A 72,089-nucleotide genomic window follows, 5' to 3' on the forward strand; every position below is an offset into this window, starting at 1 on the left:
ATTAATTGAAAGAACTTTTTCAACTATGAATCTCAATAAGAATTGACTTCTAATTGTATAAGAAGTAAATTTCTAAATAAGTATTTACTTATATATGTAAAAAAAATACTACACATCCAAGTCTTTTTATGAACTAAGTCTAATCAAGTTAAACAATAAAACTTAAAATAATATTAGTCATGATTTTTATTATCTTAGACAAATTTGATTGGACTTGGTTAACAAAAAAAATATGAATATGTAGCATAATTCTATATAAAAAGACAGATATTTATATGGGTAAAGTATATTTTTTGTCCCCGAAGTTTGGCAAAAATTTTAAAAATACCCCTAAGTTTTATTTTGTTTCAATTTTGTCTAAAAAATTTTCGATTTGCATCAAATATACTCTCGGAGGCTAAATTTTCAAAAAATTTAAGGCCAATATAACAATAATGTATGAAAATTATGCTTAATATGCTTGTGTTGAGGGATTGTTCTTATGAAATTATTGTTGAATCGATCGTAATTTTTTTGAAAAATTAGCCATTAGGGGTATATTTGATGCAAATCGAAAACTTCTAAGACAAAATTGAAACAAAGTAAAACTTAGAGATATTTTTGAAACTTTTGTCAAACTTTAAGGACAAAAAATATACTTTATCCTATTTATAAATAATTATTTTAGTGTTTTAATTTATAAAATTAGATATTATAAAAACTAATCATGTTATATTTATATCGAAAATAACTACCTGTGTATATATATTGAAATAAAAAATACAAATTAAAAATAAATTAAATAATACATATATTTATATACGAATACATAATGATTAATAAATAATTTAATAACTAATTTTTATGTACACATAATATTTTTATTATAAAAATTATTATATATATATATTTTTTGCTCCACTATCAAAATTTTTTGAATCTGTCACTGGACATATGTGTCGGACAAATATTGATAAATATCGTATCTAAAATATGTCTGACATATATACAGATACAACAATTTAATAAAGTGTCCATACTTCATAGGTTCATGAGTTTAATAGCGTGCCCTAATTCTTCGCATTCCTAAATCCTTAAAACGCCGATGAATTTTTCGTAGCCTACAAGATCAGTGACAGAACTAAAAAGTTTATTCGAATTGGGCCGACCAAACAAAATATATTAGTTACATTTTATCTTAAATAAAAGTTAAAAGGTCAAAAATCTATTTTAAAAATTTTGGTATTTTAAGATATGTAATTTGACGGCAATATTTTATCGAACAAAAATCATCAATAATTCAATAAATTTCGAAGCAATTCAATTTTTAAAATAATGTTATTCAGTATATAGGTTATTTAATTAATAGATTGCTAAAATTTTTAAAAAGATTGCTCATTGAATTTGAAATAAAAGAATTAAAATTTATTTTATCATATGTTCTCTCTTTCTCTTAGAAATTGAGTCAATCATTTTTAGTTTTGATTTTTTAACTATAACCTAATAAAAATATATTAACTTCTAAAAAATAATTATAGAAACATTTAAATACAAAACGTATCCAAACAACTGTACCAGGAATAATAAATATAAATACATAAATAAAAAGTAATTAATCTTGAGCCTCTGCTAAAATTTTAGACTAATATTTTTATTATTTAAACTAAGTTCTAAGTTTATATTATTTTCAAATTATTCACTACTTTTAAATAGACAAAAAATATTACACATGTTTATGTGAAATTCTATCAACATATGATAATTAAACTAATACTAATAATAACTACTAAATATTTTGGGAGCCTATTGGTTTGTGAAGATATTTTTTGTTTTTTTTTTTTATTTTTATTTTCTAAAAATAAAAATTATTTTTAATTTTTTGCATTTTAAAAAACACAATTAGTTTCTGAAAGAAAAATTCATTTCTAAGTATAGAAAATAATAAAAATATATTTAGCTAGTTTATTTTTAAAATATATTTTTAATAGTTTAAAATCACAAAACTATATTTTTATTAAATGTATGATTTTAGTTATTTAATTTTGAGTATTTATCCATTTTAATCTTCGAAAAATTTCGAACCAGACACTTTAGTTTCCAACTAAAATTAATTACTCGATTGGTCTCTAACAATTAATTCCATTAGTCACTTAGGTCCTTTACTCCGTCAATTCTAATAGAGGACAAAATAGTTAATGGCAACTCTAACAAGGGACAAAATGGTCCCTCACCTCCTTTGTTCGAAAACAACATTGTTCTCCCCCAATTTTCATCATATCTCACATAACACTAACAGTTTAACATTGTAACTTCAAGCTACACAATGCACACTCTGCAACTTCAATGTTCAGAAAAAGAAAAATCATCAACTTGTTGTCAACCAATTCATACATAAGAAACTAATGATTATGTCTCTCAAGAACTTGTCATCTTCGATGGATCCCATGAATCTAGACAGCAAGTCTGATTCGTTAAGACCCGTCACTATCTCACTATCTCCCTCCTCCTTTACCTTATCATTTCCATGACCACATTATCCACCACTCTGATCGCTTCCTTCAGTTTTTTCTCTAAACTAATGTTCAGTAACCGCTTCAGTTTTTATATGAGCGCACTACAAGAAAATGGAATATTTGTAACAAAAATTTTGTAACAAATTTAAAATTGTTACAAAAAATTATTTTTTTTAACAAAAATTAGTAATTGTTACATAATAATAATATTTTGTAACAACAATACAATTTGTTACAAATTATATTGGCTTTTGTAATGAACTAGTGTTTTGTTGCAAAATTTTAAAATATTTTGTAACAAAAGATAAAGTTGTTGCAAAAATTTAAAATATTTTTTAACAAAATATCCATCTGTTTCAAAAATTTCAATTATTTTGTAACAAAAAATTAATTTGTCACAAAATTCAATATTGTTTGTAACAAATTATTTGATTGTCACAAAATACAAGAATTTTTATAACTAAAAAAAATTATTTTAAAATATTAAAATCTTTAAGATAATTTTATTTTATTTTAAACATTTTATTTTTAAAATATTATTTGTGTTAATTATTTATTTTTTATAAAAAATTAAACATTAAATGATTTATTTTTAAAAATGGTATATATTATTTTATATTTTTTATAAAATTAATATATAATTTTACTAAAATTAAGTCTTAAATGTTGATTAAAAATTAATTTTTTAAATTAAAAAAATTAATTGTTAAACATAAATAAAAATAGTTAAAATTTAAAAATAAAAACAAATATAAAAAGTAAAAATCATAATTCTAATACTCACCTTTATTTTTCATTCTTTTGTTTGTCGTCCTCGTCCATTTAAATAAAATTTTGAAAAACTTTCTTAAGAATAAAATATAGAGCTCTGATTTTTTTCTCTTTCTACTAGTTCTAAATCTACCATAACCCAACACTCATCATTAAGCCGGTAAAACCTCCAATTGTTAGAAAATAAATAATAAATTATTTATATTGTGATGTATTATAGTTATTCATGGTTTTATTTTCAAAAAATTATTTACCAAAAAGTAATTAAAACAAAGTTATGTGATTTTGAGTTTAAAATTAATTATAACTCACATAAATTTCATAAATATTTAGATTTTTTTATTTAGAATTTAAAACTTTAGTAATTTAATTACTCCTAATTTTATTAAAAATACATACTCTATATTTTAATTTTATTAAAATTCTCAAATAAAAATCTAATTTACACACACTCCAAAATAATTTAAACTAAAAATAATTTAAATTAGAAAAATAATTGTTTGAGCCCATTGATAAATTGGTAAATAAAATTATATGTGTTTCGAAATTAACTTTTATCGTATTATATTTGAATTCTAAATTGTTATTCTATCATGAATATTTTGTAAAATTGTTATATTACTCGTATATATTTTACCTTAACTCTAGAAGTACCAAATAAAACCCTAATTTTACTACATTCCTAAATTTATACCCAAAATTCCTAAACCTACGTTCAGAAAGTGAAAGAAAGGAAACAGGGGAAGCTCAAAGGAGAAGGGAAAAACAGAGAACCAGATAAGGAAAGAAAGGGAAAGAGCGTGAGGGAGAAAGGGGAGCCGCCTCCATCGCGGCCAAGCCACCGCGATGGAGGTCACCGTCATGTCTGTCGAGTTCCTTCGTGAAGAGGAGAACGACGCGCGAGAGAGAAAGAGAGAGGAGACGCGACGAGAAGAGGAGGAGAAGGCTGTTTCGGTCGCCACCGAAGCCTCCGTCGCCATCGCTGCTAGCGTAGACGTCACCTCGGCTGCGAAGAAGAGGAGGAGGGGCACTGTTTGTACCATCGTCGCTATTCCGCGTAGTCACTGTCGAGAAGCAGAACAAAACAGAGAAAGACGCAAAGGAGGATGATGGAGGCCACCATTGCTGCTATTGTCGTCGCTGGGCTAGTCGGAAGCCGCCGTGACCACCACTGAACTCTACGCTACTGTTAGAGTCACTGATGGAGGTATCTTTGATGCCTCTATTTTGGTTTAGGTCCTTCTCTTCCTTAAACTTGTTCTACTTCAACTTTTACTCTACTATTATCCTATTTTCTGCTACAATTAAGTTGAATATTGATGCTAGTGTTGCCGTGGGATTCTTGAAGCTGTTGCTAGTTCTAATTCGGTTACCTTGGTACTCGTCTAATATTTTTCTTAGGTTTGATCCATTTACACGTTCTGTTTTGTCACTGCTATGGTTACCATGTTCTGGTTTTAATTCAATTTTAGTCCTTGCTTTGAATTTTAGCAGGTTATTGATATTGGCAAAACTCTGCCATTGTTCATGGAGCTTCAAACCTTAAGTGACAGGACGTGAAGAACTATGCTCTGCAAAGTGCCTTGTTTTCAATGTTACAGGTCTCATTTAATTTGAGTTGAACCGTTTTATGTTTGTGCTGACTGAACAATTTGAAACTACAGATACTAGAGAAAGTAAAGCTCAAATTTTCTAGACAAAATTTTTTAGAATTGCATTAATTGACATCATCTTGTTATTGATCTTATCCTAGATATTAATTGTTAATTTCATTTTATAACTATCTTTTGATCTTATAGGTACTTTACATCAACAAAGTGTTGGTGCTAAACGTTTGAAAAATATTTTAAAGCTTAGGAGAAATGGCTCTGCTGCATCTACTATAAGTAGTGTTGCTTCTTATTATGTTGCAATATTATGATTACTATTTTAGATTTTGTTTGTAGCTCATTTAAAGTGCATGTGTAGCTTATGTTTCAATGAAAAACTATTTGTTCAGTCACTTTACAAGGTGATTTAATTTTATTAAACTTTTATTATCTCATATTTAATAACAACCTACTCTATTCTATAGATTTCGGAAAAAGAAGTTCTAAGAACATTTTCTTTGTGCAGGTCTTGGTGTCTATCTCAGAAACTGCTCCCATCATTTTATACATTAGAGATGTTGAGAGACTTGTTCCACAATCATCACCAAGGTTATACAACTTGATACATAATGCTTCACTTATTTTGAAAATTGGTAGGCATTTATCCTTTTCCGTGATCTTATTGACAAAGAATCTAAGTTATAATTAGTGTAAATATCTTGTTTTTAATTTTTGTTTTGATTTTTTATATCTTGTTTTTTATGTTAAACAGTGACAAGTAATTCTTGCAAAAATATTCTATCATAATCTGGAACGGTTAGTATAAATGATCATAATTATTATGATTATTTAAGTTCATTGTGTGAGATTATGCAGATTTTTTTAATAAATTACTTTGTCAAGGTCTAAACTCTACTCTTTAATTGTTACATCGATAGATGGAAGCCATCAAAAGGATTGCTGAGTATGTTGCTCAACTGAAAAAGAGTTGGGAAAGGATATGGTAAGAATTTTAGAGTTTGTATTCATTGTTGAATAATACGAGTATAGTTTTTTGTTTTTCCTGTGCATTTTTAAAGGAAAAACAAATCTTGTTTCTTAAGCTAGTGTTTTTTGGTTTGTGGTTTTTTTAGGTGTGTGGCACTTATCAGAAGTTTCTCCATGAGAAAGGAGCTGTATGAACATGATGGAGTTTATAATTTGTAGTTTATATTTTGGAGATTTATAATTTCTTGTTTTTCTTGTCCTATGTATCTATTTAGTTCATTAGGGTTCTTCAATGTGTCTTGTTAGTTTGTACTTTAAAGTTTATATATTGAAGATTTATAAAACAATCTTAGTTAAATAAAAGATATTTGAACTATCTATATTATTATATATTATATAAATATAATATATAAATATTGACTTCCTGAGTAAATTAGTTAATATATTAATTAATTAAAAAAATAATATAATTTGACAAATTATGTGTGTAATTTGTATTAAAAAATTATTACAAAATAAATAGTATTTTGTAACTAAAGAAAAAAATGTTACAAAATCAAGTGATATTTTATAACAAAATTTTATGATAGGAAAAAATATATTGTCACAAAAAATATTATGAAGATTAAAATTTGTTATCACTTTTGTAACGACTTTTGGTTTTTTGTATCAGAAAAATTTGTTACAAAATATTACTTTGAATTGTAATAGTTCCACTTTTTGTTACAAAATTTTTTTGTAATGGGACATACTGCAACGACCCTTTTTTTGTTACAAATTTTTTTTGTTTCAAAATTTTGATTTTTTGTAACAATTTTTTGTTACAAATACTGTTTTTTCTTGTAGTGGTGGCAACGACGACATTGCTTGTTGTACTGATATGTTGGATGGAAGGTCAAGGCTGTCTGCCAACTTGGACTCCGAGAAAGAAGGAATGAAGCATTCAGGGTCCATCCTAAATGAGAATTTGTATATGATGTTGAAGGAGAATCTTCTCATGATGTCCTAATATCCAACAATCTATATTGCTTACTGGAGAGTGGAGAAAGGCGTGCCCTTGGGGTAAGTGCGACACGCATGATAGTTGCACCATGGCTTGATCTTGGAGTTGAAGAGGAGGAATGAAAAAATGAAAAAGAAGGATGTGAAGGTGAAGAAAGAGAGTATGAATGTTAGGATTATGCGAGATATGGTGAAAATTGGGTGAAGAACAGTGTCGTTTTTGAACAGAGAGTCAAGGATCATTTTGTCCTCTATTTGAGTTGTAATGGATCATTTTGTTCCCTGTTAGAGTTGTCAGGGACTATTTTATCTTCCGTTAGAATTGACGGAGTCAAGGACCTAAGTGACTGACAGAATTAATTGTTAGAGACAAATCGAGTAATTAATTTTAGTTGAGGACTAAACTGTCTGACTTGAAATTCTCTGAGGACCAAAATGGATAAATACTCTTTAATTTTTTATTAAAATAACAACTAATTTTTATACTGTATCAATATAAAATAAATTACTATCTTATTATACTATTTTAGAAAAATTTAGTATCTCTTATATATATAATTGGTTTAATATTTTCTATGGCACTATATAACAATAAAAAACATCAATTGAAACAAAAAAACGAACCAAAAATTAATTTTACACCAAACGAATCAATTAATTAATATCAAAATTTATTAATATAAATATTTTTTAACAAATAATTTATTAATAAAATAATAAATAAATAAATATTAAAATTAAAAAAATTAATACAAAAGTCAACTTTTTGTCAATATTTTTAAGTTTTTATGTATTCTTTTATTTTTTATTATCGATATTTTCATAATTGATTGTTGATTTAGAAAATTATTTTCATAACAAAATTTTTTTTTTAAATAAAAAAATGAATGTCAAAAATAAAGAAATTTAATGAATATATGTTAATTCAGAGAGTACATACTCAATACTAAATAAAATAAAAAATTCAATAAATACATATTTTAATTTTAATTAGATCTCTATTTTTTCTTTAATTACTTTGTTTATATACTCAAAGATACAAAAATCAAGTCTAAAATAAAAAATTGAAAGGGTCAAATGAAATTAAAAAAAAAACCTTCACCTTTTTAGGAGATGTATGTATAAATTGGAGGTAAATAATGATATCCTAACAACAAAACGTATAGAAAAAAGAGGAGAAGACAGAAAAGAATGAACCTAGTGTGAAAAAAAACATATAAAAATGAGTAGAAAAGATTTAAATCTTTTATCCCAAAACAAAAAATATCGCGTTTTGATTTAAAAACGTTTTCAAAAGTTAAAATCGAAGAGACTGAAAACATAAAAATAGCGTTTTTAACTTTGTTCTATTTTTTTAAAAATATTTTCGTTAAAAATATTTTTAAAATATTTAATCAATCATATTTTTATATCTTATTTTTATTTTCATCGAAAATAGAAATAAAAATGCTTAAACCAATTAGCCCCTTCAAAATTTTAGGATGACAATGGCCACCTTAAGTCCCTTTGGTTCTGTCCATTGCGTAAGATATTGGTGCTAATTTTTCACAATGTGATAAAAGTCGGTAACCTCCATAAATGCATTTATCACTCCTAGAGCTCTATTTTAATTAAGGAAAAGAGAAATTCTTCACATACAAGTATTTTTTCATACAAGTCATATAAGTCATTTATTTCTTCTTCTTTTTCTTTTTCCATGCCTCCTCTTTTTCTTCTTTTTCTTCTTCTTTTACTTCTTCTTCATTTTTGAAGTGTTTCATCTTCATCGTCGTATTTCTCCTCGTTCTTCTTTTCATTTTGCAACATTATGTATCTTTTTATTTTTTGTTTGATTCTTTCCTCCCAAAAAGAATTATGAGAATATGAAATAAGAAAATGAAGAAGAAGAAGCAGCAGAAGATGAGGAGGAGAAAGAGGAAGAGTTCTAAATTATGCATAAGGTGTACCTCAACGAATTTTGGGTGTATTTTTTAAATCTTTTGGGTATATTTTTGTAATCCTATGGGTGTATTTCTGTAATCCTTTGGGTGTATTTCTATAATCATTTGGTGAATTTCTGTAATCGGTTGGGTGTATTTCTGAAGTTCCATTATCTTCAAAATGATTTCAAAGCTTGATTTCAGAAATCATGAAAATAAAAAAAAACGAAGCAAGAATACCAGTGATAAACGCAGATAAAACAACGAATGAAAAGGCAAAGAGAGAACGCACGAAGGAGATCAAATTTGGCAAGAAACTCGTTTTCATGGAGGAAGAAGAAAAAGAGTAGGAGAAGAAGAAGGAGAAGAAGAAGGAAGAGGAGGAGGAGAAGGAGAAACGCGAAGCACGCTATGGAAATCGTATATGGGTTAGCGTGCTTTTTGTTAAGTTTCTCCCAACTTGTATGACTTGTAAACCAAATGACTTGTATATGTAGCATTTCTCGAAGGAAAAATATAAGGAACTAACTTCTTAATAAGCCAACTTAAATAATTAAATTAATTATATTAATTTTAATTTATTTTAGTAAATTATAATTTGAATAATTGTTATTAATGATTATTTTAAAAAATTAGGATTTAGTATTTACCACGCATGAGAAACGTGATTCCCAGCCCTGTTACTGCACCGTCTCTTTTCACACACTGAGTGTTCTATCTCATTAATGAATTTTTTTTTTTCAAGTGGGTTGTATTTAGTTAGTCTTATGTGAATGTTTCTTTTGTATACTAAATGGATGTTATTTTTTTGAATTGATTGGATGATTCTGTGAACGGAATTGATGTTATTTGAGAGTATAGTAATTTTTTTTTTCTGTAATTACTTTTTGAAGCACCCAATGTCAAAACTAAAAAAGATAGCCATAGCCCCGGAATTTAATCAGTTCCATTCATTCATTGATTGAATAAGTTGCTCTTAGTTCACTAACACAAGTTACAAATAACTTATCTAACAAATATTGAAAGGAACATCCCAAACCCTGTCGAAGGAACATCCGGAAAGCTTAGAAGAAAACACCAATTAACTAACAGATAGTCATCGATGAGCGATTTTGCGAAAAATATTAACATAGGAAGAAACATGTGAAATTCTATGCGAAGAAACATCCATTTTCTCAATAAAGGAACATCCGAAAACTCAGTTTAAGCAGTTGAAAAATTCAAGCAAAAAGTCAAAAAAAGACAAGAAGAGGTGTTAGAGGGCTCGACTTAGGACTGATGGAGGGCGTGCACGGGGCCGCGAGGGACTACCAGAGATCCTGCTTGTGGTTGTTGACGTCCGAAACGCGCAATGCAGGGGAGGGTTCGAGACTAACGGCGGCGTTGCTTGCGAGGAGCATGGTAGCGGCGCAAGAAAGCGCAGCTTGGAAGTGGGTGCTCACGACGTCGCGAGCTTAGAAAGACGACGAAGATGACGACGCGTAGCGGCGTTGTTGAGGACAACATTGGCGGCGTGGGGAAGAGGTCTGCGATGCACCGCCGTTTGCTGGAGTTTGAGCCACGAGACAGAGATAGAGAGGTGAGGAACGGCAATGGTAATGTAATTAGGATAAATTAGGACAAATGAAATATAATTAGGGTAAACAGGATGGTGGGGGGATAATTTTTTTTTTTGTGGTGGACTTTGGAGTCCAACCCAATAAGGATTGGCAGGAATTGGTTGATCCCTTCTTAGTTCCCTAACATTATTCTTTAATTAATTACACTCAAATTTTGGGTTTTTTATTTTTTATTTTAAATCGTTATAGAAGAAATTATGTTTTTATGCATTATCTCTCAATTTCGCAGGATGTGGTAGTATGCTAAGGTTCAATTTCACATTTATTTTGAAATTGAAAATATTTTTTCTACCTTAATTTCATAATCACTGTCAGTGAAATTAGAAAAAAACGTGTTTCTTTAATCTCAATTTTATAGCCAATGTCTATGAAATTGAGGAAGAATAATATTTGCATACCAATGATTTTGAAATAGATCAACTTAACATAAACAAATTTTGGCACATAACAATGACTACATGAGAAATTAACCAGTAAAAAAGACTAATTATGATAATCGAATGTTTATCCAGTACATTAACGCCTTCTGTGACCAACTTATCTGCACAAACCATATTGAGGCCTGGATGTTGGGTCAACCTCGTTCATATCATTGCGAATTTTATGGACACTAGCCTCCCCTTCACCAATTGCCTTATTATATTGGGCAGTTCCCACAGTAAAATTCAAGAATGTTAAAAAAAAACAACCATTTTTTTTAATATCACTCCTTCACTTCACTTCACTTCTCTTTCATAATCTCATTTTGAGTGTCTTTTCTGTTCAAATAAGGCAATATAACAAGAAGCAAGTGATTGAGCTCCAAAAAATTTAAAGACGCACACTCCTTTTCTATGGTTAAATATGGTGTACGCATGCGGAACTCGTGGATGAATCAAACTTTCTCGCAACCTACGAGAAGTAAAAGCTTAGGTGTAGCGGATATTGTCGAATACGTGACTGAGTGTGGCATTCTCCTGGTGCTAACTTCTCACAATGTTCTAAAAGTTTATGACCCCATATATGCATAGTCACTCCAGATATCTATATTAGTGAACGAGAAGTGCTGGCACTTAGTAGATTTTGTGATTTATAGTCATTAATTAGTTATTATTAATATTTTTAATGGTATGAGATTATATCTAATGGTATAAAATTAATTATTTTTTTTGTTAGTTAAGCGTTGAACAAATTTTAATAAAAATATTAGTCCATTAAATTTTTTCTTAATAAATTACACCCAAACTCTCTTTTTATTTAAATAAAAATTCTTTATTTTTCATTTAAATTATTGCAGGATGAATTACGTTTTTGCGTATTATCTCTCAATTTTGTACTTACTGTCTGTGAAATTAAAAGCAATTTTTTCTACCTATTTTTTACTGATAACAACTACGAAATTAAGATAGAAAAAATCGTTTTTAATTTCGTTGTTAGCCCTTAGTTTTGCTAGCACAACTTCCGAAATTGAAAAATAGTGTATAAAATCTTATTTTTTCTACAATAATTTAAAATAAATTTTTTTCGTTTAATAATTTTTTTTTAAATAAAAAAACTCTAATCTCCTCCGTTTCAAAATTAATTTGCGCAAAAATGAACACACAAAAATTACTATATATATGCAAACGATGCAAATATATAATTGTAATTGATGAGTTAATGTTGATAGGATGGATCATGAGAATAGATTTGATTTGGTGATTTGAATTGAATGCGAAGTGAAAAGTGGTACAGCAGGTTAGGATGATAATGATGAGAGTGATAATAATGCATGTCACGAATCCCAAAAGTTTCCTGAAAAATATATAGACAAAGATAAGGAACGAGAAAGTTGTTTGGTGACAAGTGCTTGCCATCTTCAAGCACCGCAGCCCGCAGGTAAGGCCCGGGCTACCATTTTCGCATTCCAACTACACGACAGCGTATTTCTTTGACTACACCATGCTTCATGTCTCTCCCCTCCCTCTCCCCTCATTTGTTTTAATTTCCTTTTCGTTTGAATTCAATGCCCGGTATTTAGGTTTTACTTGTCCATAAAATTTAAAATTTTGATTCATTTAATCTAATTTTTAAAAATTTTTGCAACTATTTTCTAATATATTTAATTATTTATTATAAAAACAATAATTTATTGAAAATCTAAAATTCTTTATGATAAAGGTGCTGTTCAATTCGTAGCATTTAAGAAGGATAATTATCCTCTGTTCAATGGGGTTAGTCCACGTGTAAGTTCAGTAGGGGTATCTACGGTCTGTCTCTCTGGCACTCTATAACCTCATTGAATTAAATGCTATAATCATGATCCATGATTCCTCATTTCTTGCATGCAAATGCAGAAAGCAGAAATGTCCTATACATCTATTTATGGTCCCATTTGGATGAAAATTAATCTACGGTTATTAATAACGCTTTGAGTTTAACGTAATGTGTTTATTAACTTCTTGCGGCCATTTTTTTTATGGAAAAAATATTGGTGCTGTACAATAAAATGAATATATGGATAAAATTTTTAATTGTTATGGTGTCAGTCCAAAATATAAGTTACGTTTTACTTTTTTTTTTAATTATTTTTTGTTCAGGAAACAAAATAAACGCAGTATGTGTTTTGTTTATTTGCAAGGTTTTAAATTTTTTTTATTTCGCTTTAGTCCAAACGCAGCCTGTATTTAGTGATGGACAGTATTTTATTTTTTTTAAACAACAAAATACACCTTGCGTTTTGCTTTGTGTCAACTTTTTGCTAGGAGATGCAAAATGTAGGTTGCATTTTATGAATTGTCAGGTTTTTTTTTTTGTAAATCTAAAAACGCAGGTTGCGTTTTGTCTAAAAAAATATATTTTAATTAAGAGTTCTGCCTATAAATACGAAACAAGACGCGTTCAATTTGTCTCACTCCACTTCTACTCATCCTATTCTTCTTTCTTGCACATATGTCGTAGTTCTTAGTTTTTTTGGCAGTTAGGTGTGTCAAAAAAGTCAGATTAGCTGAGGTTGAAGTTATGAAAAATATTGCGAATTTGCGAGTGTATTATAACGGTGAGGTTATACCAAACACACATGAAGGAGTGACTTTTGTTTGTGAATGTCCGTTGTCATTTGCTATTCCATGTACCATGAGTTTTGTAGAGTTGCAAAATGGGCCTTGTAAAAACATTCAAAGCCACATTTCGAAAAGGGTGAGCAACATTTTATACAGGAATCTTGTACAAGTATTTGGTGGACTGATACCGTTTCAAATAATGGTCATCACTGACGATGCCAATATGCAGCAGATGTTATGTATTTATCAACAAACCCGATTTTCATGTGCCGATGATAGAGTGACGGAGAAAAAATGTCGGTAAAGATTTCACAAAAATTATCGCGTTGCAAGTATAGTCTAAACCGACAATTAAACCTCAGTCAAAATTTAATTTTTTTTGTCATTAAAGCAAACCCAATAAAATTAACCGAAGTATTAAACCTCGGGTCGTCTCTCAAGGAATTGCAGGGAAGTGTAGCTATTATTGATTATGGAAAAATATCTTTTTGGGGTTTTGTAATAAGAGACAAGTAATATAAATAATAAGAAAATAAAATAACAACTAAGAAAAGTCCTAACAAGAATTGAGAATTGGAATTCCTATCCTCATTATTATCATCAATTGTGATGGTAATTACAAATTGCTCTCACTTAGTCAACCTCTAACAATTAAAGGTAAGTCAAGTGAGCAATTCAACTAGAGTTCACAAGTTCTAATCAAAGACTAGAGTTAGTGAAGCTCAAGCCAACTAGCAAGTCTTAATCACCAATCAACAAATGAATTTTGATAATTCAAGAGTCTCTAATTGATCAATCTAAGTTAAGAACATAAAAAGCTAATTTAAAATACAACCAAGCATTTTATCAAACACTTGGTGGGCACAAAATAAAAACATAGAAAATTAACAAGGAATAATAAAACCTAAGACTATCAATTGCAACAAATCAACAACCAACAATGAAATAAAGAAGCCATAAACATGAAACATAAAATTACATTAAAATGGGATTAAAAGTAACATAAGAGTTCATAAACTAAATGAGCAAAATAAAGGAATCAATAAGATAAGTAGATAACTAAAGTGCTAAAACAAGTAAGAGTAGAAGAAAACTAATTAAACTAAGATAGAAATCTGAAATTGAGAAGAACTAAAAGAAACCCTAAAACCTAGAGAGAGGAGAGAGCCTCTCTCTCTAGAAAACTACATCTAAACCTAACTAATGTGAATGAATGTGTGAATGATTGATTCCCCCCTTTCCAGCTCCGCTCTGCAGCCTCTAATAAGTGTTTTTGAGATTGAAACTAGGTCAAAAGGGGCCCAAAAATTGCCCCCAGCGTTTTCTGCAAATTGCAGCACGTGACGCTCTATCATGCGTATGTGTCGCCCACACGTACGTGTCGCTTGACAAAATCCTGGTCATTGATGCGAGCGGAAATTGGCGAGTTAAGAATGATTATAAAATATGCGTTGCAAGTATAGTTCTCAACCAACCAGAAATCCACTCATCAATTTAGAAGGGTGTCACAGAAATTAAAATTAAAATACTGGGAGTATGAATCCCAGGTCGTCTCCCAACGAGTTGCAGAAAAGTGTGCTATTTGATTAATCAGATGTTTTCAAAAAGGTTTGAGTTGAATGACAGAAAATTAAATTAGAGAATTTATATAAATTTAAATAAAAGCCTTGACTGAGAGTTGATTAGCTGGAAGTCCTATTCTTGTTGGAGTACTCTCAAGATTAATGACAATTGGGGTTATTATGTTTAGTTGCCCCTTACTAAGTAAGGAAAAGTCAAACGAGTTGGAGTGCTGTATCTATCCACAAGTTCCAATCCGCTCTTGGGAGGATTGGTGTTAATGACTAGAGAGCAATCCAACAATAAACCCAATTACAATCTTTCTCTTGAGCATCCCAACTCAAGGGTTCCTTTCAATCAACTCCCCATCAAGTTAGGGAACTACTCGCTCATTGTAAATGTAAAATTCATAGCATAAGAAAGGGAATTAAAGAAAGACATGATAAATAATAATCAAAAGATTAATTAAAAATAAAAGTGATTCTTGTATTAATAAATGCTAAAATAATCCAATAGTAAAAGCAAGTAAATTAAGGAACATGGAAGAGTAAGAGACAAGTAAAGAGAACGAACTAGAATGTCGAAGTATTGATGAGGCAATAACTCTTCTCAATATCCCAATATAAAAGCAATGAAAATAACAAATCCTAAAAACTATGAATGTGTAGAGAGAAAACTTAGAGGAGAGAAAAACTAGATCTAAAAACTAAAACTATGCGGAATGAATGTTGTTGTTGGTTTCTGCATGTTCTTTGGCTCTAGTATGCTTTTCTGGGCAGAAAACTGGGTCAAAATAAGGCCCGAAATCGCCCCCAGCGATTCTGCAGATTATGCAGATCGCGCATGTCACGCGGTCGCGTCATCCATGCGGCCGCGTCACTTGTGCTATTCCATGCCGCGCAGTCGCGTCATCCATGCGGCCGCGTCACTGCGATTTCCTTTCTTTCGCGCGGTCGCGTGATCCATGCGGCCGCGTCGCTTCTCGCTGGTCATCTCCTCAATTTCTTGTGTTTCCTCCATTTTTGCAAGCTTCCTTTCCAATCTCTAACTCATTCATGCCCTATAAAGCCTGAAACACTTAACACACAGATCACGGCATCGAATGGAATAAAAGAGAAATAAAATACATAATTAAAAGTCTCTAGGAAGCAAGTTTTCAATCTTGCAATAACTTCAGGAAGGAATTATAAATGCATGCTTATTTAATGAATAAGTGGGTAAAGATCGTGATAAAACCACACAATTAAACACAATACAAACCATAAAATAGTGGTTTATCAACCTCCCCACACTTAAACATTAGCATGTCCTCATGCTTAGTTGAAGGAGATAAAATGAATGAGTAAGAACATGTAAAACCTATGAAATGCAATGCAACCTATATATATAAATGCAACTATATGATTTTTGTCCACTTGATCAAAAGTAAATAAGCCCTTCAAAATAATTACAAATCAAATTCTACTAACTCAATTCTTATACAGTAAGAACAGATAAAAATACAAGAAGATAGCTCATGAAAGTAGGGAACATAGAAATTCAAGCATGGAACCCTCACTGATGATGTATGTACACTCTAGTCTCTCTAGTGTATAGGGTCATCACTTTATTCTTCTCTAATCATGCTATCTAATTTTTGTTCTTCTCCTAACCAATCAACAACATTTAATATACCAATGCAAACATCATGAGGTCTTTTCAAGGTAGTAATGGGGCCAAGGTAAGGGTAAGGATATATATATATGGCTAAGTAAGCTTATAAATTGAATCTTTAATTAACCCAAGCTTTAACATAACCTATGTATATTCTATATAACTTTTAAAATTCATACCTAGCTACCCAGAAATCTCTTTCACATCTATACTCATGTATCAACCTTTATTTTGATTTTATCATACATGTATTGATCTTTGAATGCTTGACTTAGAATTGGGGTAATTTTGTTCCCTTATTTATTTGTTGAATATTTTTGGATTTTTTTTAAACATAGAAACATAAAAATAACATAGCTTATCAATGCACATAGAGTTTTATAGTTTCACATGAGTAGGTATCCAAATTCCCATAATATTATCATGAATCATTCCCTTATTATCTTTTGTTCCCACAATTTCCCATACTTGGATAACATATACAATTCTATCTTAAGCTAACCAAAGATTCAATTTGGGGTATATACTTGTTTTTCTGCTTAAGGCTAGTAATGTGGTAAAATATAGAACAAATGGGATTTAAAGGCTCAAAGTGGTTAACAAAGGTAATTGAAAGGGTAGGCTTTATTTGGATAAGTGAGCTAAACAAATAATGGCCTCAATCATATGTAAACATATAAATATAATAAACATTGGACATATAGGATGAAACAAAATGTAGATTACAGTCATAGAGAAGTAAACACACAAGAATAAAATAATTATGGTTAAATAATGTAACCATTCATAAAGGCTCAAATCTCACATGTTGTGTGTTCTTTAGCTCAAAAATCATGTTCCAAATACAACTTCAAGCAAATTTAAGATAAAAGTTTTAATTAAAATTAGTGAAATTTTGTTCCAAAGATAGGGTCTTAGAAGAAACTTATTGTCTTTTCAATCAAGCAGAACATGCATGCAACTAATCTATTACTATGAAATGTATCCTATTCTACAAAAGAAAAATCTAACTAAATATCCTAATTCATTGGTGCTAGGGGAGAGAAATTACCTCCGAAAGTCAGGTACTGACCGACCTCCTTACACTTAAGGCTTTGCACCGTCCTCGGTGCCATCTGTCAAGAACAAAGGTGGGCTGGTAGCAGTATCTCCACAGTCGGGACCATCATGGCTCCCTGTGCTGGTAAAGGAAGTGGAGTCCGGGGTGTCTGAGTCCTTGAATTTTCCCATGATCAGCTCCTTGAGGTATGTGAATCGACGCTTGTTACGGCGCTCTCTCATCTTAGCTTTCTGTTCATGCCGATCCAACTTTTCAAGTATCTGATGGAGCAATTGGGCTGTTGTAGGTGCTTGTGGTGTTGAAGAAAGAATATCTTCAACTGGTTCAGTGGGCTGGCTGGTAGTGCTGCTGGAAGTCGAAGGTACTTCCCGTTGGGGACAAACTGATCATCCAGTGGAAGTATGGCTTTGGTATCCCCAGCTCTGTAGGAGACTCCGGCTGCTGAGACAAGATCTGAGACCAGGGCGGGAAAAGGTAAGTTGCCCGCAATTTGTACGTGTCCCATGGCAATCCGGATATGTCTTGGTAGATTCAGAGGTTGGTCTGTAAGGATGCACCATAGTAGAACGGCCATGTCCGCAGTGAAGGAAGACTCGTGAGTGCTCGGAAAGACGTAATGGGACATGATTTGTGCCCATACGCGAGCCTCCAAGGTAAGTGCTGAAGCCAAAATTTCCTTAGGGCAGGTACGATGGTATCCATAGATCCATCTGCTGCCAGGTAGTGCGATAACTCTGAGAACGGCGTCCCAGTCAAATTGGTACATCTGGCGCTTGAGTGCGGCTTCTTGAAAGGCGTCCAAACCTTCTGGAACAGGGGGAAGACCTAGAGCTCTTTGAATGGCTTCTTCAGTAATGGGGACTTGCTTCTGACGGACATAGACAGACTGCAAGGTTGGCAGGTGGAAGTTGGAGTAGAACTCGACTACCCAAGAAAGATTGACCTGCCTTGGCTGTCTCTGTAGGAAACCCCATTGTCTTCAGGCAATTTGCGGCTCAACAATGGTAGCAATATTGGGCGGGAGGAGAAGAAGGTATTCGTTGTTGTAACTCCTTTCAGCCAGGATGGGGAACATCTGCTCACAGTAGCGATTAGGGAATCGCGCAGTGTCCTTTGCTGGGAAGGCTTTTTCTTTATCATCAACCTTTATGATCCTCTTAATCTTCTTTGTTGAGGGCTTTACCGCAGTTGAAGAAGGTTCTGCCACTAATACTTTTTTTGTACCTCTTCTTGCTGGTTGTTTGGGGGTGGCTTTCTCCTTTCCTTTCTTGGTGGCCATCCTGAAAAAGGAAGAGAAAGTAAATTAAATTTAAAGGGATAAAGCAAGGAAGAGAACGGAAAAAGATGGTTATAAATGCACATTAAAAGGTAAATGATGTTAACACACGCTCATGAGTACATGTGAAAACTCATTAATGGAAAATAGCTAGTGCATATGATGACAAGTGAATGTAAGGTGTTTATTGGCATGCCGGCAAATGGCATGAGTAGCATAGATCAAGCATCACTCGTAACAAACCATCACGTTTGTATTGACAATTAAATTCAATGAATAAAATAGTAAAGGGAATTTGTGAAAAGCAAGCATTGAATAGTAGGATAATGTAGAAAAATGCATAATGCTATATTGGCTTTTTCACAAACACATAGCATGCATGGTAAATAGGGTAAGGAAAGTATTAAATTGAACATGCAAGCAACCCTTTAAAAGGTAATATATAATTGCCAAACAAATTTACAACAATCCACAAGCATATAATAATAAATAATGACTCACATAAATTGATAACACCAAGTAAAAAGAAAAAAGAAAGAAAAAGAAAATATGAATAACGAAGGTAAAAAGAAAAGAAAAGAAGATGGCACATAAAAATAAGAAGAATAATAGAAAAGTAAGGAGGGAAGGGAAAAGAAAAGAAAAACCTTGTTAATGGGGGTGAGAGAGAGTAAAAAGTGAGAAAGAAGTAAGAAGGAAGGAAGGGAGGGAGAAGAAATAAGGAGGGAAAAGAGAAAATAGGATTTGGGGGGAAAAAGATATGATAATTGGCAAATTAGGAAAACTGTGCGGCGCAAGCGACGCGGTCGCGTGGGGCATGCGATCGCGCGACTTGCGCTTAAAACTGAATGACGCGGTAGCGTCGGTCACGCGGTCGCGTGACCCGTTTTATGCCATTGGCACGAGGGTAGCCTCGCACTCGCACAACTCTCTGTTCAAAATCATATTAGTACCAAATTTTGGGTGACGCGATCGCATGGGGCATGCGATCGCCTGAGTGGTCAATTATTGGGGTATGACGCGGTCGCGTGGGTCACGCAATCGCGTGAGAGGGACTGTGCGTCCAGCGCCAGTCCAGCACCACTCTAGCACAACTTTCGGGTGTGCACCACTTTGACGTCGAAATCCTGGTCACGCGGCCGCGTGGGGCACGCGGTCGCGTGGGAGGCCATTATTCCCATATGACGCGGTCGCGTCGGCGACGCGGTCGCGTGGGGGTGGTTTGTGCCATTGGCACGCCTCCAGCCCTGCTCATGCGTAACTCTCTGTTCATATTATTATTGTCTCCCATCTCCTTGCGACGCGGACGCGTCAATGAGGCGGTCGCGTCGCGTGATTTTTTTTTAAATAAAAGTATGGAAGTGCAGATGCATGAAATGTACTAATGAAGAGAAGAGTTATTGAATAAGAAAACTAAAAATAAAGAAAAGAACGATCATACCATGGTGGGTTGTCTCCCACCTAGCACTTTGCTTTAACGTCCGTAAGTTGGATGCTCCACTAGCTCAGTCTTCAGCTATGTGGGGATCTTCCAAGAGGAAGATCTCAAGCTCCTTGTTTTTCTTCAGCTTCTCGCCATGGTACAGCTTTAAACGATGTCCATTAACTTTGATAAGTTCAGAGTTTGAAGGATGGCTTAGGTGATAAACTCTATACGGTTCAGCCTTCTCTACTCTATATGGACCTTCCCATCTTGATCTTAACTTGCCTGGCATGAGCCTCAGTCGAGATTTATAAAGGAGGACTAAGTCCCCAGGTTGGAACTCTTTCCTCTTGATGTGCTAATCATGTACAGCCTTCATCTTCTCCTTGTATAGTCTTGAGTTCTCATAAGCTTCTAGGCGAAGGCTCTCCAGTTCTTGCAGTTGCAACTTCCTTTCAGCTCCGACTTTTCCAATTCCCATGTTGTATTCTTTTACTTCCCAGAAGGCTTTGTGCTCTATTTCAACAGGGAGGTGACAAGCTTTTCCATAAACTAAGCGGAAAGGACTCATCCCAATGGGTGTTTTGTATGCTGTTCTGTATGCCCAGAGTGCATCTTGTAGCCTGGTGCTCCAGTCTCTTCTATGAGGCTTGACTATCTTCTGTAAGATACGCTTTATCTCTCTATTTGACACCTCAGCTTGCCCATTAATCTGAAGATGGTAGGCTGTTGCAACTTTATGAATTATTCCATGCTTCTTCATTAGTCCTGTTAGTCTCCTATTACAAAAATGGGTGCCTTGATCGCTCACGATTGCTCGTGGTGATCCAAAGCGACAGATAATATGGTTTCTCATAAAGGAAACAACAGTGTTAGCATCATCATTGCGGGTAGAAATTGCTTCCACCCATTTGGAAATGTAATCCACAGCTAACAATATATAGAAATAACCATTAGAATTTGGAAATGGATCCATGCCCCAAACATAAAAAATTTCACAGAAAAGCATAATCTGTTGAGGCATCTCATCCTTCCTGGATATATTACCAAATTTCTGGTATGGAAAACAAGATCTACAAAATTCAGCAGCGTCCTTAAAAAGAGTAGGCCACCAGAATCCACAGTCTAAGATTTTTCTAGCAGTTCTTTGAGGGCCAAAATGTCCTCCACTCTCAGATGAGTGACAGGCCTCTAAGATGGACTGGAATTTTGATTGAGGCACACACCGTCTAATTATCTGGTCAGCGCCACATCTCTATAAATATGGGTCATCCCATATATAATATTTAGACTCGCTTTTCAGCTTGTCTCTTTGATGCTTAGAAAAGTTTGGAGGAAAAGTGCGGCTAACTAGATAATTAGCTACAGGTGCATACCAAGGGACTATCTCAGATACTGCTTGCAGGTTATCAAATGGGAAATTATCAGCTATAGGAGTGGAGTCATCTATAATATGTTCAAGGCGACTCAAGTGGTCTGCCACTAAATTCTGGTTACCACTCCTATCCTTAATTTCTAAATCAAATTCTTGTAATAGCAGTATCCAACGTATAAGCCTTGGTTTGGACTCCTTTTTAGATAATAAATACTTTAGAGCTGCGTGGTCTGAATACACTACTACCTTCGCACCAAGTAAATAGGCTCAGAATTTATCCAGAGCAAAAACAATAGCAAGAAGCTCTTTTTCAGTAGTAGTGTAATTCGACTGAGCGGCATCTAAAGTTTTAGACGCGTAAGCAATAACAAAAGGATCCTTACCTTCACGCTGAGCTAGTGCTGCTCCTACTACATGGTTGGAAGCATCGCACATTATTTCAAATGGTTGGCTCCAGTCTGGTCCTCTAACAACTGGAGCTTGAGTCAGTGCGGTCTTCAGCTTATCAAACGCTTGTTTGCAATTTTCACTGAACTCGAACTCAATATCTTTCTCCAGTAGCCTGGATAAGGGAAGTGCTACCTTACTAAAGTCCTTAATGAACCTCCTGTAAAAACCTGCATGGCCAAGGAAAGAACGGACCTCCCTCACAGAAGAGGGGTAAGATAAACTAGAAATAACATCCACCTTTGTTGGATCTACAGAAATGCCAGTGTTAGACACAACATGTCCTAGTACAATCCCTTGTTTAACCATAAAGTGACATTTTTCAAAATTTAATACCAGGTTTGTACTGATACATCTATCTAATACTCTAGATAATCCATCTAAGCAAAGGCTAAAGGAATCGCCGTAAACACTAAAATCATCCATAAAAACCTCCATACAGTCCTCAATAAGATTAGAGAAAAGTCTCATCATGCACCTCTGGAAAGTAGCTGGTGCATTGCACAAGCCAAAGGGCATTCTCTTGTAAGCATAAGTCCCAAAAGGACATGTAAATGTGGTCTTTTCCTGATCCTCAGGAGCTATATGAATCTGGAAATAACCTGTGTAACCATCTAAAAAACAATAATGCGATTTACCTGACAGGCGATCCAGCATTTTATCAATGAATGGAAGAGGATAGTGATCCTTACGGGTTGCTTGGTTGAGGCGTCTGTAGTCAATGCAGACCCTCCAAGCGTTCTGAACTCTGGTTGTCAGGAGCTCTCCATGCTCAATCTTCACTGCAGTGACTCCAAACTTCTTTGGCACCACTTGTACTGGGCTTACCCATTCACTGTCTGAGATGGGATAGATGATATATGCCTCTAGTAGTCTGGTCACTTCCTTTTTGACAACCTCTAGGATAGTGGGGTTCAGTCTTCTCTAGGGTTGACGGACAGGTCTTGCTCCCTCTTCTAAAAATATTCTGTGCTCACAGACTTGAGGGTTTATGCCTACTATGTCTGCCAAACTCCACCCAATTGCCTTCTTGTGCCTCCTCAGCACACCAAGTAGCTGCTCTTCCTGTTGAGAAGTGAGTTCCTTTGCAATGATAACTAGAAACCTCTGCCCATCTTCCAGGTAAGCATATTTGAGGTGTGGAGGAAGGGGTTTTAATTCTAACTTCTGATCATGTTCAGGCTCTGGGTTGTCTAGAGCTGGTAACAGTGGTAAGGCACTATTATTGTCCTCTGAGAATGTCCCCACACTTGGGCCTTGTCTTGTGTGCTTCTCTTCAAATTCCTCCTGGTGAACTTCAGCCACGGTTTCATCTATAATGTCACACTTGAGGATAGAGTGATCCTCCGGAGGATGCTTCATAGCTCCATTCAGATTGAAGATCACTACTCGGCCATCTATTTCAAAAGAGTATGTTCCTGAAAAAGCATCTAATTTAAACTTTGAGGTCTTCAAGAATGGCCTTCCGAGTAGGATTGATGATGGCTTGTCTGAGTCATTTTGGGGCATTTCCAGGATATAAAAATCAGTGGGGAACGTGAGTCCCTTAATGCCCACTAACACATCTTCAGCAACTCTAACCACTGTAATAATGCTTTTATCTGCTAACACAAAACGAGCTGCCGACCTTTTTAAGGGAGGGAGCCTCAAAATATCATATATAGACAAAGACATTATACTTACACATGCTCCTAAATCACACATGCAATCAGAAATTATCACACCACCAATAGTATAATTAACTATACAAGGACCTGGGTCACTACATTTTTCAGGTAAACCTCCCATTAAAGCAGATATGGAACTTCCTAAAGGAATAGTTTCTAATTCATTAATTTTGTCTTTATGTATACATAAATCTTTTAGAAACTTTGCATACTTAGGTACCTGTTGAATAACATCAAATAGAGGAACAATTACCTCAACCTTTTTGAATATCTCTACCATTTTTGGATCAGGTTCCAGTTGCTTCCTGGGCTTCCTTGCAAGTTGTGGAAATGGAATATGAGTGGTGTCTTCTGCAGTGTCTGCGCCTTTTGATGCTTCTTCCTGTGGTTGCACTTCTTCTTCTTCAGCCGTATCCTGTATGTCCTCTTCCTCTTCAACATCTTCTATTTCCACTACCTCTTCAGCTGAGGCGTGTTCTGGTGGGTTTGGCTCCTCCTGGTTCCTCTCCTACAGTGTGGTTCCGAACCTCAGGGTGATGGCATTGATGCCACCCTTTGGATTGGGTAATGGTTGAGAGGGAATTCCACTGGAGCTCAAAGGTTGATTATTGGAGTTGTTCATTGATCCAATCTGGGAGACAAGAGCCTGCAAAGTAGCGGTCAGACCATTTAGAGTGGCATTAATGTTATTTTTCATGGTCTGCTATCTCTGATCAATTGATTGTAGTAAATCATCATTAGCAGAAGAAGGGGGATAGGTAATTGAAGAGGTCTGCTGTTGGGTATTCTGTCGTCCTTGGGATTGCCTCAGGTGAGGTGCTCTGTAAGGCTGATTCTAATTCTGCTGCCTGTTGTTGTTATTATTCTACCTCTGATTTCCTTGATTATCTCTGCCTCCTCTGTTGTTGTTGTCCCTCCAATTCTGGTTAGAATTGTCTTGCCATCCGTGGTTGTAATTGCCACTTTGATTGTACCCTTGGTTGGGGCGGTCATAGAAGTTATGAGTGGCTGCCACGGTGTTGTCTTCCTGCTGGAGCTGCGGACATTCGTCAGTATAATGGCTATAATCAGTACAGATTCCGCAAATTCTTTGTGGGACTAACTGTTGGTTTTGCTGTGCTGGAGAAGGTTGAGCTTGCTGAACTTGTTGTTGATTCAATTGCATTTGCTTCAGCAAGTTGGTCATTTTACAGATACTCTGAGTTAAAGCAGCAGTCTTTCTGCTAGAGGATACTTCTGCAACGGCTTTTGAACGGCCTTGTTTCTGCCTGTGATTCCTAGTAGATTCAGCTAAGTCACTGATCAATTGCCATGCCTCATCAGTGGTCTTGTACTTTTTCATAGACCCATTGCTAGCACTTTCCAATGTGGTCTTATCTTGGGGCCTCATGCCCTGTGTGACATAACCGAGTAACACTATCTTGTCAATCATATGGTGGGGGCAAGCTTCCAGAAGATTATTGAAGCGCTCCCAGTACTCATAGAGAATTTCAGAATCATTCTGAACAATCATGGAAATATCTTTCCTCAATTTATCAGTAACTTCAGCTGGAAAGAACTTTTCCAAGAATTCTCTTCTGAGTGTATCCCAGTTGGATACAGTTGCTGCGGGTTGAGTGTAGTACCACTCTCTTGCCTTTCCCTCAAGAGAAAACGGGAAGGCTTTCAGCAAAATTGAAGTTTCATCTGCACTATCACGCCTGACAGTAGAACAGGCTGCTTGAAAATCTTTCAGGTGCTTGATAGGCTCTTGAGCAGGTAAGCCATGAAACTTGGGCATCAAATTGAGCAGTGCGGTCTTTATTTCAAAATCTGTAGCTTCCGCTGGGTGATGCGCTTGAAATGGTTGCATTGTAAAATCAGGGGCTCCAGCCTCCTGGATAGTAACTCTCCTGGCTGCTGCCATGTTACCTGCACGTAAAACAACCAAATCAGTAGAACGGGAGCTGGTTTCTTTCTCAAGTGACATTTCAGATCTGCCCTCAGGGAGGACTAACCGACGCCGAGCTTGCCTTATTCGTGAAATAGTTCTTTCAATCTCAGGATCGAATACTAGCAAGCTTGGATCAGGAAGCGAACGCGTCATCCAACGAAAGAAACAAGCAGCTCATAGTAGTAAAATAAAATAAAATGCAAATAAATAAAATCCAATTAATAACTTTAGCACTCTATTGCAACTCCCCGGCAACGGCGCCAAAAATTGATGCGAGCGGAAATTGGCGAGTTAAGAATGATTATAAAATATGCGTTGCAAGTATAGTTCTCAACCAACCAGAAATCCGCTCATCAATTTATAAGGGTGTCACAGAAATTAAAATTAAAATACTGGGAGTATGAATCCCAGGTCGTCTCCCAACGAATTGCAGAAAAGTGTGCTATTTGATTAATCAGATGTTTTCAAAAAGGTTTGAGTTGAATGGCAGAAAATTAAATTAGAGAATTTATATAAATTTAAATAAAAGCCTTGACTGGGAGTTGATTAGCTGGAAGTCCTATTCTTGTCGGAGTACTCTCAAGATTAATTGACAATTGGGGGTTATTATGTTTAGTTGCCCCTTACTAAGTAAGGGAAAGTCAAACGAGTTGAAGTGCTGTATCTATCCACAAGTTCCAATCCGCTCTTGGGAGGATTGGTGTTAATGACTAGAGAGCAATCCAACAATAAACCCAATTACAATCTTTCTCTTGAGCATCCCAACTCAAAGGTTCCTTTCAATCAACTCCCCATCAAGTTAGGGAACTACTCGCTCATTGTAAATATAAAATTCACAGCATAAGAAAGGGAATTAAAGAAAGACATGATAAATAATAATCAAAAGATTAATTAAAAATAAAAGTGATTCTTGTATTAATAAATGCTAAAATAATCCAATAGTAAAAGCAAGTAAATTAAGGAACATGGAAGAGTAAGAGACAAGTAAAGAGAACGAACTAGAATGTCGAAGTCTTGATGAGGCAATAACTCTTCTCAATATCCCAATGTAAAAGCAATGAAAATAACAAATCCTAAAAACTATGAATGTGTAGAGAGAAAACCTAGAGGAAAGGAAAACTAGATCTAAAAACTAAAACTATATGGAATGAATGTTGTTGTTGATTTCTGCATGTTCTCTGGCTCTAGTCTGCTTTTCTGGGCCGAAAATTGGGTCAAAATAAGGCCCGAAATCGCCCCCAGCGATTCTGCAGATTATGTAAATCGCGCATGTCACGCGGTCGCGTCATCCATGCGGCCGTGTCATTCGGCTTTCTGCTTTACCACGCGGTCGCGTCATCCATGCGGCCGCGTCACTTGTGCTATTCCATGCCGCGCGGTCGCGTCATCCATGCGACCGCGTCACTGCGATTTCCTTTCTTTCGCGCGGTCGCGTGATCCATGCGGCCGCGTCGCTTCTCGCTGGTCATCTCCTCAATTTCTTGTGTTTCCTCCATTTTTGCAAGCTTCTTTTCCAATCTCTAACTCATTCATGCCCTATAAAGCCTGAAACACTTAACACACAGATTACGGCATCGAATGGAATAAAAGAGAAATAAAATACATAATTAAAAGTCCCTAGGAAGCAAGTTTTCAATCTTGCAATAACTTCAGGAAGGAATTATAAATGCATGCTTATTTAATGAATAAGTGGGTAAAGATCATGATAAAACCACACAATTAAACACAATATAAACCATAAAATAGTAGTTTATCACCCGTACGGATCGTCCACGCGTGCGCGTCGCTGCCAGCTTCTCCAAACTTCAATTTCTCGTGATCCTTCCACTTTTGCATGCTTTCTTTCCATCCTCCAAGCCATTCCTGTCCTATAAAACCTAAAAACACTTAACACACATATCACGATATCAAATGGTAATAAGAGAGGATTAAAAATTAGTAATTTACTCACTTACCCTCCCTTTCACTCCCTTTCACGCATGCAAGGCAGGAAGCTGCCAATCGCAACCTGCGACTTCCCTTTTACGCCAGCCAAACACAACCTGCGTTTTGGAAATCCCAGACTGGTCAAAGGTAGATCCTGTCTAAATGCAGGGAGCCAACGGACACGTTTCGATTTCTGGACTCCCTTCCCTGCCAATCGTAGCCTGCGTTTTGCAGCAGGTGGCAGTGTTTTGGTTTTCGTCCCAAGCAAAACGTTACCTGTGTTTTGCAGGTGACTGAGCAATGCAGGTCCATATTTATGGGCAATACACCATGCACCCATATTTATGATTATCACCATTATTTGATCCATTAATAAATTAATTTCTGACTTCTTGAACTTGGATATATCTCCGATGGATTTATTAATTAATCTCATGTTTTTATAAGGCAATATTCTCACTACAAGAAAATAGTATTTGTAACAAAAAATTTATATCAAATTTAAAATTATTATAAATTATATTTTTTTGTAATAATAATTAGTTATTGTTATATAATAAGAATATTTTGCAACAATAAAAAAATTTGTTACAAAATATTTTAATATTTTATAACTGCGTGATTTTTTATTTGTTATAAATTATATTGGCTTTGATATCGAATTGTTATTTTGTTGCAAAATGTTATAATATTTTATAACAATAGATTATATTGTTAAAAAATTTAAAATATTTTGTAACAAAAAATTAATTTATCACAAAATACAATATTTTTGTAACAAGTTATTTATATGTCACAAAATTCAAAATTTTTTTGTAACTAATAAAAAATTTTATTTCAAGATATTAAATATAAGTCCTTAAATTTTTAAAAATTAAAATAATGAGTTATATATGATTTATTATATTTATTTAGGATTTTATATTAAAAAATTATTTACTAAAAATATTTATGTCAAATTAATGATTCTTTGAGTTTAAAATTATTTTAGACTCATAAATTCTATAATAATTGAGAATTTTCTTATTTAAAATTTAAAATATTAGTAATTAGAAAATAATAAAAATTTGATTATTTAATTAAAAAAAAATTAGAATTTATAGTTTAATTTTATGAACTAAAAAAAATTAAATTATGTATAATTTTAAATTAAAATATTTATTTAAAATTAATTAGTAAGTTGATAATTAAATAATATTTTAAAAATAATTTTAATAAATTAAATTTAATTTTCAATTACTATTTTATTCTCTAGTTTTATGCAAATTTCGGTTACCCTTATTCCCTTAACTGATCCTAACCCTAATTTTACTAATTCACACATCCCCACCATCTCTCACTCAGCTAACACACAACACTCTTACTCAGGAAGAAAGAAGAAAACAGAGAAGAGAGAGTGAGTGAACGACGGTGAAGGAAGAAGAAGGGAGGAAGGAAGAAAAGGCACCGCTGCATCTGCACAGCTCCGGCGCCATCGCGTCTGGTCCATCGCATTGCCGTTGTCGCAAAGCATCTGTTCGGCCCTTGTTCGCGAAGCTTCCATCTCTATTTGCGACCTTCTGCCTCTGTTTTGCCGTGCATTCGCCTTCGTTTTGTCGTGCTTCTGCCGCTTCTCCAACCATCGTCTTTCAGCCTCCGCTCATACTCTTCTGTTCCGTCGTGTGTTTGAGCCTTTGATTATTTTAAGTTTTCTAAATTTTTGGTGTTTCTAATTGTTATTTCTTTAAGTTTTTTTTTTTGAATTTGTTCTCGGTTATAATTTTTTATCTAATTATTTGGTTTCACTTTTTTGGGCATGTTTCTACAGTTTAGTAAGTGAGATTCTTTTAATTTTGTTGTTTTATTATCTCTTTTAGTTTTATTCTGTTGCAGCATTGAAGCAGCTTGTGTCGCTCATCCTACTATTGTTGTGTTAATCAATTTTGCATTATTAAGAAGGTAAGTAGTGTTGTGGTTTTGAAATTTCAACATATAAAGTAGTATTGTCATTATGTCATTTTGGTTTAGGTAGTTAGGGTTTATGATTCGTTGATTTAGGATTTAAGCTTTATATTCATTGCTATCGGTGCTGTCGAATTGAATTAGATTTAAGCTTTATAGTATATTTGGATGACTGCATCTCTGTCTCTCTAGTCTCTTTGGCTCACTGCTGCTTTTCTCCTCCCTTTCGCTGCCAGTTCAGGTAAAGACCTCCCCTTTATCCTCTTCATGTCAATGTTCAATATCTTGTATTTGGACTATATTGTTTTTCTCTTTGTTTTGTTCTGAATATGCTTGTGATGTATTATTTATAATTCTGCTGAGATCCAATCTGTGATACTTATTTTGTATTGAATTTTTGTTCTGAGTTATTAAGTTATTAGTCTATATGATTGAATATTTTCTGCTACATTAAACTGAATTTATTTGTTGAATTTTTAGTTGAATGTTGCTTGTTCTGTATCTTGTTTTGAATTGATTGAAATGAATGATGAAATTTTTATTGTTGTTGAATTTTTGGTTGTTGTTGAATATTCATTCGATTAAAAAGAGAAAAAAGGAACTAAAAGAAAAAGAAAGGAAGTTAGTGTATTTGCTATTGGCCTGTTGCGGTTGTGATGAGACGATGATTTTATTGTTTACATGAATATTGATTTGGTGAATGGTGATGATTGAAATTAATCCCTTATATATTTTATTAATCATGAACTACAATGGAGAATTTTTGTTAATGCATTAAATTCAATTGTTGAAATTTTGGTCTTATACTCTGGCTATTCCTTATCTTGATGATGATGAGTTTGAAGAACTTCTCCCAAGATCTCTTCCTTCTGATGTTGATAAAGAAGATGGTAATGCAGAAACTTGTGAAACTCGTGAAGATTTTATGATTGATGAAGAATAGAGTGAATATTAAATAACTTGTTTAGACAAAGTTAATTAGTTGTTCATTATAGTAGTTTGGTTGTTTTATTTGTTACCTGAATTTATTTGAGTTGCGTATAAACTTGTGAATTATGAATTTGTGTTTTAATTTGAGTTGTGAATTTGTGTTATGAGTTGTAACTTTTGACGTGTTATGGTATATATTAGTTATAGTCCTATGGATAATTTGGTTTATTTAAAATTTATTTTATTATTTGTAAAATTAATTTTTACTATAAAAAAATTCATATAATTTTTATATTTTACGAGTTATGTTTACGTTCCATCTTACGATTCAACGAATTACGATTATGAACTAGCTTAGTGAGTCGAGGTAAAAACTACGAGTTCACTTCCTTAATCCTTGAATATATCAATTAACTAAAAAATAAAATAATTTGACAAACTATGAGTGTAATTTATATTTAAAAAATTGTTACAAAATAAATATTGTACTTTTGTAACTAAAAGAATAAAAAATGTTACAAAATTAAGTTATATTTTGTAACAAAATTTTGTGATAAGAAAAATTATATTGTTACGAAAAATATTTTAAAGGTAAAAAATTGTTACTACTTTTGTAACAAATTTTGGTTTTTGATTAAAAAAATTTGTTACAAAATATTACTTTGTACTGTAACAGTTTCATTTTTTGTTATAAAAACTTTTTGTAACGAGATATACTGCAATATTCCTTTTTTTTACAAATTTCTTTCGTTTCAAAATTCAGATTTTTTGTAACAAATTTTTTTGTTACAAATATTATTTTTTTTTGTAGTATCTCTTAACACCATTTTGGAAATAAGAAAAGGTTGGTAACCTACGAAGTATGGACGCTTTGCTGAGTTACTTTGTCTGTGTGTCAGATACATTTTAACCATGATACTCATGGGTACTCGTTTGATACGCGTGTCTGTCGTGTCTAACTATGTCTTAATAAAAAATAAAAAATTTTTTTTCCAATACACTTGGACACACCTAAATACCATCACGTATCAGCGTGTCCAACCTTATTCTTAATATGTATTATTGAAATAAGTTTAAAAATAGTATATATTATTATTTATTAAAATAAAAAATATTTTAAATACTTTATATAATTAAAATAGTATATATATATATATATATATATATATATATATATATATATATATATATATATATATATATATATATATATATATATATACGTGTCCCTGTGTCTTATAAGATTTTAAAATTTGTGTGTTAGTGTGTCCTGTATTCTTGAATTTTTTTAAATAAATATAAAATATTTTATTTATCAAAATATATAATTTGTAACATTTTATGAAAATCCATCCTATCTTTTATCTCGTTTATAGTGTAAATGAGATATGTGCATTCTTATTTTGTTTACATTGAAAATGAGATAAGAATGAAGGCGGCCTATATATAGAAGTCGTTTACAACATCTTTTGGAGTGACATTTCATCCATTTCTTCAACTTTTCTTCTACTTCTACTCTTTTCTAATCATATTATCGAATTACTCGGAGATGGCATGCGCAGATGCACATGATCTAGACATCAACTGCCTGAACGCGACATGACACATCGCTGGGGTAGCTGACTTCGAGGTTAGTGTTGTTATTTTCATGTTTGTGTTAAAGCATATATGTATAGCCAAGCTTAAGGTACTTTTATATAACTAGTATATAATATATGTTAGGTGGTTGAATGTATTGTTAACAACGGTTAACTGATAGGGTATTGATAAACCCCGATTGCGTGGGTTATCTTGTGCTTATTTTGGGGGATTTTATCACCTTTTCCCACATTTATTCAATGAAATAGCATGATTTTGTAATTCTCCCTTAATTTGTGCTTAAATGTGAATACATGCTTTTTAGGCAAAAAAATTGGTGATTTTAATTCACTTTAATTCCATTCGATGCCTTGATGTGTTTGTTGAGTAATTTCAGGTTCATAAGACAAGTATCGGATGAAAGAAATGAGGAGAAAAGCATGCAAAGTGGGAGAACTCATGAAGAAATGAAGGAACCGTAAAGCTGTCAAGTCCGACCTCTTCGCACTCAATCGACCATAACTTGAGCTATAGAGGTTCAAATGAGGCAGTTTCAGTTGTGTTGAAAAGCTAACATCCGGGGCTTCGAAATGATATAAATTTTGCTATATGTTGCTTCGCGTTCAGGGGCGCGCACGCACACTTTGCATGCGCGCACCGATGCTGTCCGTGGCCCACTTTAATGAAATCGCCCCCAGCGATTTTGCAGCTCACTTTGGGCCCAACCTAACTCATTTCTAATGCTATTCAAGCCAAGGATTGAAGGAGAGTCAACACACTTAGTCATAGTCTAGTTTCATTATGCTTTAGCTTAGTTTCTAGAGAGAGAAGCTCTCACTTCTCTCTAGAATTAGGATTAGGATTAGGTTTAGTTCTTAGATCTAAGTTTTAATTCATGTTTTCTTCTACTCCTTCTTCTTAATTCCTTGTTATTACATTATAATTCTTCCATTGTTGTTATTACTTTCTTCTACTTTGTTTGTAGATCTACTTTTGCTCATCCTAATTTCTTTTAGTGTAATTTGAAGTAATTCATTTAGATCTTGTTTCCTTTGATTGTTGTTATTGATTTCTTACATTCAATTGTTGTTAGCTTTTACTCTTGTCACAAATTTACTATGCCTTGCTTTTATGCCTACCAAGTATAGTTAGATCTCTTTTTAATTCTTGCATTTTGTGATGTTTACTTTTCTTGCACTCTAGGTGTTTGTTAAAATGCTTCCTCTAGTTTTTGAGTAGTTTTCTTTGCTCTTGGCCTAGGCTAAGGGAATTGAGTGACCTTGAGTCATTGGGTCTCATTGAATTGGTGATTTGAGAACCCTGTGTGATCAATTTGAAGCTCATTGACGCTAACCCACTACTAAGCTAATTAGTAGATAGGTTAGGACTTTGGGTGGATGTGATCAAGCCTATTTGACGTACTTCAAGCCTAGGAGTAGATATTACGTACTTAAGCCTTTGGAAGTAGACTTAATGGGTTGGCCTCTCATAATTATCAATATTTGGTATGTAGACAAGGATGGTGATCTCAATTACCTATGTTTAGCCAAGAGTTCTTACTATTTCTTTTATTAGTTCTTGTTGTTTTACTTTCTTGTCATTTATATTTTCTTGTCAAATATCAAATCAACCCCCCCTTTGCATTTTCATAGCCAATAATTAAACACTTCATTGCAACTCTTCGTGAGACGACCCGGAGTCCAAATACTCCGGTTATAAATTCATTTGGGGTTTGTTAATTGTGACAAAACCAAATTTTTGATGTGGGAATTGTTTATTGGTTTGGAACTATGCTTACAACGAAGTTATTCCTTCTATAAGAAGAAATTCTAGACCATCAAGCAAAACTCGTTCATCAGGTGTGATTTTAGGTATTAGTGAAATTAATTTGTTAAGTAAATGTTTATTTAATTTTATTTTTATTTAAATTAAGTTATTAAATACATGTTTATTAATTTAGTTATTAATTATTTAAGTAAAAATTTTTATTTAAATTTATTTATTAAGTAGATATTTATTGATTTAGTTATTAATTATTTAAGTAAATACTATTATTTAAATTAATTTATTAAGTAAATATTTCTATTTATTTGTTAAATTAATTTGGTATGTAAATATTTATTAGTAGATTTTTTTTAATTTTGATACTTTAGTTGCTTTATAGATTTCTTATTCAGATTTTTTCTTTTTTATCAGAGGCCTCGTCTACTTCTCCCGGGGCAAGTGAGTCACACATTGACATCACTGAACGTTATTGTCCCCTACTTGAGGGGGTTGGCTTCGGCGACATGGTGCCACTCAGGGACTTCGTATTTGATAACTTCCTGATCATGGCATTCGTGGAGCACTGGCGTTTGGAGATCCACACTTTTCACCTGCCATGGGGTGAGTGCACCATCACCCTGTAGGACGTTGCGTACCACCTCGAACTATGTAATGGGGGAAAAATGCCAGTAAAGAATTTCACAAAGATGTCGCGCTGTAAGTATAGTTCTAAACCGACAATTAAACCTCAATCAACGTTTAGATTGTTTGTCACAAATACAAACCCAATAAAATTAACCGAAGTATTCAAACCTCGGGTCGTCTCTTAAGGAATTTCAGGAAAGTGTAGTATATTATTGGTTATGGAAAATGATATTTTTGAATTTTTTGAAATAAGGAAAAAGAAAGTAAAATGGTGAGAAAATAAACTAATAACTAAGAAAGCTCTTAGCAAGGGAAGAGAATTAGAAGTCCTATCCTCATTATCATCGTCAATTGTGATGGTAAATGTGAATTGCCTTCACTTAGTGAACTTCTAACCAATGGAGGAAGGTCAAGTGCATACAATCAACTTGAGTTCACAAGTCCTAGTCAACTCATAGTGAGAGACTAGCTTTGGTGAAGTTCAAGCTAACTGGCAATCTTCAATCACCAGTCAACAAAAGACTTTTGATAACTCAAGAGTCTCTAAATAATAATTCCAAGTCAAGAACATAAAAATATAAATTAAAATCCACTCAAGTATTTTATCAAACACTTGGAAGGCACAAAATAAAAGCATGGTAAAATTGCAACAATAGTAAAATCTAACAACTATCAATTGAAAGAAATTAACAATGACAACTGAAGAAAGCAATAACAACATGAACATATAAATTGCATTAACAAAGATCCAAAGTATCAAGTGTGCATAAACATGAGGATAACAAAGTGAAGGAAATAACAAGTAGAATTGAAGAACAAAGGTGCTAGAACAATAAATTGCAAGGAATTGTAAATAAAAACAGAAATTAAATCTAACTCTAAGAAGAAATTGGAGTAGAAACCCTAAAACTTAGAGAGAGGAGAGAGCCTCTCTCTCTAGAATTCTACATATAAAACCTAAAGTGTGAATGAATGAGAAGTGAATGATCCCCCCTTCCTGCTCCACTCTGCAGCCTCTAATCTATATTTTCGGGCCTAAAACTGGTCAAAAGCAGCCCAGAAATCGCCCCCAGTAAATTCTGTTAATTGCAGCACGTGACGCTCGTCATGCGTACGCGTCAGCTACGCGTACGCATCGCTAAACGAATTTCTGATCTCACGTACGCGTCGTCCACACGTATGCGTTGCTTGCTTGCTGCACTGGTCACGCGTATGCATAATCCAAGCGTGCGCGTCGAGGCCAGCTTCCCAAAACTTCAATTTCTTATGTTCCTTCCACTTTTGGATGCTTCATTTTTATCCTCTAAGCCATTCTTACCCTATAAAACCTGAAAACACTTAACACATATATCACGGCATCAAATGGTAATAAGAGATGATTAAAATTAGCAATTTTAAGGCCAAAGAAGCATGTTTTCAATCATAGTTCTCCCCCAACACATTGATGAGTGAAAATTAGATTTCCACACAAACTCACCGGCAAGTGTACTGGGTTGCATCAAGTAGTAATAACTCACAAGAGTGAGGTCGATCCCACAGAGATTGATGGATTGAGCAACTTTAGTGAGTGATCAATCTAGTCAGGCTAACAGTGGTGAATTGGATGAAATTGATGCAGCAGAATGTAAATAGCAAGAAATTTAAATTGCAGAAAGTAACGTGACTGAATCTTAAAGAGCAAGAAATGTAAAGTACAGCAAATGTAAAGGGAATTGGGTGCAGAGAATTTAAAGAAAGCAGTAGATCCGATCTCAGAACAATTGCAAAAGATTTAAATGGCATGAAAAGTAAATTCAGATCACAGCAAACTCAAATTTCAAGTTGCAGAATGTAAATTTGTAGAAAACTAAATCAAGCTCAAGGGAAACGAAAATGTGAAAGTGCAGAAGAACAGAATTTCAGGAAAGGAAATTGTAGGAAAGTAAATTGGAAGCAATGTAAACAGAAAAGTAAAATTGCAGAGAAGGAAAGTTGAGCAGAGGATTGTAGAAATTGAGATTTGCATAAACTGAATTCAATACTGAAATGTAACAGTGCAGAAAAATAAAAGTGTTTTAAGGAGAGCCTTCTATTCTACTCCTACTCCTACTCCTACTGCTGCCTTGCAGCCTAACTGAGCTCTCCCCTTTTGAAAATGAAATAGATGCCTTTATATAGGCTTTACAAAATGAAAATAAAATTGAAATTGAAAACAAATTACAATTCAAATGAAATTCTTATTCTAATTGTTTCTTGTGCCTTTGAGTCATGTCCAATGGGCTTTTGTTGGTTTGGATTTGAATGAGAGGGTGGATCCGGATTGTTTGGCTTGGTTTAAGTGGATTAGGATGCAATTGGTGCTCCCAGTGGAGCGTTCAGTTCACTTTGTGAACTCCACGTTCACTCCTTTAGTGTGTATTTGGTGCGCTTGTTTTCTTGCCCAACGTTCACTTAGTGAGTGCTACGTTGAGTATTTTAGCGCTCCTAGTGTGTACAGCCAGCACGAGCTTCCTCCCCCAACTTGAAATTCACGAAAAAGGTAAGAAAGTGAATGCTACGTTCACTTCCAAAGTGAGCGCTAGCCTTGTTTGGCTATTGAGCGTGGTTTTTGGGCCTTAAAGATGCCTATCACTTGTGCTTCAATTTTATTCCAAATATAGATTGTTATATATCGTTGGAAAGCTCTGAATGTCAGCTTTCCAATGCAATGGGAAGCGCATCAATTGAACATATGTAGCTCAAGTTATGGTCCTTTGAAGAAGGCATGGTCGTGCTGTTTTGGAGGCCGAAAACGCTCAATTAGTGAACGCTACATTCACTTAGTGAGCGCTGTTTTGGAGGCCAAAGTTAGCACCAGCTTCTGAGGCCCAAACTTAATATTCATCCCATACTATTATATATCATTGGAAAGCTCTGGATGTCTACTTTCCAATACATTTGAGAGCGTATCATTCAAAGCTCTATAGCTCAAGTTATCCTCCTTGGAAGGTGGAGAGGTCAGCTGGCCTTACTGCAGGTTGATACTATGTTTATCTTTACACTTTCGAGGTAAGTTTTCTCCCTCAGATTTAGTGTCCACCATGCAGTGCCATATATTCTTGGAAAGCTCTAGATTCCTACTTTCCAATGCCACTAAAATCACCTTATTTGGAGTTTTGTAGCTCGAGGTATTCGTGTTGGAGTGTGTAGAGGTCAGGGTTGCAAATCCTCTTTGCTCCTCCTTGAGTCTGTTTCCAACTCTTTTGCTACCTTGGGAGTATGATTCTTCTTTTAGTGATTTTTATTACTTCTTCTTCCATTATTTCCTACAAAGTTTATAAAATCAAAAGATCAAAGAAATATACCATTTAAGCACAAAAGCATTCAATATTTAAGCACTAATCATCAATTTCTTGTATGAAAAAGCATAGAAAAACATGACATGATGACATATCATCACAACACCAAACTTAAACCTTGATTGTCCCCAAGCAAGAAAAGAATCATGTAGTAAATTTTGACAAATCAAGGTGGGAAGAATAGCAAGTTAATGTTCATGGTTGGCTAGTTTTCTATGCATGCCACAATCACAAAAGAAAGGTAAATGATTGATGCTTCTATCTTGCTCAATTTATGAAATCTTTTCCTTATATTTCTTCCTTGAAACAAGCTTTTGATTTTCTTATTAGCTTCTCCTTTTGGGTGTTTTGCCCCATGAGTTGATAACAAAGCTACGACTTTAAATGCTTTGTTTTCAAGTTTTACCACTTGATACATAAGCACCACAAGTATTTAATTAGAGGACTTCTTTAAGCTCATTTGTTTCTTTTCTTGACTCTCTAATCATTGATGCTTAGAGCCTTGAACTTTGAGGGAGTGCTTTTGCACTTGAGCCTAGCCTTGACTCTAAACGTTTTGTTTTCAAGCTTTTTGCTTGATACATAAACATCACAATTACTTAACAACTTAATTGTCATTGGTACTTAGAGCCTTCAGCTTTCTCATTCTTTCCCTTTTGCTTTTCTTGCCTTAATTTGCGATTGCTTCTTCAAGGTTTTCATGATTTCAAAAATTTCATAAAATGTCCTAGATGAAAACTTCAATTAAATACAATCTAAAGCAATTGAGCAACAGTTAATCATTCTAGCCTTCCAATACTTGTATGCACATGCTAAGTTCTTCTTTAATTCCTTGTTTGTTTATGATCATGATACTTTACTACTTTAAACTTACAAAACTCAAGTTGGTAGTCACAATGGCATAGCAACATGTTACAAATCAAAATTCAGGCTATGCTTATTCATACACACATGCATACAGAGAAGATAAAGACAATCATGAAATTTACAGTGCTGGAAGTAAGTAGGAGGAGAAAGGAGCGTTACCACCTTGTAGTTCATCTTCCTTGTTATTTTCCTTTTCCTCCCATTCTCCCCCTTCCCATACCAACTTAGAGTGTTTGCTTATCCTCAAGCAATAATTGGTACAGTGGTGATGGGTTTATGATGAATCATGAGTGTCTTACATAATGAAATATTAGTAGTACATGTGTTTAAGCAAGCAAAATTAAGGATAACCATCAAGGCACAAGAGACAGAGACATTGTGATTACAAACATAAGAGGGTGTGCATGATACATGGCATAAAAGATAAGTGGCACACCAAACTTAGTGTGACACTTTCACTTGGAATTGATGCAAGTATCTAGTAAGGATTGGAACCAAATTTTGTTGCATAGCAACACCAAACTTAGAATGCAATCACATGTCAATTTATTTGAACTAAAAATAAGCAAATGAAACTGTTATTTGCTAAATACAATCACCAAGCGAAGAATCTGTCATGAATAAGGATTTCTTGGTGAGGTATTAATAAAAACAGTTAAGGAGCAAAATAAATGAAAGCATTAAACACAAAGAAATGACTAAAACAAAGAGAATAATGAAAATTGTCAAACCAAAAGAAAGATAACTTTGCAGAGGCATTATGATTATGCAGACAAGTGGTGCTGCTGAATAAATTGTATAGAAAAATAAGTGGCACACCAAACTTAAAATCTTAGTATGACACTTTCATTTTTTTGATTTGATGCAATCATCCAGAAAGATTGAAAACAGATTATTGCAGGGCAACACCAAACTTAGAATGTAATCATATGCCAAATTATTGAAATTTAAACAAAGCATACAGAGAAAATAAACAAAGCAAAGGAATGAAATGTTACCCAAGGTTGGGTTGCCTCCCAAAAAGCACTCTTTTAGTGTCGTTAGCTTGACATGTTGTTCTTCACTTTCTTCCTCTTCTTCCAGTTTGTTAAGAGGAATGACCTCAAGGGGGAAGAAGATTCAGCTATTGTCCCCTGTCTTGGTCTCTCTTCAGCAAGCTTCCTTTTGTTATTTGCTGAATTTAACTTGCTTGCTGGATCAGGGGGAGAATTGTTTGCAGTTGACCTTTTCTTGAATGTTGTCCTTGGTACCTTGGTCACAATCCTCTCTTTGGTGTTCTTGTTGGTTGCCTTCACTCCTTGGATATCAAGACATGGTTGATGTGTGATTGTTGGAGCTTTATCTTCTTAAAAAATATTTTGAATTGGTGGTTCCATGAGCTCTTCCTCTATGCAACTTTCTGCCTCACTTGAGTATGAACTTCCTTGATTGTCTTCCTCACTTTCTTGTTCTTCCACTTCCTCCTTTGTACTCAACATCTGGTTTAATAGCACTTTTATGGAGGAGGTTTGTTGATCTTCCCAAGATTTCTTCATCTCCTCTTCATATCTTTCAATCATGGATTCAAGTGCTGAGACATTTTGGTTCAGGAAAGTTTGTGAGGGTTGTGAGTTTTCATGTTCCCTTGTCATCTCAAGTGGCTTTTGTAGATATGCAACCTCAGGTTCAATTACCTCCACTACCTCTTCCTTCTTTACTAAAAATTCACTTGACACAGAGACCTCTTCTTCTTGTTCTTCCATTTCCTCCTTCACATCCACCAATTGGTCTTCATCTTCCTTGCTTAGCAGTTCTGAGTATTTTCTTATTTTCTCCAAGTGCTCATCCATCCTTTGGAGGAGGATTTCTTGTTCTCTCCAGGATTGTTCTTGCCTTTCCAACAATTCCCTGGACTTTTGAAGGGGATCCTCAGATACTAGCTCAAAAGATGAAGGTTGAGAGAAATTTTGTGGATATGAATGTGTTGTGGTGAGGTTATTTTGAGTGGTATGGAATGAATCTTATGAGTTATGAAGTGAGTTTTGTGACTGTTGAGATGAGTTTTCTGTGTAGTGGAATAAATTTTGTGGTTGGTGAAATGAGTTGTATGGATCTTGAAGGAGGCTTTGTGTTGAGGCAAAATCAAGTGATGAAAAATTTTCAAGTGGAGAACTGGGAGGTGAGGTTGGACAATTTAGCATGAATGAATTGAAGGTTTGCTCAAGTGATGATGGCTCTTGATTAATGGAGTATGATACATTAAGTGCCTTCTGATTTTGATCCTCCCAAGCACAACTTGAGGAATTGTTAAATTCATCACAGTATGGCTCATCTTGTGGCATTGGGGGACAATTTTGCATGAATTTATTGAAAGCACACTCCAGTGGTGATGTCTCTTGAAGAGTATCATATGGAGCATTGAAAATCCCTTTCCAGCCATAGTTTGTCTCAGTGTCATAATAGTGTGATTCACTTTGTAGCTCTAGGAGGAAATTCATTTCAATTGATTGTTCACATTCTTGTTGATATGCCCAGACACCATGAGGGTAATGACATAAATCATCTTGTGGTTCTGGATCATATCTCATGTGAATTGCTTCATCATCTATCATTTCTTGGTGATATTCCCAGCCACCATTAGAATAAAGACTTGAATTATTTTGTGGTAGTGGGAAATATCCCATATGATTCTCTTGCTCATCTTGTGGTTCTGAAGCATATCTCCATTGATTGGAGTGCTCAGAATCTATGATCCCTTGGTGATACTCCCAGCCACCATTAGAATAGTCAATTGGTGATGGTGAGTAATATCCCATAAAATTTGTTTGATCACAAGATGAGTTGAACTCCATTTGAATTTTGTAAAACACATAACCAATGAAAATTGAAATTCATGTCATAGAGAAGATTTTCTTAGTGAGACAATAACTCAAATACCTTGATATCAACTTGAAACAGAAAATTAAAAGAACAAAAACAAAGAAATTGCTTAATCTAGACTTTTCACCCACTTAATCATTGTCAATCTAAATCAATCCCCGGCAACGGCGCCAAAAACTTGATGAGTGAAAATTAAATTTCTACATAAACTCACTGGCAAGTGTACCGGATCGCATCAAGTAGTAATAACTCACAAGAGTGAGGTCTATCCCACAGGGATTGATGGATTGAGCAACTTTAGTGAGTGATCATTCTAGTCAAGCTAACAATGGTGAATTGGATGAAATTGATGCAGCAGAATGTAAATAGCAAGGAATTTAAATTGCAGAAAGTAACGTGACTGAATCTTAAAGAGCAAGAAATTTAAAGTGCAGCAAATGTAAAGGGAATTGGGTGCAGGAAATTTAAAGAAAGCAGTAGATCTGATCTCAGAATAATTGCGGAAGATTTAAATGGCATGAAAAGTAAATTCAGATCACAGCAAACTCAAATGTCAAGTTACAGAATGTAAATTTGCAGAAAAGTAAATCAAGCTCAAGGGAAACGAAAATGTGAGAGTGCAGAAGAACAGAATTTCAGGAAAGGAAATTGCAGAAAAGTAAATTAGAAGCAATGTAAACAGAAAAGTAAAATTGTAGAGAAGGAAAGTTGAGCAGAGGACTGTAGAAATTGAGATTTGCATAAACTGAATTCAATACTGAAATGTAACAGTGCAGAAAAATAAAAGTGTTTCAAGGAGAGCCTTCTATTCTACTCCTACTCCTACTCCTACTGCTGCCTTGCAGCCTAACTGAGCTCTCCCCTTTTGAAAATGAAACAGATGCCTTTATATAGGCTTTACAAAATGAAAATGAAATTGAAATTGAAAACAAATTACAATTCAAATGAAATTCCTATTCTAATTGTTTCTTGTGCCTTTGAGTCATGTCCAATGGGCTTTTGTTGGTTTGGATTTGAATGAGAGGGTGGATCCGGATTGTGTGGCTTGGTTCAAGTGGATTAGGATGTAATTGGTGCTCCCAGTGGAGTGTTCAGTTCACTTTGTGAACTCCACATTCACTCCCTTAGTGTGTATTTGGTGCGCTTGTTTCCTTGCCCAACGTTCACTTAGTGAGCGCTACGTTGAGTTTTTGAGCGCTCCTAGTGTGTACAGCCAGCACAAGCTTCCTCCCCCAACTTGAAATTCACGCAAAAGGTAAGAAAGTGAACGCTACGTTCACTTCCAAAGTGAGCGCTATCCTTGTTTGGCTATTGAGCATGGTTTTTGGGCCTTAAAGATGCCTATCACTTGTGTTTCAATTTCATGTCAAATATAGATTGTTATATATCGTTGGAAAGTTCTAAATGTCAGCTTTCCAATGCAACTACAAGCGCATCAATTTGACATCTGTAGCTCAAGTTATGGTCCTTTAAAGAAGGCATGGTCGTGCTGTTTTGGAGGCCAAAAACGCTCAATTAGTAAACGATACGTTCACTTAGTGAGCGCTGTTTTGGAGGCCAAAGTTAGCACCAGCTTCTGAAGCCCAAACTTAATGTTCACCCCATACTATTATATATCTTTGGAAAGCTCTGGATGTCTACTTTCCAATGCATTTGAGATCGCATCATTCAAAGCTCTACAGCTCAAATTATCCTCCTTAGAAGGTGGAGAGGTCAGCTAGCCTTACTGCAGGTTGATACTATGTTCATCTTTGTACTTTCGGGGTAAGTTTTCTCCCTCAGATTTAGTGTCCACCATGCAGTGCCATATATGCTTGGAAAGCTCTAGATTCCTAATTTCCAATGCCATTAAAATCACCTCATTTGGAGTTTTGTAGCTCGAGTTATTCTTGTTGGAGTGTGAAGTGGTCAGGGTTACAAATCCTCTTTGCTCCTCCTTGAGTCTGTTTCCAACTCTTTTGCCACCTTGGGAGTATGATTCTTCTTTTAGTGATTTTTATTGCTTCTTCTTCCATTATTTCCTACAAAGTTTATAAAATCAAAAGATCAAAGAAATATACCATTTAAGCACAAAAGCATTCAATATTTAAGCACTAATCATCAATTTCTTGTATGAAAAAGCATAGAAAAACATGACATGATGACATGTCATCACACATACACACATTCTATACAATTCTAAAATCAAGCTTAGCCACCCAAAATCTCACTTTTGCAAATTTTCACACACTCATGTATCGATTCCAATTCCATCACATATGAATTAATCTTTTTATTGAACTTAACATTAGGGTAATTTTATCCCCTATTTATTTATTTTTCTTTTTCTTTTTTTCTCTTTTTTTTCCTTTTGTTATATATATATATATATATATATATATATATATATATATGAAAGCATAATACATCAATACATATGGTTTCTACAATGTCACACGAGTATACACCCAAATTCTCAATATTTGTCAAAAAAAAAAAAATAAAACACATTCTCATCAACCAAAGTTCTCACATTTCCCTACACTTAGTTGACACACACTCATTATCTTAAACTAACCAAAGATTCAAATAGGATAATTAATTATTTTTTCGCTTAAGGCTAGTGATATGGTAATATAAAGAACAAAAAAGGGGGTTAAAAAGGCTCAGAGTGGCAAACAAAGGTAAATGAAATAGTAGGCTATTTGGGATAAGTGAGATATAATTAAATGATGGCCTCAATCACATAATTTCATGAATATACACTAAATAATGGACATATAGAATGGAACAAACGAAAGATTACAATCATAGAGAAGAAAACACACAAGAATCAAAATCATGGTTAATTAATGTAACCATATAATTAGGCTAAAAAACTTACAGGTTGTGTGTTCTTAGCTCAAAAACCATATTCCAAACTATATATATACATCATGCAAGTTTCAACAGGTTTTAACTCAAATAAATTTGAATCTTAATGCCCTTTTTAAGAAAAAGAAACATTCTTTGAAAATTTCCTCAAATTGACTAACATTTATTATATATATCCTAAATGATATGATCTGATTGTGAATAAACTAAGCTCAATTATGCGCATTTTTCCAATCACAACTAATAAACTAAAATACTATATATATATATATATATATATATATATATATATATATATATATATATATATATATATATATATATATATATATATATATATATATATACTATCAAATTAAAAAGTGCAAATCAAACTAGAAATCTAAGGTATATACAAGCAAAAGTGCAAAAAGCAAAAAACTAAAAAGTACTCAAAACAACTAATATATACAAGAATCCAAAAGAGCAATAAAGTAAAAAAATGAAAATACTGAAAAGTCCAACAAAAATAAAAGCAAAAGTGTTTGGAATGGTTCACCAAAATATAACTCTGCGGATGGCGGTGACCTCTCCACACTTAAATGATAGCATCGTCCTCGATGCTCCTCGATCAAGCTGGGTGAGAAGGGTCATCGTCCACTGGTCCACTGTCAGCTGCAGGATGAGTCTCCTCATGCTGTGCAACCTCCTACTGGTCCTCCTGCCAGGTCTCCTCTTGCTGGTCCTCCTCCTCCTCAGTGTGCTCCGAGGATGTGTCAGGCTCAGAGGGGATGTCAGTATGCCCAAAAGTCATAATCAGCTTCAGATGTGCATAGCGTCGCTTGTTGCAACGGTCTAACTACTCATAGCGTCACTGATTGCGGCGCTCCATCTGATTAATGCGCTCGAAAAGGCGCTGCACAAGGTGGTAAACTGGTTGAGAAGTGGATGATGGTGCTGCTGAAGTAGGCGGTGCCGAAGGTGCTGCTGAGGATGTAGCCGCCTCAGTGGGAGTAGTAGTAGGTGGTCTGTGGCCTAGAGGTCCAAACCGCTTGCCGTGTGAAATAACCTTCTTGTGGTCGGCAATCTGTGGTCTCTTATCTTAGGGCTCTCAGGGTACCTAAGCTCGAATAGCCATCTGAGTGATCAAATATGGAATGCCAAGGTGCTTCTAACATGTACTCGAGACATATACTTCCTCATGAGTCTTGGAAGGTATAGGTCCTTTCCTTCCAAGACACACCAGATAAGAAGGATCATAGCTGCTGGCACCTCTAACTCGTGAGTACTAAGCATGACATAATTGCTCAGTATCTGTTGCCATAGCCTAGCCTCATCATTGAGATAATCAACCTTGATACCCCGTGGAGTTTCCTTCGACTTTCCCATAGCCCACAGAACATCAGGATGAATGGCTATAGTACATAGGACGGCATCCCAATCAAAACTCATAAATCTAATAGTTTCCTCGGCCTTCTGAAAACCGTATGTATCATCTGTTTTAGGCCAGAATTGGAGGATATCTTGTATTGCTTCCTCTGTGACCAAGATCTGTTTGCCCCTAAACTGAACTGCATCAAGGGTTGTCCGATAATAGTTGGAATAGAACTCACGGACCCATGATGAGTTTATATCTGCCAGATCTCTATCCAGAGACACCCAACTTCTCTGTTCAATTTGATGTTCAGTATACTTCCTCATCTCGGTTGGTATTTTGAGCTTCTTTTTCAAGTAGAGTTTTCATTTTTCCAGAAATACCAGAAACTTGAGTTCACAGTAAAGGTTAGCAAATTTGACTGAGTCGGAAGCAGACACAAGTTGATCAGCCTTTTCTTTGTCAGTAAATTTCTTTTCACACCAAAATTCATCCGATAGAACAATGGATGACTGTGCTCTCTTCCTTTTACTGGAGCTGGATTTAGCCTTGCCTTTCCCTTCCCTACCAGTCATCCTGAAAAATAGAATTCCCAGGCACAGATGATCAAATCAAAGCAGAGAAACAGAAAGGCAAACAATATACAAACAAAACAAACAGAAGATAGGCAATAGAGGGGTTAAAGCTCAAACATGAAGTGAGTCACTAAAGTTACAATTATCTTGGAAGGGAGTATAGACAGAATTCAAAATCAGTCAGAATTCACAGTCCAATTAATTGTGTATAAAGGAAATCAACTTTCTTGTTCCTTAAGAAGCAACATTGCTATGCATCAAAAGAATAGTTAAAAAGTCAGTTTAAAAAGGCAAATTAAAAGAAGAGTATAAAACATTTAGTTAAAAGTTAAAAAGTTAGAAGAAAGGAAGTTAAATGTTAATAACATAGCAAATATTATTCCTAACCATGATAGCGTCCAAAAATTCTAAATGACAAGAAACTCACATTTATATAAGGCAGTGCAAGTCATTGATAATGAAATATGTAAGGCACAAAGGCATAAAAGATAAATACAATTCATCATCAATGTGTTTGATCACTCAAGTGCAGAAATTGGTGTGGAGAAATTAAAGATGTACTTATGTAACCAAAAGTGAATTGAAACTAAAAGTTTATATAAAACGGCTACAAAAGTAAAAAGGCACCAATAATCACAACTTGAAAGAACCTCAAACAAAAAGGAACAAGACTAGGCCAAATAGAAAGTTTATGAAACAACTTCAATGGTCAAAGAGAAGTTAAAATTGAAACAAGACCATGAAGAAGGAAAATTTGGAACTTAACTTGAAAAATTCAAACATAGAAGAGGTTTAAAATTCATTGGTCAACAAGGTTCGATTTGACACAGAAATCTGTCAAATAGTTCTTGTTGCCAATGATGCAATTCAAATAAAGGGAACCAAAGGAAGGGCGGAAATGCCAACCAATTAACTCGTGAATTGAGTTTAGTAAAAACTAAATGAAACCCAAGTCAAAATGTACCAAACTCAATTCATAAGTTGGAAGTTAAAAACATAACAATTTTCAGAAAAATTTGGCAGCATTCTGGCAGTAAATTAAGCGTTCTCGGATTAAACAAATAGTAGAACTTAGCCCATATGAAATTCAAAATAATTCAGATAAAATCAGCAACCATAATTTCATATGAATTGAGCATTATGAACTTAAACAGCTCCAAAACACTGAACTATTTAACAAGCAGGTAAGCTGAATTCAAACACCCAAGTGCAGAATTGAAAGAACATCTCAGCAGCCATTAATCTTGAAGCAACAACAAAATGGAAATTGAAATGGAGCAATTGACAGTTCAATTTAAATTCCAGAAAAGCAGCAACATGAACCATTCAATAAGCAATCAATTTCAATTTAAACATGTTAAACCAAATTGAATAATCAACTTAAACAGCAACATATGCATCAGACACAATATATGCATATTAATAAAAGAAAATCACCGTCAACCGTATATACCTAGAGCAGTGAAGCATGCACCAATTCAGACAGCAAAAATAGCAAAATATTAAACCTAAATCCACTAACAAACAACTAAAATTACCTAACCACATGCATTACTAAACTAACTAAGCGAACAGGAATTAAACAAAGCTAACCAAATTCAAAATCAAAATTAATTAACAAAAATTAAAAATGACAGAGGGACTGGAACTTGGAAAAGACATAAATGGAAATGGGTTAGGAGAGGTAGGATGCCGGGTCAGAGACGGCGGCTATGGTGGCCCGCGGTAGTGACCGTGGCAGAAGCAGAAACAGGGGTCCCTGTTCTTCTTGCAAAGATAGCAGAGGAATATGAAATGGAGAAGAAGAGAAGAAGGAAGAAAGAAGGTAGGTTGTTGTGGTTAGAGGGTGGTGGTCACCGGCGGCAATAGGCGGCCGCGGTAGAGCTGGTGGTAGCGAAGAAGATGAACCGGTAGGAATGGAAGAAGAAAGAAAGAAAAGGGAAAGAGAGAGGGGTAGTCGGCGGCGTTTCGGGGTCACCAGAACTGAGTGGTGATGTGAGGTTGGTGGTGGGTGATGGAGGTTTTGGAGGCGGTAATGGAGTTTCTGGTTCTTGGAGGGAGAAGGGAAAGAGACGTTGAGAGTGAAAGGGTGGAAGGGGACGCGCATGAAGCTAGGGTTCTCGCGTCAGGGGGTTAATGAATTCAAATACACGCATATGCGTGGGTGACACGCGCGCGTAGAAGAAGGAAAAGAGGAGACAACGCGCACGCGTCGTTGTCGCGCACGCGTGAGGGGAGAGAAATGAAGATCACGCGTACGCGTAAACTACGCGTACGTTTGAGGCGGAATTGTGCTACACGTACAATTTTGGCACACTTGTCGCACAAATCTCTGTAATTAGTACTGAGGCAGCATTTAGGTACGATGCGTGCGTGTCGGTCACGCCAACGCATGGAAGGCTAGAAATGAAAATGACGCATACGCGTCAGCGACATGCAAGGGTTGGTTGGGTTGTGCATCTGGCACCCCACTCGCACGGTTCTAGCACAACTCTCTAGTTTATGTACTAGAGAGCAACATTCAATATGACGTGTGCGCGTCGGCCATGCACACGCGTGGGGCGAAATTTTTTTTTAAATAAACTAACAAGCTACCAAAGTAAAGCCAAACTTTATTAAGTAAGTGAAACCACAACTTAAACTAAATAATCCTAACTAAAAATAAAATTTCAATTTATTACCAATATAAATAACAGAGAAAATAGGAAGAATTTACCATGGTGGGGTGTCTCTCACCTAGCACTTTTAGTTAAAGTCTTTAAGTTGGACATTTGGTGAGCTCATTGTCATGGTAGTTTGTGCTTAAACTCATCTTGAAACTTCTACCAACGCTTGTACTTCCAATAAGCTCCAACATTTCCAAGTGAATTCACCAAGCCTTGATGAAGTTCTTCACAAGTTTTGAGCTCCCAAAGTTGATCCTCCTGTGTGCCGGGATCCTAAATCTTGTATTTACACCCGTCTTTAAGTGAATCATCATTGTTCCAACCGGGTGGCAAGCAATCTAAATTCTCAATGAAGTACCAAACTCTTCTCTTAGATCCAACCAATTTATCACTAGTCCAACTCTTGCATCTAGCTCTTGAAATCTTAACCTTGATGAGTCTTGATTTGCAACTCCAACCACTAAACATCCTTCTCTTACGCTTCATTCCACAAAGCCTCCTAAGTTAGCCATCTGTTTCAAGAATACCATACTCAAGTGGGATAGTAAAACTAAGAGAGATAAGCTTTACCCACTCAATTGGAGGAGTAGACGGCAACCTAGGTAGAGAAATCTCCAACGATCTTGACAAAGCATATTCAACTCCCGTCCAACCTTGCCGAAAGACTTCCACCTTTTAAAAAGATTCTTCACCTTCAAGCTCTTCCTCACCAAATTCATCCAACTCTTCTCCGTCACTCAAATCATAAATATGAGGTTGAGAGAAATCTACCTCAACGTTGCTTTCAATTTCATTGGGAGAAGGTTCTTCAAACTCAAGGGGTTCACTTGTAGATGCAAATTCATTACTAGGATGGCTTGATTCATGATCATCATCACCAAGGAAACTTGTCTCTTGATCTATCCCATCCAATTCTTCATAGGGAATATGCCTTGGAGGTTGTGCACTACCCTCCTCAACATTAATGCCAAGCTTCTTGGAGGAATACTCTACAACTCTAGATTCCCATAGAGGTTCAGCATCTCTTAAGTCTTCAACCACTTCATCCTCTTCAACAATTACGGCTTCCTCCAATTGTTCCAATAAAAAGTCACATTCCTCACTTTCCACCAGAGTTTCTAGTTTCTCCTTCATGCTACACTCCTTATTAGATTCTCCACATGCGGCCATGGGGGTACTTTAAGTGTTGAAGCGCAATGAAGCTAAATTATCTACTACCTCAGTCAAGGTAGCTATGAACTCTAGTGTCGTCCGCTGCATCTCTCTTTGCCCTTGAAGAAGAACACTAAAAGTGTCATCCAATGGAGAGTGGAGTGGATATAAGGGTTCATTGCTTAGGAGGAAGGGTTTATGATAGGAGGGTGGTTCATCATGATAAGGATGTGGCGGTTCAAGACTCTCCATCTTTTTCACTTGTTGCACAATACACTCTAGTCCCTTGTTCTCAAATTGAGATTCCAAGATCTCCTTCATGCTCCGCTCTTCGGTTGACTTTCCACATTCATCCGTGAAAATGCTTTGTTTGTTGCATGAGTCCCAGGGGTCGATGGTGGCTCTTGTTTTGGCAATGTTAGCCATGAGAGCTTCGTGTGCTTTTCGACCTTCCTCTCGTCTCATTTGATGGATGGTTGCTTGAAGTCGATCCATTGCTTTCTTAAAATGATCCCGTGGCTCTTGTTCCGCTTGGCTAACATAATTAGGATCATATTGCTCTTGGATTGATGGATATGGACATTCCCCTATGGAGGGTTGTGGTGGAAAGGAAAATTCATCTTACGGTTGAAAGTTCGCATACATTGGAGGTGGTGGTACTTGGGAGTAATTGGGTTGGAATTGGGGTGGCTCTATGTATGGTTCATTTGGCTCATAAGGTGGTTGGTATGGGGGATAAGGATTTGGGTCAAATGGAAGTGTTTAGTAGGATGAGGCTTGTGAGTATGGTTGAGAGCTATATTGAGGAGGGGGTTCATAGGCATATGGTGGTGGTTGTTGGTAGTCACAAGGCGGTCCACCGTAGCCATCGGATTGATATGCATCTTGGAATGGCCCTTTGGAGGAGGCAGTTGCCACGAAGATTGTCCATAAGCTTGAGGCTCCTCCCACCTTTGATTGTCCTCTCTTTGATGCATGTTCACATTGTACCTTCCATTCCCTACAACATAATTTGAACCACACTTATAGCCAAAGAGGTGGAAATTCTTAGTAGCAAGAGAAACTAAAAATAAAAACTAATAAGAAATAATGAAAATAGACTCCTAAACTAGCAACAACTAACAAAGAAACGAAAAGGCAAACATATTCACAATATTCACAATAACCAATAATAAGACATACATGTGCAATTTCCCTGCAACGACGCCAAAAACTTGATGGGGAAAAATGTCGGTAAAGAATTTCACAAAGATGTCGCGTTGCAAGTATAGTTCTAAACCGACAATTAAACCTCAATCAATGTTTAGATTGTTTATCACAAATACAAACCCAATAAAATTAACCGAAGTATTCAAACTTTGGGTCGTCTCTCAAGGAATTACAGGGAAGTGTAGTTTATTATTGGTTATGGGAAAGTATATTTTTGCGGTTTTTGAAATAAGAAACAAGAAAGTAAAATGGCGAGAAAATAAACTAATCACTAAGAATGCTCTTAGCAAGGAGAGAGAATTAGAAGTCCTATCCTCATTATCATCGCCAATTGTGATGGTAAAAGTGAATTGCCTTCACTTAGTTAACTTCTAACCAATGGAGGAAGGTAAAGTGCATATAATCAACTTGAGTTCACAAGTCCTAGTCAACTCATAGTGAGAGACTAGCTTTGGTGAAGTTCAAGCTAACCGGGAATCTCCAATTACCATTCAACAAAAGACTTTTGATAACTCAAGAGTCTCTAAATAATCAATCCAAGTCAAGAATATAAAAATCTAAATTAAAATCCACCCAAGTATTTTATCAAACACTTGGAAGGCACAAAATAAAAGCATGGTAAAATTGTAATAATAGTAAAATCTAATAACTACCAATTGAAAGAAATTAACAATGACAACTGAAGAAAGCAATAACAACATAAACATATAAATTGCATTAACAAAGATCCAAAGTATTAAGTGTGCATAAACATGAGGATAACAAAGTGAAGGAAATAACAAGTAGAATTAAAGAACAAAGGTGCTAGAACAATAAATTGCAAGGAATTGTAAATAAAAACAGAAATTAAATCTAACTCTAAGAAGAAATTAGAGTAGAAACCCTAAAACCTAAAGTGTGAATGAATGAGAAGTGAATGATTCCTCCTTCCTGCTCCGCTCTGCAGCAAATATAAAATAGAATTGTATTATTAAATTTTAGTAATTTTAATTAGTTATATAAAATAAGATAGAAGTGACTATTCATAATTGAATAGTTTTGGTTGATTAAACTAAAAAAAATAAAAAAAATACTCTAAATAAAAAGCTAAATTAACTTTCATATTAAATTCATTAATACGATTTTAATTTTATATAATAGTTAGATAATAGATTAGTAAAAGCAAATGGAAGGATGACTTTAATTAGTATTTGATAAAATATTCATTTAGAATAATTAAAAAATGTAAAAGTAAATATATTTTTATGTTTAAAAAATTACATTTAAATAAAATATTTGTAAAATATAAAATTTAGAGTAACATAGCTTCATAAACATTAATCATTAATTAATTATGAACTAACATAAAATTATAATACAATTTATTTACGAAAAAATAATCAACAATTAATATTAATAAATATAAAAATCATCCAAATACTTTGATTAAAATTATGAGTGGTTAATTATTATTCATTATTAATAATATTTTGTGCATAACAAAAACTAAAAATATAATTATTCAGATTTAGATTTTAGAAGAATAAACATATAAGAAACAAATGATCTATTTTATCATGCATATTATAAATTAATGAATTAAACTAAATGATATAATGAATTATAATTAATTAATTGGTATAAACTATAATAAATTATATAATATTTAAAAAGAAAATAAAATAAACAAGAAGAAAATAAAAAGAAATAAAAGAGATAGAAGACTACAATAAAATAAATTGAATGTGAGATTTTTTTTTTTTACAAATTTTATATCATATCCGTTTCAATAATAAGAAATAAAAATACATCAATTTGATATCTAAGAGAAAATGATGAGATAAAATCATAACATAATTCTAAAATAAAAGCTTAAATTAAACTATAATATCATTGCACAACATAAATTGAAAGTAATTTCACACTACAATATACCACACAAACAGATAAATGACTTCAGCTTAATTATGAAATTTTTTTATTTATGCATACATGATGATACCATGACCTATAAATGCTTAATGGATAATATATCATATATTGCTCTGAATGATGAGCACGGGAGTTGAAGAGTGTGTGGTGGTTTGTATCTACGATAGTTGCCTTCTTGTTTCGACGCCTCATAAGAAGAAAAAGAATTATTGTAAAAGCTACCTAATGAAAGAGTAATTGGTAAATGAATGATATTTTCTTCTAGCATATATGGTCTTTTATAGTGGTAAAATAAAAATGAAAGGAATAAAATTTTGTATTTTTATATTAGGAACAGAATTTGATATATTTATCCTAATAAAATTAAATCATTAATTAGTTATAATTCATGTATTTAAATAAATAAAAAAATTAAATAAAATATTTTTTAAAAATTAATCAAATCAACTAATCGATACAAATAATTAGTATAATTAATTTTATTTGATTTATTGAATTCAAAAAAATAAATTAGGAAATAGTTGATTGAATTAATTAGTTGATATAATTAATTTATTATAATTGATTGGATTTAATGAATTAAAAAAATAAATAGGAAAACATAGGAGACAATGATTTTTTTAACTAAAGTAATCTATATTTATTGTATTTAATCAGTATAAGTAACAAATCATCTATGTTATTATGTACCTTATAAATTAATGAATTAAAATAATTGATATAATAAATTACAATTATTTAATTGATATAAATTATAATAAATCATGTGATATTTAAATATCTAATCAAATCAATTAGTTGATATTATTCATTTACTGTAATAAATTGCATTCGATGAGTTACAAAAAATAAATTAAGAAACATACTCATAAGTATGTCATGTCGATAATTAAGTTAAATTTATGATCACATTGAGATTGCCTTGATAATATTGAAATAATATAGTAATAGTTAAATAACATTAAAATAATATAGTATAGTAATAGTATACTATATTATTAACATATATACTGAACAAATATCTCCATTGAAATAATCATAAATATTAATAAAAAGATAATGGCATAATTTCTATCTAATTGTAGCAAGTATCTCCGTTAAAAATATTGACTAATTATTACTGTGTACAATGAGTGTGATATATATATATATATATATTTATTATCTAGAAAATTTGTACCTCAGACATAGTTCTTTTTCTGTTTATTATTTTTCATACCTAATGGCCTACGATTCTATCAACAGTATTACTTATGGTAGATTATGCACTACAAAAAAAAAAAAGGACATAAAATGGCATTAATATTACGGCAGTTTCATAAAATTGTCGTAATATCCGGATATTATGGCGTTTTTTATTGTTGTCATAATTGAATTGCATTTAATGGTGGTTTTTGTTGATTCTGACGGTTTTAAAACGCCATTATCACTGCTATATAAAAAAGCCTAATCCTAATTCACTTCTCATTTTTCGTTGAAACGTAAAGGTTGAATGGCTGCCACAGTGATCTTCTCTTTGACGATCTCCTCTGAACGATCTCTTCTGGCGACGACCTCCTCTGACCGATATCCTCCGGTGACGACCTCCTCCAACGACGACCTCATTTGGCGACGTCTTCCTCAGCGGTGATCTTCTCTGGTGACCTCTCCTCCAATGACAATCTCCTCCTGCGACGGTCTCCTCCGACGACATCTCCTACTCCGATGATCTCCTCCGATGGAATTCTCCTACGCTGGCAATCTCGCTATATAATTGAAATTAATTTTAACATTCTTATATATATTATTACATGGGTTAATAAAAATATAAATTTTTATATATATTATAAAAATATTATTTGATTCCATTAACTTGCTAAATTTTTTTAATTTGGCACGTATATTCAGTCAATTTTCTAAAATAAATTTAGAAGAGAGAATAGTGCTCTCATTTTAGAGAGAAAATGAATTCATGAAAAATTGACACCTCACTTTTATTAGTTGATAATGCATTAAATATTGATTTTATATAATTATAATAAATATATTTTTCTAAATTAGTATAATCATGCACTATTCATTAAATGCTAATATAATTATAATAAAGATATTTTTCTAAAATAAATTTAGAAGAGAGAATAGTGCTTTCATTTTTTAAGAAAAATGAATTTATGAAAAATATTGACGCTTTGTATTTTTAATATGGGGTAGAAGGTGGTGTTTTTAAATAAGGTGGAAACTATGTGTTTTTTATTTATATGGATACCACAAATCTGAGGGTAAGATTTGTGGTGTTTTAATTTTTTTTGTTGATAACCACAAATCTGAGGGTCAGATTTGTGGTTTTAAATTTTTTTTTTTTAAAAAATACAAATCAAAGGGTCAAATTTGAGTTTTTTTATTTTAAATTTTTTTCAATTTACAAATCTGACCCTCAGATTTCTCTACTCCCCCAAATCTGAGGGTCCGATTTGTTACTCAAAATTAAAAAAAAAATTAATCCATATTCAAGAAAAACACACCAATGATCCATAATGATTAATTACACACAATTTTTTTCATATAAAAAAAAATTAGCCAAATATTGACACCTCACTTTCATTAGTTAGAGAAAAATCCAATTTTAGTATATTAAGTAGAAGTATATTATTATTATTATTATTAAAAATATTTTCGATTAATAATTGATAAATAGTTTAATAAAGTATTAAATATTGATTTTATATAATTATAATAAAGAAATTTTTCTAAATTAGTATAATTATGTATTATTTATTAAATGCATTTATTTTAGAGAAAAAATGAATTCATGAGAAATTGACATCTCACTCTTATTAGTTGGGGTAAAACTCAATTTTAATATATTAGGTAAATAGATATATACACACAACATTCAATTAAATATTATTTTGATATTTATTTTTTTAATTTTAGTTGTATACTTATTCTTACTCAAATTTAATATAATAGATATAAACTAATTAATAAATTGTTAAAATATAAAAATAACAACTAATTAATTATTATCAGAATTTTATATAATTATTTAATTATATTAGATAAATCGATTCAATTAATTATTTAATGGTTGAATCAGTAAACTATTAATCAAATAGTCTGAATTGGTTAATTATATTCGATTCCGATAACTATGCTATGTAGTATGTATCCTATTTGTGGCAAACAAAGAAAAGTAAATAAATAAATAAAAACGTGAAACAGAATAGACAGATGAAAAGTAAGGTTGTCACGGTAGTCGTCGATACATAAGGGCTAACCGGCTAAGGCTATTTTGTTTTTTCTTTCGATCATGCTAAGGCTAGAACGTTAACTCCAATTTTAGGATGTATGCGTTCTGGGCCACTAAGCCCTATTGTTTTAAACTTAAAATATACCAACAGTTTTTCTGGTGTCCGTCACATATTTTTGGTGTTCTAAAATGTCCAATATGTTATGCTGTAAGTGTGATCCACAGACCACAATCCTGCTGCTTCTTTATAATACCAAAAAACTGTCTTTTTCTGTATTAATAATAAAAATAACAATAAATTATAACAAAAAAAAAAAAAAAAAAAACATCACCTCTACCAACTAATCAGTATAAGAGAAAAAGAGATATTATGGTCAATTTCATATCTACTAAAATAAAAACTCAGACCAGACATTGTAATATTGTATACAACTTCTATCTACCAAACAGTAAACTCAAATAAATTAGAAATTACCAGTCCAAAAAAAAAAAAAAAAATTAGAAATTAAGCATTAGCTTATAATTGACAGATACTAGAGAATCCACATCCAATAAACTAAAAAGCAAAGACTTTTTGTTGAGTAATAAGGAAAAAATATTATATATATTTGTGATGGAAGATAAAATAGGCCGAAATAAAGAAGAAAGATGGAAAACATAATATCGAATAGAGGATATTATTTGTTCGAATTGCTTATATATAGAGATAGTGATACAAATTGGTAAACTTTTGGCTTCTCAAAATAATTTTTTGAAATTAACTTTTAAAAAATAAGTTTCTAAAAGTTGTAAAAATTATATTTGGTAAAAAATAAAAATAACTTTAAATAAGCAGAAATTATAAAAAATATTTTTCATAAATTATTTAATATTTGAAATAACTTTAATATATATGAATATAATAAAAAAAGAATAAATATAAATATTTATCAATATATTTTAATTTTAAATAGTGTCTTCACATAATTTAAAAAATACTCCTAATTTTTAAAACAAAAAAAATACAAATATATAATTTTTTAATTTATTAAACACAAAATCAAATACTTATATTTTTCAAAACTATAAGTACATTTCTCAGAAAAAAAAAAAGTTTATTTGATCAAGTATTATTGATACAAGTTTGGGCTGTTTGGCTGCACGTGGGTGACCAATCAGAAAGAGTAGACATGAAGTTCATAGGATTCCAAGTGTAAATTCGAAATGGCGACACGTTTCCAGGGGCTAGTTGAGCTTCATACGGCTTAATTTATGCCACCATATTATATATTCATATATTCACCTAATTAATAACCCACTTTTTTTTTTTTGTGACTAAAAATTTGGAAAGATAGGAGATTCGAACCCGCAACCTCTTAATTAAGTATGGGGAGTCTATGCCATTTGAGCTAATTAATAACCCACTTGGTATCGCATCTTTCTCTCCATTATTATTTCTTCCTTTCATTTCATCCATAATAATATAATTATTATTAAGTGCTTGAACCCTACTCCCACCTTCCACCTTCCATTTCCCCTTTTCCAGAACTGCTTCCCCCCAGTTAACAGGTACCTTCTCAATTCAACATTTTCTCATCTTCTTTCTATTAATTAGCATCAACAATCAACAATTCTATTTGAAGGAATTAATTAATTGTTGCTAATAATAATAACAATAGTAATAAGCTGCAATCATACGATATACTTCTCGTGCATATATTCAATTTTCCTTGCCCTTAACTAGAATAATAAAGTTTAGCCTTTGTTGAAAAATTCCTCTATTATTTGTATTTTTCTCTATTAATTAATAAAAAGGGTAACCACGATCGAGTATTGAATGCCATAAATGTATATGATCTGATCTCTAAGTTTGCTATTTCATTCATTAATTACTATTGTGGTTACGTCCTGAAATCTGAAGAATAAAGATGGCATGGATGGCGTAGGTATAATAAATAAATAGATAAATATAAGATAGAAGGCAGAGAATTGAAGAGAAGAGAAGAGAAGAAAAGAGAAAACAAAAAACAAGTTGGGAAGTTGAAAAAATAAGAATGGGTTTCGTGGTGGTGGTATCATTGCCATTGATACTGTTGATATTGATAGTGGCATTAGCATGTTATCTAATGGGTAGGGCCAAGGGTCGACAACAGGCATGTGGATATCCTCAACAATATGGGCCACCAGCCCCTCCACCTCAGGCCCAATACAAGCAACAAGAGCCCTAAACATTCTGCCTCTTGCCCCATTAACAATCCTGCTCCAAGTGCTGCTTGGTCTCTCTTTTGTATTATTCTATGTGATATGTTGTATAGTTGAACTTATTGTCTGCCGGATAGTATAGTAATCTTTGTTTAATAAAATCAACTAATTCAAAGAAGCAAACAAAGTAAATATTCAAGTTACTACGTCTATCTATTTTATAAGAGTTTAATTTTGATGTAATGTAAAATATTTTATACTATTATCTATTTGTATTTGTTTTTTTATATAACTATTTTGTATTTACGCAATTAATATAAAGGTATTTTTTTTTTCTGATGTTGTATTTCCTTTTCACTGTGTATCAAAATTATATTTTTTTTTATAAAAGACTATGCCATTTAAATAAAAAAACGACAAAGTAATAACAATTCAAACAATGTTGTTTCGGGTGAAGAATAACTAGTATGTTCCAAAAAAATGAATAATTAAGGATTGTTTTGTCAATGTTCTTTTAAAGGGCATGTAATTCTTTATGAAAATTGATAGGGATTGGATTAGGTATTTAAAATGAAAAAAAGGGAAAAAAAAAAAACACATATATTTATGTGGATTATTCACGTCTTTAAGATGCATCGTTGGCTCACAATTCACATCAATGTTATTCAGCATAAGATGAGAGGTGTGTAACGGTTGGTTGAATAAATGCCCATGAATAGAAAATGAAAAGAAATGGATCCTTTCTATTTTTTTTTTTCTATTTAAGAGAACAAAGTGTGATTTCTTACCTTTAATTCTATAAGTGGGATTAGAAATTAATAAAAGAGAAAACAATGAATGATAAAATCAAATATTGGACACTATCTAATTTTTTTCACTGGAGAGGATCCACTCCCGAAAATAAAACAAATAGTGCAATTATGACTATTATTGGCAACTTGCAGGGGTTTGTTCACCGCCACAATAATGCTGTATTTTTGCAATTTGGGGCATCAAACTTGTATCCAGGTAGCTGGCGGAAAGAAAAAAAGATGAAAAGAAAATGAATGGTAAATTTTACTTTTCTTTGTTTGGATACTAAAAAAAAAAGGAAAATTTTTGTGTGACCAAAAAAATTTTCTATTCATTACAAACATGAAAACAAAAAAAAAAATATTTTTTTGTATATTTACAATATTATCCATAGTTATATTATTATTAATAATTATCAATATAAATTTAGTTTTAATATATATTATTATAATAAAAGTTCACATTTAAACATATATGTATTAAATAAATAATTTAAATTAAATATATAAAATTATAATATTTTATAATATTTATAAAATGTAATAAAATATAAATAAATAAAAATATTTATACTTTATTTTATTATAAAGATATTAATGTAATTTTATATCTTTATGATTTTTTTTTTAATTTTTTTTCATCCAAACAAAAGAAATTTTTCTCTTTATTTTTTCTTCATCTAAACAACAACATACAAATAACTCTATTTTTTCTTCTATTTTCTCTCCTTTTATTTTCTTTTTTCTTATTTTCTTTTCTTATATTTTCTTTCTTATATCCAAACAAAGTGTTATTGTTAATGAAAAATTAATGCCAAGGTAATATAGTAATGTTTTTACTAGCTTAGTATTTTTATACAGTACTGTTTTTACTAAAATTAGTGTATGTTCTCGTACTCTGTACAGGATAATATATAAAATTATATAAAAAATTTTATTAAAAAAATAAATAAAATATATATAGTAATTATTATTATAAATATTTTATAAAATTATAATTAAAATCAAACTCTCAGGACTTTTAATATTAAAATATTAAAAATAATTAGTATTTGTCTTAATCAATTTATATTTGTTGAGTGATCATCTCATTACTCGTCCGCTTAAACAACTATTAGGAGTTAGAATCTCGCCTTATGTGTATAGCAATCTATTGCTTAGTGGTAAATCCTTAATAAATTGAGCACCAATACGTGGTTAGACTTGGCATGAATACGTGGGTACCCGACCCATCCATACCCGGTTAGGGAGGGTGATAACTTGACTCGAGTTGGGGTAAATTTTGCTTAGGACAGGGCATGGTCGGATTTAGGGTGTACCCGCCCCGGATATATACATATAAACACTTTTTAGGAATTAGGATTTGCCTTACATCATCACAAATTCAGTTATTCACAGTTTCAGTCCAGTCCATACTCTATAGCCATGCAAGAGAAATCCAGTCATCCTTGTAAGAACCTACGTTTTCACATAAAACCGTTTTAATATAGTAATTTTAGTGTCCGGAATAGATTCAAAATTTAGAAATTTTAATTTGAAAATATAAATGAGAAATTTGCTTTCAGTGAATTTTTCTGAGTTAGAAAATGTATTTTTTTCGGACAGTTTTTGTAAAAATGCGTACTGGCGATTAAGTTGGCAGTACCGGTCCTAGACTGTACAGTACCACGTATTTTGGAAAATAATATTTTGAAAATTGATTTATTATTTTGAAAGGAGAAAAATAATTTAGAATCGAAAACTGGACACTAATCTTAAATGTTTTGGCCCAAAGTGGGCCAAATGGACCAAAAACGCTAACGGATTGGACCGGGTCCAAACCGAGCCAAATGCCCAACATATATAAGCTCATTTAATGAGCTTTGAGCTCATTTTTCAGCCCTAAAGGGGAGGGGGCCGCGGTTTTGAGAGGGGAGAGGAGAAGAGGGATGACACTTTTCACCTCCACCTTTTGGGAGCCAAAACTTTTGATCCGGAGCTCCGATTGACGAGCCATTTATGGCCACGCGAAGCTCTTATCAAGCTCTACGTTTCTATCTAAGAAAATCTGGTAAAATCTTTCTCTTCATATCCCAGTTTCCAACCCTAGAAATCTGCGCGTTTTGGATTTAGATTTTGAGCAAGTTTTATGGTTTTGCTTGTTTAGGTGATCTATAGTAGCGGGTAAATGTTGGATTTTACCCCTAATCATGTTGGGTAAGGTAAGGTTTTACTAAATTCTTGTGTTTAGTTGTTTTGTGTATCTTAGATTTTGATGTTGGTATGTATATGTGATATTAGATTGAGTTTTGGTGTTTGTTGGAGTTGGTTGAGGCTTTGGAGCAAGTTTGGTGGCTTCGTTTTGATGTTTGGAACGTTTTGAAAATCGATCAAGGTATGGTTTCGATTTTCTTTATGTAATATGTAATGTTCATGGACACTTAGGCTAGTTGACCCTAAGATAGGATTGAATGTTGTTGGTGTATGAATATTTAAATGTGAATTGATGTTAATTGTTGGTTGTATGGGATTAGTGTGGTTGATGATGATTAATGAGATTTGTTGGTATTAATGAATATTGATGATTGGAGTTGTTAATGGGGATTGGTTGATGTTGTGGTAGTGTTGTGTTGAAGGAATTGGAATAATAATGATAATGATTATATAATTTGATGATGATCGTTGGTATTTTAATTATTATGAAGATTGATGATGAATGTGAGACTTAGTGTTGTTGATGGAGGTTTGTTGATAGGATTTGGTTAATGATGGATAGAGTATGATAATGATTATTGGAAAGTATGGGGAATTGTGTTGGTAGTTGAGATTGTTGTTGATTGATTATGATTATGAGAGTGGATTTATGATTAAGTGGGAAATTATGGATTTGGTAGTGAGATATGGTATAATGGATGAGATAGTGTTTGTATGAATTTTGGGCTGTTTTGGTAAAGTTGATATGTGATTGAATTGGTATTGGATTGAGGTGTGGTTAAGAATTGGGTTTGTGAGATTTTGGGTAAAAGTTAATTTTTGGTGAAATTCGTTTGATCATAACTTTTTCCTCGGTTTTCAAAATTGGTTGAAATTGGTTTAGAATCAAAGATCTTTGAAAACCCTTTAAATTGGTATAAAGCTTGTGAAATTTAGATTTCTGTAGAGGAAGTTATGATCATTCAAAGATTGGTGTTGAAATCTGAAATTCTGCAGAGTTGCAGAATTTCAGGATTTTCTGATATGTGCGGACGCACAGCCTTGTGCGCACGCACAGCCCTGCGAAAATATTATTCTGTGTGGGCGCACAGACCTGTGCGTACACACAAGCAGGGAAAAGGGCTCTGGTGGCAGCGCTGGCACAGGTTGTACGCGCGCACATCAATGAAGCATTATGACCTGTGCGGACACACAGCCCTGTGCGCACGCACAAGTCGGGAAGGTTCAGTACCTGTGCATACATACACCCAGGTGCGTACGCACATTTTGAAAATCTTTTTGGGCGTGCGCACGCACACCCCTGTGCAGACGCACACGCCCTGTTTCATAATTTTAAACTTTGTTTTCAACTATTTCACCTTCTCGACAAGGTTGTAAGCTTCTATAACACCATTTTAAGACTCTTGGGCTTATTTTAGAGCATTGAAATATGGGAAAGGTCCTAGGAGTTTAAGTTGGGTTTTCCTTTGAAAAGTTAGAAAATGGAGGTTTTAGGTTTCTGGTATTTTGAGGATGAGTTAGTTGAGAGAGAAGGAAGAGTGGTGCATATGGTGATTGTTGATAATGAATTGAGAAAACTGAGGAACTAATGAGTTCGAAATGGAATTAAGAACTGATGATGGTTATTATGAGCTTGATGAGTATGGAAGGAAAGTGTGTAGGGTATATATCTCTGGCGTAGCAGGTTTCTCTGCTGCATGAGTAAATATTATTGAAAGTGATTTGAGATGAGGAATGGTGATGTCTGATGGTGATTTGAGGATGAAGTTATTGGATTGTTGATAGTGTGCGGAGCTTATATCTCCGGCGTGGTAGATTGTTCTACTGCATGACCAGTTGTTATTGATAGTGTGCGGAGCCTATATCTCCGGCGTGGCAGATGTTTCTATCGTCTGACTTGTTGAATGTTGAGAGTGTGCGGGGCCTATATCCTCGGCGTGGCAGATTGTTCTGCTGCATGATTTATTGTGGTTGGTTCCTTCTCTGCTGCAGGAAGTGTGCGGGGCCTATATCCCTGGCGTAGTAGACTCCCTACTACATGACTGTGCAGGGCACTATATCTCTGACGTAGCAGAAGAGCTGCTGCATGAGTGTGCAGGACACTATATCCCTGGCGTGGCAGAAAAGGCTACATCCAGGAAGATGTGTTGGGTTGGCATTTACGGACCGACAAGTGATATCACGAGCCAATAGGATAGACATTCATCATATGCATCTCTTATGTGTTTGTTTGCTTTGATTACTTGAGTTTTCCTAATTGTATAACATGCCTACTTGCTTCTTGAATTACTTGCTGTATATGAAAACTATTTGTGTTTTACTTGCTTGCATTAGTTGTGATTGTCTGGTACTGAGGAGGTTAGGTAGGGGGTGGCGATGGGATCACACGGAAGCTAGGTTGGAGGAGGCTGTGGGACACAACGGTATGATTAGTATTAGTTAGAATTCCCCTAAGTTTAGATAACCCACTTTATGGTTTAAGTCCTTTATATAATTATTTATTCTGTTCTAAGCTTGAATATCGGTTTGGTGTGAAGTTCTAGGATTGCCTTTGGCGTCCCGGGGCCTTACATCTTACATATTGGGCACTGTTACCATACTGAGAACCTCCGGTTCTCATTCCATACTTTGTTGTTGTTTTTCAGATACAGGTCGTAGTCCACCTCGGTGAGATTATGGATATGGTGACAGAGCAGAGTATGGTTCCTCTTTGGTTTATTTATGTTTTTCTTTGTTATAGTTGCTCTCACATCTTTTGTATATTTATCTTTATGGCCTTAGAGGCTTATTTGAGAGAATAGTTGTATAAGCTGTTTTTAACTCCAAACTCTGTATGTCTGAATATATACTAGTCGGCTTAAACTTCGCAAGTTGCGACTAGTCCCCCATGATTATTATACTATTACATCTACATATATATTTCATTCTTTTGCATCTATATCTTGTACCTTATGTGTTAGCCTCGTGTGAATGTTTCGGGCTTCTGAAATTCTGTCTTTGAGCTATATCCTTCATCAGGCTTCTAGATTATATTATTTCCTTCTATATATATAAAAATGTATAAGTCTTAGGACTGTCGTAACCTTTGATTAACCTTTGCCTTACGGCTAGAGGTAAGGCTTAGGGTAATTGGGGTGTTACAATCCTCACCCAGAGTCTTCTTCTTATCGAATTCTTCACAAAAAACCTCATACCTCCGTCATCGTTGTTGCTGAGCCCATCGCCGCTTGCCCCTTCACAGCTCCTATCTTCCTTCACAGCTCCCATCTTCCTTCACAGCCTATATTGTTATCACTACTTATCCTGTACCATCGTTGTTGAGCCTGTCGCTACCTTTCTCTTGCCGAGCCCTTTTTTCTAGGTAAATCCCCCCCTCTCTCTTTCATTGTGAGTCTGTTAAGTTCTCTTCTTCGTCCACAGACTCATCACTTAGTTGCCGTCATTATGAGCCCGGATATTGCCGTTGTAGTTTCATCTGAGTCTGTCAAGTTTTAAAATAAATTTTTTATTCAAGTTGGACCAGTTAGAAATAGGCATGCATGAGATAATTTTTGCATGTAATTTCTGAATTTTTTCATCCAAATTTGATCTATGTGGTTGAGTATTTTAGTATGACGATCATCATGGTTTCGTTGTGATACTAATGTGATAAAAGTTGGTAATTTCATAACTAATGTATGAGAAAGACCAGATTATTAAAGTAATTAGGGAAATAACATTTAGATGTGCGCATAAAATTTATAAGATGTGATTATCTCAGAAAAATATATATGTATAGCCTAATTGGAAGATTGTTAGGAAATTATTATTTTTTAATATATTTATAGGCAATACATATATTAATTATAATCAGAAATGAAATAATTTCACATTAAATGACTTATATAACGGTGATCTCATTTATTATCATAAATGTTAAATTAAATAATTCATTATTACTTTTGATTTGGATAAATGAGATTAAAACCATAGATACTACTTTATTTGAGTTTTAGGGTTTAATGAGTGTCCCACTCAAATATAAATAGTGACTTCAGGATTTTGGGCTCCAACACATCAAACTCGTCTCCATAGCTCTTTTCCCACAGTGGAGTTGTGATTCAGCCCTATTAGGGATATAGAAGATTTTGGTTGACGAAGATCAAAGAACCATAAGAGCCAAACTCTCTGATCTCAATCATGCTCTCAAATGAAGGGACGCTTCCATGCTCTCAGTTATATTTTTAATGATATAACATGGATGAATTTGAGGTTGAAAAATCCTAAAATTTTCAGATAAAATAGAATTTTTATTCAATCAAATGATGATAAATAATTTTATTGAATTAAATTATATTAATATGATCAAAGCACAATTAAAGCACAATTCATACTTTTTTATTTTGTGATTAATCAACATTTTTAAAATTTTTTAGTTTAGTCTTTTATATTTTATGATTGATAAATTTCTCTATAAAATACAAATATGTTTAGTACAAATATGTTTAGTACAATCAAGTCTCAACTATGTTTTCAAACTTACTTATAAGTAAGGTAGAAGGTTTTAGTACAACGAGAATATTTTCTCATCTTTTAAAAGTTTAGAATTTAAGAAATTCTGTGAGTAGGACTCTAATTTAGGCCCATAAAATTTTATAAATATTTTTACATTAATTGGACGAAAGAATATATAATCTGAAAGAGAGAGAAACAATCAAGTAAGTATAGTAATACCATGAATCCCGCTAGGGAGCTAATAGAATATTTGTACAATGTGTACAATGGGCTATGAGTTAAAAAATGAACATCACTCATGCTATCCAGAATAACCATCCAGATATCAGGATAATAAACATCTCATGTCATAAAACCATGAAACCATTCATCCCAAAAGCTTAAGCTGATTTTGGGGTTCACCAAGGATCGAACTCTTGACCTTTCGGATCTAGAGCTCTGATACCATGTCATGAAACCACTCGTCCCAAAAGCTTAAGCTAATAGGAAAAGGTAAAACTAATGGTTATTGTAACATCCTACCATTCAGAGTCTTATGCTTAAGTCATAATTCAGAGATGGCAAGGTATTACGACCTCTAAAAATTAAAATTTAGTACGTATAGTAGTGTGAATAAAGATTATAACTAGGATCCTTTGAAGAAAAATGGGTAAAACAAAATCGCAACTCGAAAGCACAACACTCCGATCGAAAACATGACGAACAAGGATAAATCAACGCGAGATTATATATACAAAGGAGTGTCAACAACATGAATATCAAAACTCACAATCCGGTTGCGAAGATAACCGGTCCGAGCATAGCAATATATACAAGTAAATAAAATAGGAAAACCCCCAAAGGAAACCCCAAGGGACATAAATACAAGAAAACCTGACGAACGGAACTCTCGTGCGGTCTAGAATTTTCACAAATAAATCCTCGTTGCAAGTATAGCTTCTAGACCGACAAGAAATCCTTTCGTGCAAAAGTTTTGGTTGTCACAATAACAAACCCCTTAATAAAATTGATAACCGAAGTATTTAAACCTCGGGTCGTCTCTCAAGGAATTGCAGGGAAGTATGATTTATTATTGGTTATGGAAGATTATCTTTTTCGGGTTTTTGAATAATGAACAGGAAAAGTAAATTGCAAGAATTAAAATAATAAATAATAAAGCTCTTAGCAAGATATGAAAACTGGAAATCCCATCCTAATTATCCTTATCAATTGTGATGAGAATTGTTCATTACTCCCACTTAGTTAACCCTTACTAAATAAAGGAAAGTCAAGTGGACTAATTAATTTGATTCCTCAAGTCCTAGTCAACTCCTAAGGAAAGACTAGCTTTAGAGGGATCCAAACTAACCAGCAAATTCCAATTATCAATCAACAAAGAATTTGATAACTCAAGTGTCACCAATTAATCAATTCAAGCTAAGAATGTAAAAAGCTAAATTAAAATCATAAATCTGAAATACCTCAAATTGCATTAAATATAAAATCAAATCTAACATTGGAAGGTTCATAAACCAAATTGGATAAAAAGAGAATCAACAAGAAAAATAGAATAAACTAGTAAGCTAGAACAAATAAAAGTAGAAGAGAAGTAAAATTAAAGGAACATTGAACCTGGAATGAAGAAGAAATAATCATAAAACTAAGAGAAATCCTAAATCCTAAAACCTAAGAGAGAGGAGAGAGCCTCCTTCTCTAGAGACTACATCTAAAACCTCCAATTGTCTGTATTCAGTGAATGATTGATGAATTCAGTGATCCCTCTATTCTGCAGCCTTTATTTTGTGTTCTCGAACTTAGATTTGGGCCGAAAAAGAGCCCAGAAATCGCTGAGGGTGAATTCTGCAACTTTCTGCACGTGGCATCTGTCACGCGTGCGCGTCAGTCACGCGTGCGCGTCATTTGGAAATTTTTCTTGTCACGCGTACGCGTTAGCCACGCGTACGTGTCGCTCGTGCTTTGCGCTAGGCACGCGTCCGCGTCGTCCATGCGCGTGCGTCACTGTCAGTTTCTTCAAAACTTCATTTTTGTGCATTGCTTCCACTTTTGCATGTCTCCTTTCTGTCCTCTAAGCCATTCCTACCCTATAAAGCCTGAAAATACTTAACACACAGATTACGTCATTGAATGGTAATAAAAGGTAATTAATATTAACATTTTTAAGGCTTAGGAAACATGTTTTCACATATATCACAGAATAAGGAAGGAATTGTAAAACCATGCAAATTATATGAATAAGTGAGTAAAGACATGATAAAAACCACTCAATTGAGCACAAAATAAATAATAAAATAGTGATTTATCAAAACCTATTCTCCAAAATCCCCTCTAGAAGGAGTCATCACAGTTTGTATTATTCAGTGGAGATAAAGGTATCTAAGCATGACATATAAACGAAAAACAGAGACCCAAGAACAAAGGATCTTCACTAATCCAGAAGTCTCCAGCACGTCTCAGCGAGAAGCCTCACGTCCTGCATCTGAAAATCACAAAATCCACATGGGTGAGAACCGGAGGTTTCCAGCATGGTAACAGTTCCCACATATTTAACATGTAATATCAGAGGAAAGCCGAAGGTAATCCTAGAACTTCCACCAGATCAATTCAAAGCTTATAAACAAGCTAAACTATAATTGGCAACTGACTAAAGATTCTTCAGTCTAACTAATACTTCCCTTTCCAAATCCTTCAAACCTCCCAACCACCAGTAGGAGTATAATATGGCAAACACAGTTATATCAGACAAGAGATATACAAATAGGAACAGATATGGCATTTAGACGATTAGCAAGTAATATGCAGTCAATTAGACAATCTCAAACAAATCACGTAGTATGCAATATGATGAATGCCTGTCCCTAATGGCTGATGATATCATCTGTCGGTTATATAGCCAATTCGACAAGTCCTGGTAGCTAACCATTGGACTATCCATCTGTCGCGCATCCCAACTCGAGTTATACTCAACATAATCGTGATCATAATTATGATCCATATCCAACACCCTCACTGGTGTATATTCACGGGGGCGAGCTCATCCGAAACTTTCACAGTGTACGGTCACCCTTACGACATAGGGTCAACAGAGTCTCGAGTTTCCACCTGGAGCACGTGGTGGCTAGCCACTGCTTTCTTCCAGGGAAACTCGTGTCTCAGATAGTGGAAGTGCAACATTCACATTTCATTCAATAGCATATATGCATTTCATACTCAGCCATAATTCAATAATGGCAACGCCGTAACACGGAAATAACTCAGCTATCCGGCTCATGGTTAAATCCATAACCAGCCAATGTATCAACAAATACAGCCTATGGGCTCATGGAACATACAGCACTTCCACCGCCATTCTCCGTATCTCATATAATCATCTTTGATCATCATTGATCATAACTTTTTCCCTTGCTTCATTCGTAAGTTACCACATTCCCTAGCTCTTTTTCTCATTGCTAGGCATATCATAATGATTTAAGACATAAGTGGTGAGATCGGAGGCTTAGAAGTATGAAATTTGGCTTGTAAAACTCAAAAATCAACTTTGGGATGAAAACATGGCCACGCGTACGCGTCCTCCACGCGCACGCGTGGATGGCCAAAAGTTCATCGACGCGTATGCATCGCCCACGCGCACACGTGGATGGGAAAACAGTCAAGGGAGGCCTACGCGTCAGCCATGCGCACGCGTGGGTGCGTTTGTGCCCCACGCACAGACTTAGCACAGTGTTCGCACAACTCTCGCGAATTTTGGCTGGGCAACCATTATAGCACATCGACGTGTACGCGTGAGCCACGCACACGTGTGGATGGCATCTTTCTGAAAAATGACGCATACGCGTCAAGCACGCCTACGTGTAGGGGTCATTCTGCCAAAAATTTTTCTAAGTTAAAAGCTGCAGAATTCACAAATTAGACCCCCAATCTTCCAAGGGACATAACTCCTCCATTTTAAATCATTTTTTACCCGTTCTTCGAACAAAATAACCACCCCGGATCCAATTTCAGTTTTAAACAAATTTGGCACAAAATGAAGATCTGGAGTTCAAGTTACATCCCGTCAAAGTATGTCCAAAAACCACATTTTCATTCAAAACCACAAAGTGCCATTTTCAAAACATCCATATTCTAACCCTTTTCAAAATCAAGGAAAGTATGCCAAAAATTAACTCAAGCCTCTTCAACTCATACATTAGCATATTTGACACATTACAAGCCAACCTCTCACCATTTCATTCCATCTCAAACAATTAGCCCAATATTAAATACATTAACATAGCATATACCCTTCCTCATCAAAATTTCCAATCACATCATTACCAATTAACCAACATTACACCTAACCATTACCATGCTCACTCTCACGTGGTTCCATCCACAATTCAACCTCAATCATTCATCAAGCATATATCATAACATGCATTTTTCTCATATATCACACCATCAAGGCATCAATATTTATAATCACGTATATGACCATATCATATATCTCAACCATTCAACAACATCATCAATTCAATTTCTATCTTAGGGCCTCTAGCCTAAGTATTTCCTATCACATTACATTTTAGATACGAGAAACCAAGACCATACCTTAGCCGATTTCCCAAGCTCAATCAGAGCACTTCTAAATCACTTGTCCACAAGCTCTCAAGGACTCAGCACCTCCAAGAACAGATTTTTATTACCAAAAATCCCTTTTCAAGCTTTTCAAAGTCTCAATCAAGCTCCAATTACCCACATGTACACAACCTAAGCCACAATCATCATACCCATACACAACATCTCAATACCCAAACATCATAGAACAACAATTTACACTAGGATTGAAAATATTACCACACCCAAGGTCCAAGGAGACAAGATTAACCTTCTCCTTCAAGAGAGTTGGGTCCTATAACATCAAAGAGCCCAAAATTTCAACATTTCACCCATGAAATTCGAAAATAAGGGCTGGAATTTTGAAGAGCAAACTTTGGCTTACCTCAAGATTGATTGTATGGATTTTGTATAGCTCTCCACGGTGAATTTGTGGCCGCAAACGGAGTGGCAATCGGAGCTCTAGATCAAAAGTTATGGTGATTTGAAGATCAAATGAGAGAAAGAACTTGAGAGAGTGTTCTTCCTTTCTCTACCACCATTTCAGCGTGTGTGTATGTCAAATGAGGAGAGAGAGTGCTGAAATGAGTGTATTAGGTTTAGTTTAGTTGGGTCAAGGGCCCAATATGGGTCCGGTTGGCCCGGTTTGTCCCGTTCGGTCCAATCTTGGTCCGATTTCTACAAAATTGGTATCAAAATTCTCGTCTCAATCTCCTCTATCATATTTTTAGCCATAAAAAATAACATTTTTGGCTTTCTAGAATAAATTCTCATTTATAGGTTAATTAGCCGTTAATTAATCGGGTTTTACATTCTACCCACCTAATTGGGAATATTGCCCACAAAATTCAAATTTAATTACCTGAGAATAAGTGCGGATAATCCGTTTGCATCTCCGACTCAAGTTCCCAAGTGTGTTCCTCAACACCGCCTCGACTCCTGGCCACTTTGACTAATGAAACCTCTTTTTCACGCAACCGTTTGATACTAGTATCATCGATTCTGAATGGAGCCACTAGAAGCGTCAAATCTTCTCTTAACTGAACCAATTCAGGTTCCAACACATGGCTAGCATCAGGAGTGTACTTCCGAAGCTGCGACATGTGAAATACGTCGTGCAGGTTCGAAAGATGAGGTGGTAGAGCCATCTGATACGCCACCGGTCCAACCCTCTCCAGGATTTGAAACAGACCGATGTATCGAGGATTCAACTTCTTTGCTTTAATCGCCCTACCTACTCCCGTGGTTGGAGTAACTTTAAGGAAAATATG

The 72,089-nt window shown here is 34.0% G+C and overlaps 1 long non-coding RNA gene and 1 other non-coding gene across 2 annotated transcripts; both read left to right on the plus strand.

The window, feature by feature from the left end:
• The first annotated feature begins 25,287 nt into the window (after window positions 1-25,287).
• LOC148555204 (small nucleolar RNA R71) lies at window positions 25,288-25,394 on the plus strand. Its single transcript, XR_015887711.1, has one exon. It is a non-coding gene; the product is annotated as a small nucleolar RNA R71 (small nucleolar RNA).
• A 32,572-nt stretch (window positions 25,395-57,966) lies between these two features.
• LOC148555205 (uncharacterized) lies at window positions 57,967-58,979 on the plus strand. Its single transcript, XR_015886089.1, has 2 exons — window positions 57,967-58,117; window positions 58,495-58,979. It is a non-coding gene; the product is annotated as an uncharacterized LOC148555205 (long non-coding RNA).
• Window positions 58,980-72,089: the final 13,110 nt, after the last annotated feature.

Source organism: Arachis ipaensis, chromosome B6 (assembly GCF_059453495.1).
Source record: "Arachis ipaensis isolate K30076 ecotype BB chromosome B6, ASM5945349v1, whole genome shotgun sequence".
In the NCBI taxonomy this organism is placed as follows: Eukaryota; Viridiplantae; Streptophyta; class Magnoliopsida; order Fabales; family Fabaceae; genus Arachis; species Arachis ipaensis.